Here is a 66,062-nt window from a genome sequence, read left to right on the forward strand (position 1 = left end):
GTTTTTACTTTCATCCAACACGCAAACGTTGGACGAAAGTCAAAAGTAATTAAAAGTGACGTATGTGTTGGCGTAAGAATCACTTTTTTCCTTCCGCTCTTCCCAAAGACAACAAACTGTAGATCTATATATATATATATTTATATATATATATATAGATCTATAGCTTTTTGGCTTTGGGAAGAGCGGAAGGAAAAAAGTGATTCTTACGCCAACACATACGTCACTTTTAATTAATTTTGACTCGACTGACAAATAGCCTGACTCGCAAGGGAGTGCTGCTACATCGACTGACAAATAGCCTGACTCGCAAGGGAGTGCTGCTACATCGACTGACAAATAGCCTGACCCGCAAGGGAGTGCTGCTACATCGACTGAGGGTTTGGTTGGGGCAGGCAGTCTATCATTATTAAAAAAAAAAAATTCCGGTCTTGCATTTTAATTTTTACTTTTTGTCAACAAAATATGGAAAAAACTTTCGGACAACATCTAAGGGTTCTATATATATATATATATATATATATATATATATATATATATATATATATATATATATATATATATATATATATATATATATATATATATATATATATATATATATATATATATATATATATATATATATATATATATATATATATAAATATATATATATATATATATATATATATATATAAATTAGTAAAAAACACTTATCTAACTTTTTTCTTCAACTTTAAGTTTAACCATTGCTGGATCATCAGGAAGAGACTCTTCCTAATGATCCAGCAATGGTGAAACTTAAAGTTAAAAGAAAAAAGTTAGATAAGCGTTTTTTACTAATTTATTGCTCTGTTCTTTAAGGACATTGAGCACTAGGGTGGAGCGATTTTGAAAACTTTTGAACTTTGATCTGCCTGAGCAGCAAATTAATATCTTTTGGTGAAAAAAGAACCTTACTCTTTTTTTTTTAGTTTAGATGAGTTCTTGAGGTTCCTCTTTGGATTCTAAATTTTTGATGGGTCCTAATATTGTTTAAATTTTTTTTTCTAAACTATATCAACTTGATACTTAAAAGAAGCAAAATAATATGCTGATTTTGAAAATAATATTTGTTTTTATTAAAAAGTCAAAATTAAAAAAGTAGAGTTGTTTTTTTCATTAAAAACCTCCGTCCTCAACAAAACGGGGGTTTTAAGGTATATTTTTGCAAGTATTTTTTTCACTAAAAAATTTTTTTAATAAAATTATTATTTATGAAACAAGCATTTTTTTCTGCTTTTTTTGAGTCCAAGGTTGATATGGTTTAGAAAAAAAAAAATTCAAAAATATTAGGACCTGTCAAGAATTTAAATTCCAAAGAGGACTCTCAAGATCTCATCAAAATCAAAAAATATATTTTTACTTTTATCTTATAATTAATAGACATTGATTCGTGTCTCAGTAATATTGGTTTTTAAACTCTTTTTTTTTTGCTATGAAAATCGCTCCACCCTATTGAGCACTCTATTTGTAAAATACTTTAACATAATTTACATATATATATATATACATATATATATATATATATATATATATACATATATATATATATATATATATATATATATATATATATATATATATATATATATATACATATATATATATATATATATACATATATATATATATATACATATATATATATATATATATATATATATATATATATATATATATATATATATATATATATATATATATATATATATATATATATATATATATATATATATATACTATCCTTGCATTACTCCCTATTTAGTTAGTTGATGTATGCTATGAAGCCCCTGTCTCTATAAATATATATATATAAAGCCTCTTGCAGCTCTCTGTTTCAGTATGACATCATTAATGTTATGAACAAATGATGTTCTATTATTTTAATAGGATATGGATAACTAGTGGTGTTTTACATTTATAATTTAATAAAAAAACTTTAATTTAATTTTTCTTAATCTTAAATTATTTTTTTGGCATTGACTTAAAAAAGAATTATTATCATTTTTAAGTTACATTTAAATAAACTACATTTCTTTTTGGAATAATGTCTTTAATTATCTTTGTCACTACTAATTGTCTACCTACAGGAACATTTTTCTCTAGCATATTACAAAAAAAATGTGGTGTATAATACCATATATTCTAGTTTTGTTAAGCACTGAGTTTTAAACTACTTTGAACAAAAATGATACATGAAGAATGAAGACGCTAAACAAGTACATTGATTATTATGCAAGACCACCCTTGGCACTAGTCCCAAAAGAACAGTTATTATAGCCTGGATCTTTAAATCAAAAGTGATATCTTGAAAAATTTCCTTGAGCACAAAGTACATAAAACAAAATTTGAAATTCCTGAGAAGCTAAAAATTCTTAACTTAAAAAATGATTTTTTAGTTAAGAAAAACACTAAAAATATTTTTTAGCTAAGACATAATAAAGATAGTTTACATTAGTTTTATTTAAAACAAACTCAACTGCTTATTTCTTATAAATCCAATTTGGTAAAAAATAGGATTGTTGAGTTAACATAACAAAAGCTTTAAAATATGCTTAAACATGTTAATAAATTTGCTTTGCAAGAAATGAATATTAACTTTGTTTTACCAAAATTTTTAATAAAGTGTTTTGAGTGGCTGTACTAATGCATTTTTAATTATGTTTGTATTTAGTTGGCAACATGTTATTATCTCAAAAAAAATGTTTTAGTTTTCCTATTTAACTTGAGATAAGTTTTAAAAATGACAAAAGAAGAAGACAGTAAAAATATTTTGCACAAATATTTGGAAAATGAAAATAGAAGCTACAATTCAATACCAAAAAAGTTGCAAATACATCCCTACACTGTTAATCGTGTTATTTATTGTTTTTCCAAAATAAAATCGATTAAACGCAAATCTGGTAATCTAAGTAATTTTTTCAAAATATAAAACTGGTTAAAAATTGATTAACAGTTTTATGAATCCACACCTCTCGCTAATAAGTGATATTTGACTGGGGCCCGGGCCGGGTTTGATAAAATATAGCTGGGGCCGGAGCCAGATTTGTGGAGGGCTGCATAAACATTTATAGATCCTAAAAAATACTTTTTAATTAAAAATTCATGTTATATTTTATATATATATGCATTTATAAACATCATTATGATCAACATGATCATCATAATTATCATCACCATCATCATCATCATGATTATGATCATCATCATCATCACCACCATCATTATCATCATGATCATGATCATCATGATCATCATCATCAGGGATTAGCCTTTCTCTTTTATGCTGTTTCTCTAATATAAAGAATCTAGAGCATTCTCTTTTCTTCACTAAAGCTCATTTATACAATATGGAAGGCACTCTCTTTAAGTTTTCCTCCTTCTACCACTACCATTTTCTCCTGAAGCTGCTACCTCTCTACATGCTAATTCCTAAATCACTTTATTCTTTTCTAACAAATGTTCTTCGATACTGCGTTTTTTCTAACTTGTCTAAGATTATGAGTCTATATGTCTAAGTATATGAGTCACACCACACATCGATCTGATCATCTTCTCTTCCGGCTAATACTACACCATATAAATAAAGTTTATATAAATATGAAAGCTTTTATTTCATCTCACTTTTTGATTGCTTAGAACAAGCAGCCAATTTTAAATATGATCTCTCCTACCTCTCACTAAGGGAACATGCAAAAAGATTAAGACTTTCTCATTGTTGCAAAAGTTCGAAATAAACAAGTTTTTAAAGCTTTCAAATCACAAGAAGTGCCTAACTGTTCTAAAATTTATAAAAAAAGTGTAAGAACCCGCTGAAGCATGACAATTATATTTCTAAAAATTTCTGAATTATTGAAGATAATGAAACTTATATGAAGTACAATCATCAGCAAATTCCTTGTTGTCTATTTTAATGCCAAATATAGAGGAAAAGCAGATAACAAATTAAAATACATAAAACATGATAAGATTGCTAAAAAAACCTTGATTTGGCAAGCTATTTGCAGGTATGACAAAAAATCAGCACCCTATGATTCTGAGTCCTCGCTTTCTGGTAAAATATATGTTAATGAGTGTTTACAGAAACATCTTTTACTTCTTACTAAATCACTTAGAAGTGATTTAGTAAGAGGTAAAGTAGACATTTGTTCTATGGGATGGTAAAAACAAAATGACGTGAGAGTTGTGTCTAAAATAGAAATCCTCTAAACTGCCAAGGTAATTATTAGACAAAAATTGAAGAAAAAAAAAACTATGCAGATACGTTAAAGATTTGAAAATGTTTTTTAACAGGCATCAAATAGTTTTGATTGTTGTTCTGTTTACATAATTATGTGTACCACCAAAAGAAAAGTTTGAAACTTTATTAGATATCCACAGGAATAAATTAATTTCTTTTAAATATTTTATCTTCTTTTATCAATGTATTAAAATTAATACTTAGTTCTTAATAAAAGTTAATGAGTTCTTTTTTTAGTCATTTTTCTACTTTCACACTTACTTTGTTTGCGCACTTTACTTTATTTTTCTACCTCAAACTTAATTGAAGTATAATAAAACATTTTAAATGAAAAATATATAACACATGAGTAAAATTCATTTAGAATTGTGAGTAACCTTTCAAATTCGATTTTGACATTTTTTAGTAATGAAAGCCATTTTCAAAATTTTAAATGATTATTTATAACTAATGTAAAAAAGTTTATTAAAATATTATTTAATAATTTAACAATATAATTATTTACAGTAACCATAATCATAACAACTCAACAAACCTTCTTGCTTTAACATTGAGCGAAATCCTTTTGTTGTAGGGGTGATAACAGCTGATAATTGATTTGTAGAGATTCCAGTAGCTGTGAACAGAACTGTATACTGATGACTGCAAACATAAAAAAAGGGACAATAACCTGTTTTTAACATATTATACAATGACTGAAAGCTGTTTTGCCAGCCCTTCATAACTAATGTTTGAAATAAAGTATTACTTGAAAGAAGATTTAGTTCAGATGTATTTTTTAAATTTCCTGAAATAGATTTCTTTAAAGGATACAAAGGCAAACCAGGTATATTAGGATAAACCCATGAAGCAAGTAGTTTAAAAAGTTTACTATTATTCTCATCTTCACATCGTGTGAAGGAAATAATTCCAGCACATTGGTCAGCAGGTTTAAGATTTATAGAAAGAGGAAATGGTTTGAAGGAAAGAAATCGAACTTGATTTTTTATGCTCCAGTCTAATGGAAAATTTCTAAACTCATAATTTGATTTTAAACTAACTTGAACTGTTTCATTAGCATTTGCATCAATTGCATCTGTTTTTTTATGTTCTATGTGACTTTCTGGCATTAAATTTAAACATGTTTTTTTTTGTATAAATGTTGTCTTATCTTTAGAGCTTAAGTGAGTCAAAAAAGAACTATCTTTATATTTTTCGTCTGTATCTAAAGTATCAGGTTTTTTTGAAGGACCACAACTTAAAAAAGGATTCAATCTTTTTTTACCTCGATCTCGAAGTATTTCTTGCTCTTTGTTAACATCTAAATTATTATTTTTCTTAACAAGTTGGTTTTTCTTTTTTTTAACTTTAAGAAGCATTCTTCCTTTATTATTTTCTGCCATACTAAAAATATAAAGATATGATATTGGAGATAATTGTTTTTTGAAAACTAAGAATTTTAACAAAAATTTGGATAGATTGGTTTACATTTTTCTGCTTCATAATTTCTAATCAAAGAAATCAACATTCAAACTCAACTTTTTACACAAAATATTACTAATAAATTGTTTATACATTTGTACAATACTAATATTTGTAGTATATGTCGTGTAAATATAAACTTGACATGATAGCTAACTTTTTATACAATATATTTCAATTATACTTAACATGTAAGATACTGAAAAAGTTATCTGTTTATTATTTTGTGTAACTACAATACTAAGTACACTACACAACAAAAAAGTATTTTTGCTTTGCTACTTATGATAAAATGTTGTATTTTAATTAATTTGAGGCTCCTGGTTTCCAAAACGGATCGCATATTATTTTCTAGACATACAGTTTTTAAGACGCACTAGAAATTAGTATATATAGTCATAATTTTACTAATTTCAGTCTTCAAAGATTCGGGCGCCCGTTTTTGTCATGACCCCTAAAAAAAATGTAAAATGTATTGTTATATTTTATCCAGAGATGGAAAGTAACAAATTACATTTACTCATGTTACTGTAATTGAGTAGTTTTTTTTTGTAAATTTTTAACTTTTTTTAAATATTTAGCTGCTAAAAACTCGGCCATTGTAAATGAGTAAAAATAGTAGTGTTGTATGTTGTTTCAAAGTGTAGTGTTAACTTTAAAACAAGTCGATTGTCGACTAAATCGATATATTTTCTTAAGTAGACTAATCGACTAAAATCGACTTAAATTTCGATTTTTGAAATCGAATTAGCCGACTAAAAGTTGATTAAGACGAAATATGGGAATAATTTTTTTTCGAAATAAATTGTAATAAAAATATTAATATAGTTTTTATTCGCTTTTTTTAAACATTTAATATGTATTTTATGTATATTGTATTATATGTATTTTATGTATATTAATATTATTTAAATATTAATGGAACAAAACAATATGAGAGCAGGGTCACTCCAATGCCAAAAATCAAAAATATGACTTACTTCAAACATTATACCTGATTTTGAAATTCCTAAAATATCTTTGAAATTGAGGACCAGAATTTGAAATTCCTAAAATTTCTTAGAAATTGAGGACCTTATTTTTTTTTTTAAGGAGACCCAAATGTGGTACAAAATACAAAAATATTTCAACATCCAACATACTCACCAAAAATTACTGGAACCTACGAGACTATTCAATGAGGGTCATTTTGTAGCTATATTAGTAACGAACATTTGTGGAAAATTTCAAGAAGTTTTATACTGTATTAGTGAAGATATTATGTAAATGGTATAACCCAAAAACTACAAAACATGAACTGTGAAAAAACAGTATTAAAACCAGATAATATTTATTAACATAAAACAAAATAGAACTAACTCAATGGGATCCAGAATTATAGGGTTGGCATCCTTTAATGTCTTTTTTTCAAATATAAACTCTTTTCTTAGACCTCTTTACTTTTCTCAGTGCTTTTAAAATATTGGATGACTATTTACAATGAATTAAAATATTTGATGACTATTTACAATGAATTAAAATATTGGATGACTATTTACAATAAGTTAAAATATTGAATGACTATTTACAATGAATTAAAGCCACTATTATGGCCACTTTCAATGTATTTTTTTCAAAAATACTTTTACGTGTAATATAAAACCAATCAAAAACATTTCCAATATAACAAATAACCATCATTGAAACTTATGATGGCAGAACACACACAAATTGTAAGTACCTTTTCTGCTACAATGAGTAGATTTGGGACAGCGTGTCCAAAAAATTTCATTTAAACATTCATTCATATTTTGCGTTTAGTCATAGAGGCATTATTCTAGCGAGAGTTTTGACTTAATTCCTTTAAAAAAATTTGTTTCAGTTATGCTAAGTGCATAAAGAATACTTGAAAACAAATTGGGATGGAATTGCACTAGAAATAACTTGCAATAGAGGTCTAATAATTCCATAACATGGTTGCTAAGGGCGTTGCTAAGAGTAAAAATCTATACAAACGTTAACATAAATTGAAATATCCTGAAATTCTTTTTTTTTTTAAATTTTGATGACAAATTAAGATTCTGTGATAAAATTTGATTTTAAAGCAATTATAATTAAAAAACTTAAGATTTTCACCTTTTTAATTGTATTTAGTACCTTGAAGACATTTTGTTTTCATGTTGTTCTCGAAAGGATGAAAATGTTAATTTTAACTTTAATTTCAAGTGTTTATGATTTTAAAATATATAATTATTTCAAGAAAAAATAATTCTTTAGTGCATTTTTATCATGTTATATTGATCGACCTAAAACCACATGAATTTCTAAAAGTTGTTAAAAAGTTTCTTTTTACTTTGTAAGTATATTATTGCGACTTAAGCTAACAGAGAAAATCAATTTAAGACAAATTGTGCAATGCTTTCAGGTTTCAAAAAATACTTTTGATAATGTATATAGTGGGTTTAAATACATTATCACTAGGATTCAAGTCAGAGAAGACGACAAGAAATAACTTTTAATAAGTAAATTTTTGTTAAAAGATTATAACTAACTATTGCAAAGTATGCTGCACTTTGGCATGCATCATTCAATCAAAAGAAATACTTGATAGTAGAAAATCAGGTTTGGCTTAATTTAGTTTTTAAAATTAAATGTTTTAGTTGAATCACCAGCTAACCAAGAGAGTTTAATAAATGAATCAGCAAAAAGAGGTCAACCAGCAAAAGATTTTGATGAATCCAAAAGACTATTGTTAGCAAATATATCATTTTATTCAAAGACAGAACCCGCCGAAAAAATGTTGTTAGTGTCACAAAGAGCAGCATTTAATAAACGCAAATTTAATTTAGTCAAATTATTTAGTGTCGTTATAAGAACGCGACACGAATCGTTATTACTTAACACTCACCTAGCAACGTTGCACGAGAAAGTGATGGCTGAAAATGCTTTTGTATACTTTTTGGATAACAAACTTTCAAAAAGTGTTTATGAAAATACTCATTAAAAAGCACTATGCAGATTTCCATCTTATCAAGCAATATACGAAATAAAGAACGAGTGCTTACTTTTAAAAACATCCATTGAAGTTACTAAAACAAAGGCCAAGGTTAAACGATAGAACCTTTTGAATTACACATTCAAAAGGTTCTATCGAAAAGAAACTATGGAACTAAAAAAGAAATTCCAATTTACATCCTGGGAAAGTTTATCTTCCTGGACATAAGTATGATTTGATCAAATATAGTTTTATAATTCTTTTAATGATTGATGGGAAAACCATAGTTTACATCATGGACACTTCTTCGACACAATGTTGTCCGTTATGTCATGCTAACCATAACGATCTAAAATTCTATAAGGAAGGATTTGTTACAGATGGGCAGGCATTGTGCTATGGAATTTCACTAATATGTAGTGATGAAATGCTGTAGCCCAATGCCTGCCCATCTGTAACAATGCCAGCCACAAAGCTTGAATTAGGTTTTCAAACTTATTTTATGTATTTCAAATAGAATTGAAAGCAAACAAGGTTTAAAAAGATCATTACTTATTTAGAAAAGAAATTATTCATGATAGGATGTTTGCAGAATTTAGTTTGAGAATTAATCAACCAAAAGCTGGTGAATCAGAAACTAGTAATAACGGAAGTTTATGCCAACGAGCTTTAAAAGTGTCAGCACATGTTGGGGAAATTCTTATTTATTCACCAGTTCCACTTTAATGGGAGAAGAAGCAGCTGAATATTGCCATAGAATTTATAAATTTGATTGTGAACACCATGCACCATGCAAGGAAAAAAAGCAGTGAAACAAACTTACTAAAGTTAAAATCTGTCGATGAATTTAAATTTAGTATACGATGGTAACAATATTTTTTTTTGGAATTTATAGCCCTCATATTTGGGGTGGGGGCTAACTTTGTTGGGTAATTTTAATCCCGGATTTCAATCGCCGCAATTTTTTTTAAAACATTTTACTTTGACTTAAATATGATTATAGTAAGTTTGAAGCACTTTGGAAAATGTCCGTTGTTTGGATAATGACCAAAAGTATCATATATAAAAAATCTAACTGGTACCCCCAGCGCTTATCTGCAACTCCCCCCTTCTTTTCTCCCACCTCCATCTTACTGAGCCAATGAGCTGGCTAAAACAAAAATAAAAAACAATATTTTAATTCTCTAGTTTACTCAATTAAGGCTTAATATCCACAAAAATACAACGTTTATATTCTTGGCCACCTATTTCAGTGGAATGTTCCTACTGTGCAATGACAGAACAATTAATTCTTAAGATCCAATAATTTTTTTACCGTTTTAAATACATGCTAAATAATAAAAAGTCTATACAATCAAATTTACAATGGGATTGCATAGATGACATTTAGATTTTGGAGCTTCACAATTTTTCCCAAAGGCCCTGAGTCACCTTAGAACTGCCCTGTACGAAAGCATATATGAAAATCACAAGCATAGCTATATGCTTGTATTGTAATTTTTATGAATAGTTTGTCTAGTTAAAAAAAAATTAAAATACATAACTTTTAACTAGGTATACTATGAGTTTGATAAAACTTGAAGATAACAAAAAGCAAACACAAAGCTAGGAGTAATTTTAACCCAACTTGAATGATTTTTGATGGAAAATATTAAGCGCAGCACACAAACAAAATATTTGTCCTATCTCATCCCACTCTCCCAAAACTTGACAAAAAATAAATATAGAAAGAGTTGGCGAGGAATAGACTTACCATGACCCGTATTATACCGGTCATGGTAAAATTATTATTCCACATGTTTTTAAGTCTGGTTCCAAATGTATTTTTAAATCTTAATACGATTATAGTTAATTTACATATTTCATTATTATTTAGAATACTAATTTCAATATTTTTTAGAATACTTTGGGTACTGATATCCGAACCTAAAAAATAATAAAGTAAGGAATAAATATAGAAATGATCGGTGTAGACTTAGAGCAGACTTACCAAAATTCGTATTTTACGGATTCGAACAGCTAGCAGCTAGTTCTAATAATTACATTTATTTTTACATTTGTTTCTAATATTTAAAGCTTAAAAAAAGAGTACATTTTGTCGTATTAATATACATGTATATATATATACAACCCTACCTCATATATCGGTGCTGGTCTTAATGTAGAATATATTATGAACACAACATGGCGCTAAGAGTATGTAAAGAAACGTGTGGACACTAATTACTTTTTGTTTAAAGATTATTTTGTTTAATCTTTTGAATCGTTACTTAAAAATAAACTTAAAAAATGACAGAAAGTAGTAAGGCAGACGTTTTTCCTCCAATGTTAGATTTAACTGTAGGTAGATTCGCTGCATTTCGCTCATGGATTGAGAAATGGCATGATTATGTTTTGTTGTCAGATTTAGAAAAGAAATCACCAGCATATCAAGCTGCAATGTTAAGATATACATTTTCTTCAGAAACTCGAAACATTTACGAATCATTAAACCTAACTGAAAATGAAAAAACAGATCCAGTTATTATATTGGAAAAAATGAAAGTGTATGCTAAAGGTATTATTTGTGAGAGTTTAGAAAGACATAAATATTTTAAACGTTTTCAAGAAGATGGTTAATGCTTTGATGATTTCTCAACCGAAGTAAAATTGTTAAGTAAAAATTGTAACCTTTATAATACTGAAGATTGTTTTGGCAGTTTATTAAGAGATAAAACTGTATATGGAATACGGTGTGACAAATTAAGTGAGAAATTACTTTCTGAAAAAACTTTAACACTCGATAAAGCAGTAGAAATTTATCGTTCTTCAGAAAAAGCATAAGGTGGTGTATCTAAATTGCGAAATAATAACAGTGAAAGTGTAGATCATATTGGAAAACAATTGTACAGTAAAAACAAATTTAATTCACCCACCCAGAACAGTGATAATAAAGATTTTAAATATAATTCATTGGTATGTAAATTTCTATTTGAGGATCATGTTCAGCATGGGGTAAAAAGTGAAGAGACTGTAGCATTATGAATCACTTCTCAAATAAATTAGTTTGCCTATAAGCAAAACCAAATATTCCTGATAGATATATTGATCAACAGAACGATAGTAAAAATTAGTCAAGTATGCAGCATCTAGGTGCGTTGTTTTTAGGAAGAGTTGGAGCAGACTGTGCAAACAGATCTTGGGAAATTCAATTAAAAGTAAAATATGGAAAAATAACATTTAAAATTGACACAGGCGCTCACAGTTATAGGAACTAAGCATTTAAAAAAGTTTGGAATTAAAATTGAACATTTATACACCGCTAACAAACGGCTAATAGGTCCTGATTATAAGCAACTCAATTGTCTTGGATGCTTTCAAGAATCTTTCTCTATAAACGGTTAGAACAGTGAATAAATTACTATATCTGTTTGTGATAATGTGCAACTGCTTTATTAGTAACAAAAAGTTAACCTAGTTAAAGTAGACATTCCTGAACGATTCATGTGTGCTATGATTTCAAAATCAAAAAGTAACATTATAGAACAGTTTCCTTCAGTGTTCAAAGGGTTAGGGACTATTAAAGGTGACCCTGTGCATTAGGCTGGGGTGAAAATAAAAGTTTGGTCTATCAAAGAATATTTTGTTGCGTCTAACTGTAAATGAACAAAAAATATTTAAAATATTAATATAAGACATGGGAAACCGCCCCATTTTGACCCTTTAACATCAGACAGGTCCCTAATATTATAGAAAAAAAATTTCTTTAAAAGTATGTCATATTGGGTCCAAATGAAGCGAAATTTTATAAAAAATTTCAAAAATAATAATCTTGTTTTATAAAAACATCTCTAAAAAAAATTGACTTAAAAACACCGTGAAAAAAATTAAATGCTTCTGGTTTCATACATGGATTGGTAAATAACTATGGTTTGATGTGATGAAATTCACACTTTTGTTTATTTGCACCCCAACCTACTGTACATAAAACAACACAAGAAAATACATCACCGTACCACATTGGAGCGCCACGACGAGTAGCGTTCCCACTACTAGAACCGTTGAAGCTAGAGCGTTTGAAAGAGATGGGCGTTATCAAAATAGTAGATCAACCTACAGACTAGTGTCATCCAATAGTAGTTGTGAAAAAACCAAATGGATTACTTCGTATCTGTATTGATTTAACACAACTAAACAAAGACACCAAGCGTGAATTCTATGAACTCCCAAGTGTAGACGATACATTGGCCCAACTTGGAAATAGATGTAAATATATGGCAAAATTAGACGCAAACTCAGAATATCGGCAGTTACCAATGGATATTGAAAGTCAGTTGAAATGTACATTTACGACACCTTTTGGACGGTTCTGCCCAACGAGGGGTCCATTTGGGTTAACGTCATTCCCTGAAATTTTTAGTAAAAAAATGGATCAAGCTATTGATGGTCTAAAAGGATAGGTTAAAAGTATGGATGATTTTTTAATTTTTGGAAATACAGAAATGAAATATAACAAAAACCTTGTAGCATTGCTAAATAGATTTGCTGAACTTGCTAAAGTAGCTGAACCCTTGCGAGATCTTTTGAAATCAAGATCAGCATGGTTTTGGACTGAAAATCAAACAAGAGCATTCAATGAGGTAAAAAAAAGCTTAATCAATCCACCCATTTTGGCACACTAGGATGTTAAAATACCTGTAAAAGTAAGAACAGATGGAAATTTATTAAACGGACTGAGTGTAATAGTTTACCAGAATCATAATAGTATGTAAAAACCAATTGATTGTGCATCTAGATTTCTTATGACAACTGAAAAAAATTATTATTCAATCAAAATGGAAACGTTAGCAGTAACATGGGGTGCAAACGCATGTCAAAATATTTGTATGGTTTGCCAAATTTTATGTTAGAAACAAATCACTAACTATTAATTTCAATATTAAATTATTGTTCACTTATTGATATGTCTCCAAGAATTTAACGTTTAAGAATGATGTTATTAAGATTTTTATTTACTTCAGAGCTTGTTGCGGGCAAGTCTATTACTGATGCAGATACAATGTCTCGTGCACCTGTATCTAATCCTACAAAAGAAGACTAGATTGCAGAAAATAATCTTAATGTGTATGTTAATTCAATAATAAAAAGTATGCCTGCTACAGAGAGTTCTTTAGAAGAAATTAAGCAAAAAACTGCAGAACATGAACTTTTAAACCAATTGCAAAACATTTCTGGATGTCTAAATTTAAAAAAATACAATCCAGCGAATCTCCAACCTTATTGGGATTTTAAAGAAGAAATAGTTAAAATTGATGGACTCTTATTATATCAAATTAGAATAATAATCCCAGTTAGTATGCAAAAAGAAATTCTTTCAAAATTTCATGAAGGTCACTTGGGAATGGAGAAATGCAAACGTCGTGCACGTCAGAGTATTTTTCGGCCAGGTGTAAATAACCAAATTTAACAGTTCATTCAGAAGAGTGAGGCATGTATGAAGTCTCTCCCATCAAAGCCGAAAGAACCTCTGCTAATTCCTGATGTCCTAACACGGCCATGGCAAAAACTTGGAACTGATTTGTTTCAGTGGACTAATAAAAACTATTTAATTATTGTCAGTTATTATAGTTTGTGGACTAAGGTGTTTCTGCTTTCAAGTACTGGATCAGCAAATGTTATACAAGCATGCAAAGAATCTTTTTCTAGAAATGGTATCCCTGAGGAGTTAGAGTCAGATAATGGTACACAATATAGTTCGAAAGTGTTTTGTCAATTCTCTCAACAGTGGTAATTTAAGCACATAACAAGAAGTCCACACCATGCACAATCGAATGGTTTAGCAGAGCTAACTGTAAAATCAATATAACTGTTGATAAAGAAACGCTATATGTTGAATGAGGACATTTATTAAAGTATCTTAATTTTACGTAATACTCAAATAAAATGTGGTTAATCTCTAGCGGAACTATTACATGGGCGTTAACTGAGAGATAATTTACCCAGGTTTCAATCTCAAAATAAGGAACAGTCAAAATTTGCAAGAGAAATAGTCAAAGAGTTCAATCTAAAAAATACTATGATAAAAGTACTGGTGCTTTCGAACCATACGTCTGTAGACAAGGTCAAACTGTTGCAACTCAATACGAAGTAACTCGTGAATGGAGTCTGAGAGGTAAAATAATGAAATGCGTTGCCCCTAGATCATGTGAAGTAAAATTAAATCACAATGGACATATCCTTTGTCAAAATCAGATTCAACTTAGAAAAGTTTACGCTATATCTGCTCCATTCTTTCAAAATTAAATTTAGTATCGACAGAAACTCGTGTTTATTGATGTTCATAAAATAATATATATATATGTATATATATATATATATATATATATATATATATATATATATATATATATATATATATATATATATATATATATATATATATATATATCACTGCAGTCAAGTTTTCTAATTACAAACCGTGGTCAATCTATATGGAATCATTTTCAAAATAAAAATGTGAAAGACCTAAAAGCATTTCATCGTTTAAACGACAAACTAAAATGATCTCCTTATTTCCTGACGTATATGTTATATGATCTATGCATTAATATATGTTGTGTTCATAATATATTCTACCTTAAGACCGGCACCGATATATAAGATAGAGCCGTATATATATACATGTATATTATTATGACACATGTCCCTAATAAAGAAACTATATATACTAATGTCAAGAAATCAAATTAATTTATAAATCTTCATAATCGAGTGGTACTTTATTCTTTATTCTTTGTGCACGACTTGATAATCGAATTCTTTGATCTTCTATTGTATTTTTAACTAAATTGTTCTCTTTAATTATTTTATTATTCTCGCTCTCCAATTCCAATGACGTTGTACCACTATTGCATTCTTCAAACGAAAGAGTAGCTTATCCTCTGTGCATTAAAGCCACTATTATGCATATGTTTAGAAAATTTAGTGCTTTTTTGTCATTTTCAAATTCGATAGTATATTGTATTTTTAGATGCTGTTGATTAAGTATTGTCTTAAATTGATCAGCCTGGGCAATGCTAGGGACTCTAGCATGGCTGTCATCTACGTATCTATAAAACGACTTTAAATCAATAAGTGGGTTGTTTTTCAGCGCTGTATTAAGTGCTCTTTTTTCAAGATATTGAAGAAAAAGGTTTAGCTAAAACTACCATAAACGAAAGACCTATTGGACCTGAATTTTCAAGTTGCTAAAAAGTTTGATAGGAAAGTTCATGAGGCACTTGACATACAGTACCACCAATGTGCCCCTCAACAAAACGGTATCAATTTAGATGATCAATTTAGTGCGGACGTGGCGCAGTGGTTAGAACGCTTGCTTTATAAGCAGCAGATCCAGGTTCGAAACGAGCTTAGGGCATATTTTCGCGTCACGGTAAGGAAGGAGGCGTAAACTTCCTGGTTAAACGCACTTCCGCGGTGCTCTGTGACAAGACCGTCAGGACCTCTCGGGGCACCTAAATAAAAAAAAAAAAAAAAAGATGAGGGACAATATGTGTCAACAAAATTTTAGTTTTAAAAATAAGATAAAAACAAAAAAAAAAGACAAAAAAAAAACTTTTAAGCTGATGACGCTGATCACCACAATCCAGCAAAAATTTCTTTTAAAAAACAAATTTAGTATCGAGAGAAACTCGTGTTTATTGATGTTCATAAAATAATAAATTACCTACTCTCTTACATGATGTGACCGTGATACTCTCATACATTTAGTGCGGTCGTGGCGCAGTGGTTAGAACGCATGCTTTTTAAGCAGGAGATCCAGACTCGAAACGAGCTTGGGACATATTTTTGCGTCACGGTAAGGTAAATGCACTTCCGCGGTGCTCTGTGATAAGACCTGACGGTCTTATCACAGAGCACCGCGGAAGTGCATTTACCGTGAAATCAGGTTTTTAAATATGATAATACAAATAAAGCATTTAATATTTTCTTACAAATATTTCTTTACATAAATATTTTTTTACAATTATTTATATTGGAGATGTAAGTTTTTTTAACTATTTAGTTAAAAAAACCACGTACATATATATATATTAAGTTAATAATAAAATATTTTACATTTTATTATATATATTATTAACTTATTATATATAGATGTACTTCGCGGTGCTCTGTGATAAGACCTGACGAACTATACTACCACAGCAAACAGTTCAGGAGTCTGGAGTCATAGCATGCCATGACATGAGCAATCAGCTGACAGGTGACAGCACACAGGCAGAATTTCGTTGACAAGTGCCATTTTGCAGCGGACAAAACAAGTGAAACTTTTTTGGTTTGTTGCATTTTCTTAATTCTGGTCCGTGTCAACGTCACAGAAGTTTTTTAATAATTAAAGGAAGTATCCAGAAGCTTCCAGAAGTTTCCAGAAGAAGCATCTGGAAGCATCCAGTAGCATCCAGAAGTATCCAGAAACTTTCAGAAGCATCCAGACGCATCCAAAAGCTTCCAGAAGCATCGAAAAGAAGCATCTAGAATCTTCCAGAACAGGTTCACACAGGTTCATTTTACTATATGAGAGACATGTAAATCGACATGTAATTCAGTCAGTATATGGAAGTCAATCAGTCAGTATTATCAAGATAGTTTATCGAAGTGAGTTTTATCAAAATGTTTTATCGAAGAACATCAATACAAGAAGTGAAATACAACAAGTGTTCCATTACATCAATACAGTCCACATCCAACCAAGACATTGTGTTCCACATAGCATTATTGTATCATCACAAGGTAAATGTAACACGGTAAGCCTTGAGAAGCATGATTATTTATTTTTATTATTTTTATGACTTCAAGTGCAAAAAATGGCTCCCGACAGTCTTGGATTGGAACTAAGAAAGAAAATCATTGGCGATTACGTAAGTGGAATGTCACAAAAAAGTATTTGTGATAAATATCGCGTGAAAAAATGGAACGTATCAAGACTATGTTGCAAATATCGTTCTTCGGGAAGTTGGCAGCAGATAACAAAGGTGGAAGACCGCGTTCCACCACTTCTAGAGAGAATTCTATGATTGTAAGATCCGTCAAGAAGGATCCCTGGGTATCATCAGTCGAGATACAAAAGCAATTAGAGCTGCCTGTATCGGACCGAACAATCAGACGACGTGCTGTTGAAGCCGGATTGTTTTCTCGACGCCCTGCAAAGAAACCGCTGATTTCACTAAAAAACCAGAAGAAAAGACTCCTGTTTGCTACATCTCATATTGACTAGAATGTGCAGACATGGCGAACTGTCCTGTTCAGTGGTGAATCGAAGTTCAACATCATTGGGAGCGATGGCATTTGCCGTGTACGTCGACCGGCCGGAAAATGCCTCAATTCACGTTACTGCCATAAGACCGTGACGCATGGTGGAGGCAATATAATGGTCTGGGGGTGTTTTTCTGCTAACGGTCTAGGTCCAATACGTCGAAACGATGGAATAATGGACCGTTGCATGTATAAAAATATCCTGAAAGATGATATGTTACCTCATGCTGAATGGAAAATGCCAATAAAATACACACTGCAAAAGTAGTCAAGCAGTGGTTTCAAGACAACCACCTATCTGTGATGGATTGGCCGCCTCAATCTCCGGATCTCAACCCTATCGAGAACCTGTGGGAGATCGTCAATCGCAGAATTAATTGTGAAGGTGTTCGTAATAAGGATCAACTGTTTGAACAAATCCAAAAGGCCTGGGCAGCAATTCCACAAAGTTTCATTGATCGCTTGATCGAATCTATGCCTCGAAGATGCAAGGCTGTGATCGACAACAAAAGATTCGCCACGAAATAATGACAGCGAAATACAGCTTTGTTAACATTTTGTCGAGTTGCACTTGTTTTTTCCAGAAAGAAATTAACTTTTTTTAATACTTTTGATTAATTTATTAATTTTCGTATACAAATAATGAACTTTGTGATGAATAAAACTTGTAGAAATTTGTCTCTTAACAGTTACATAGTTATTTCTCTAAATTGAAAAAATGCAGCACTTTTATATAAAGAAACTAAATTAGCACTATTTGGTTGCACTCGTTTTGTCCGATACTGTATATATATATATATATATATATATATATATATATATAATATATATATATATATATATATATATATATATATATATATATATATATATACGTTAAATTTTCCTGTAAAAGTAAATGTGGCTTTCGTTCTCATTTAGTGTGTTTGTTTCTCTGTGTGTGAGCTTTAAGTGCAAAATAATATATTTTCATTAAAGCTTTATTCACAAACATAATTATACAAGGACATTTCATTAAATTTATTCGCTCTTCTCTTGATGCATACGTCTACCACAACGATCTGCTAAGTTATGCAGTGAAGCAGTAATGACTTTGTTAACATCTTTATTTGTAGCAGTTTTGCAATGCCTTCAAACAGCAACTAATTAAAATTTATTATTATTTATTATTTAGTTGATACAAAGAAAAAGTTCTTTTATTAAGTAGTGTAAATTTTATTAATAATGATAATGTATGATCTTTGAAAAATGATGCAGTCTAATATAATAGATACTATACTTACTTGCAATAAACTTTACAAGCGCCTCAATAGAATATTTGTTTGACCGTTTCCCACAGCGACAACAATTCATCAACTCATCTGTAATTCATCAGTCATGAAGACATTCAAAATATTTCGTACTATGCCCGATATGTATTTTCTACCGGCTGTTGCTTGCCAGTTAATCGAAATACAGAAAACTAAACTATTTATAATAGTTGAGTTACATTTAAACTATTATAAATCAAAAGTAATTAAAGAATACTAAAACACAAAGCTATATAAATACATACATATATACTTACGTATATATAATTACTAATAAATATAATTATATAATTTATCAGTAACTATTTATATAATAAATATTATATAATATTTACAATTTAATTTTCAAAATTTTTCTTTAAACTTTCAATTGAATTTCAATGAAAGAGAACGGAAGTTTTACTTAAAAGTTACAGCAACATTTTGTTAACATTTTATTAATATTTGAGTAAAACTTACCAACAGTGAGGTCATTTTATCATCCTGACATTGCAACAACATGACATCTAACTCTTCTACGTTACTCGCTTTCTTAAATAAACTTTCATCAGTATGACCAATTGGCATACGTTCTACAGATGCTTTATTTCTTTTCTTGTAGAAGTTACAGATTTTACTAAATCTAATCAAATATAAATAATTCCAACTATAAAAAAGAGAGATAAACTAATATATGCATTTGAACAGATTTCTCACCTTTAACTAGGTTTTCAATGGAGGTCAATCTGTATTCAATTGACTATTTGATTGGTGTGAGGGTGTGAGTAGAATTTTTGGTGTTAGCAATGTGAGGGGGTGGCAAAAACTCCTGAGATGACAACAACAAAAACAAAAAAATTTTTAGAAAATATATAATTTTCTAGTTTATTACATTTATACAAATATTTATAATTTAATTATCTTTAACTATAGTTATACTACTTAACAACAAACAAATAAAGCTTACTGAAGGTAAATTTTTTTCTTCGGGATCATTTAGTAATGAAATAAAGCTTTCACTAGAATTTCTTTGGTGTTGTATCTCTCTCAAAACATTCTTGTCATTTTTCAAATTTTTTTATTTAATATTAGTATAACCATATTTTAACTTAAATTATTTTTTATCAAGAAACATGTTTAATACTTTAATATAAATAATTAATTTTCGCTAAAAAATGCCGGTATTCGGCAATATTTCCTCTAAATTTCTCCGCGTTTATCAATTGCAGGTAAATGCTTACCTGTAGTTGATAAAATTTGTATTTTATATCTTTCCCAATCTTGATTGGGAATCTGTCTCTTGCGACGCATTCCTCTCAATATATATATACACATATATATATATATATATATATATATATATATATATATATATATATATATATATATATATATATATATATATATATATATATATATATATATATATATATATATATATATATATATATATATATATATATATGTGTGTGTGTGTGTGTGTTATATATCATATATATATATATATATATATATATATATATATATATATTATATATATATAAATTATATATATATATATATATATATATATATATATATATATATGTGTGTGTGTGTGTGTTATATATCATATATATATATATATATATATATATATATATTATATATATATAAATTATATATATATATATATATATATATATATATATATATATATATATATATATATATATATATATATATATATATATGTATATATATAAATGTATATATATATATATATATATAATTTATATATATTTATTTATATAATATTTATATCAATATGTATACATTTTTATATATATTTATATGCTTGTTAAAGATATATATAAAAAAATATCAAATATTCGAAATCAATAATATAAAAAAAGTCGGAGAAAAAATATTAATAACATTAATAATTTACTCTCATTGCTTGCCATTTTATTTTATTTCAGAATATTTTTCCGCTTCTTTTACGAGATTGTGCTAAGATGATTTATTCTCTATAAATAAAACTATGATATTTAGAAAAATTTATATTGGATAACAAGCCTCAAAAATTGTCATTAAAACACTGCTTAAATTTATATTGTATATCAACAACTTAAATTTTCACTAAAAAACCACTTAAATTAAAAGGGTGTGACGTCATAAAATAGTATTGTTTTAAAATTTAAAATGTGGTCTTACGCAGCAAGATGATGTGTTTTATATGAATGACCCATATAATACCCACATCTTTTTTTGCACGTATTTATTTAAAGAGTATACCACATTAGGTAAAATGATTATGTGAACCGCATTATGTGTTCCGCATGTGAGCCACACCAACCATCAGTTTATATATCGATAATCATTTAGAATATAGTTTTACACTTTTATATCAATTATAAGCATTATGGCCACATACCTTTCTTGTCGGGTATGAGAAGAAGATAAAAATAAGATACACCGATTTGAAGATCGACAACGAAGAAATAATCTTCGTTTTGAAGGAATTGTAGAAAATGACTCTGAAAGCTGGAATGACTCCGAAATATAAAATTATTAATTTATTAGAAAATAAACTTAATGTAAAAGGAGAAGTAATGTAAACTTAATGTAAAAGGAGTAGTTATTGAAAGAGCTCACAGAACAGGGAAATTAGATCCAAAAAAACCAAGAACTATTGTATTAAACCAAGAACTATTGTAACAAAATTACTAAAAGGATAAGGTTGAAATTTTAAAGAATGCAAACAAACTAAGAGGATCGGGAATTTAAATGAACGAAGATTATTCAATCGAAACTGCGGCAATTCGAAAAAAACTTTTTGAAGAAAACAAAAGCCATAGAACTAAAGGTAAATATTCTATTGTCATTTACGATAAGTTGATTGTCAAAGAATTTAGAAATAAAAATTTTGTTAAATGTTTTTAAAATTAAATCACAAGGCAAGGTAGGCGGGGGATTGTGTATTTTTATTAAAAACTCATTATTGTATAAAGTTAAGTCAAATTTAAGTTCAACCACTAATGATTATGAATCGTTGTGTATTGAACTCGTTAATATAAACTCAAAAAACATTATCGTCCATGCTATATTTATTATAAATATTATAACAAAGCATTTCCAGAAGTTTTAAAATTGGTCAAAACAAAAACGCTATTAAACCTTTGATTAGCTTACTAAAGGTACTCTTAAATCTTCTAAGATAAAACAATGACTATATAACAAATTTCTTTAAAAAAAACCGTTGAAATGAAACTAATTATAAAAACTACAAACGACTCTTTGAGTCAATTATAAAAAAATCAAAAAAATATTATTATTCAGATCAATTAAAAAAGCACTCGAATGATCCTCAGAGTACTTTGCGTATTATTAAAGAAGCCATTGGTAAAAATAATTCTAACAGAAATACTATTCCAAAATTTCTCAAGTTTAATAATAACTACGTAATAAAGAAAAAATTAGTGGCTGAAACACTTAATGAATTTTTTGTAATTGTTTGTCCTTCATTAGCATCAAAAATTGAATCCACTCAAACCAACTTTAATGCATACTTGGTTCTAATAACACTAATATTATGTCTAATGATAAACTTACTGAAGAAGAATTATTAGCCGCGGTTTTTCTTTAATTCAGCCTTAAAAAAGTATAGGAGTTGACAATATAAGTAGAAACATCATTATCAATTCAATAAAACTCATTACAATCCCGTTCTTGTATATATTTAATTTATCTTTAAAAGAGGGAGTTTTTCCGGAAAAGTTAAAAATCGCTAGAGTTATCCCAATTTTAAAATCAGGTGATCCTTATGACGTTACTAGGCCAATCTCAATTCTTACATGTTTTTCAAAAATTCTAGAACGAATTATGTATAACAGACTCTATTTTTTTTTAAACAAAAATAATATTTTGCACAATCAACAATTTTTTTTTAAATCTGGTCATTCTACTGATCACGCAATCTTACATCTTGTACATGATATATTTAAAGGGTTTTGTTAAAAGTGACAGTAATAATTTAATAATTGCAAGGAAGCGTGTTAAAAGTGACAGTAATAACTTAATAATTCTAAAGGAGAATATTGAAAGTGATATTTATTATTTAATTATTGTAAGTGGGTGTTGTTAAATGTGGCATTTGTAACCTAATTATTGTTATTATTGTTAATGGATACTGGGAATGGGGGTGACTATGAACGCTTTTTGTAAAAAATGGTGCCTAATCGCCACCATTTTTTTTTCAACAGAACATTATATTTTTTAGCTTTCTGTAAAAGTTATAAGCCTGATCAACACTATGAAGTAAATCCCTTAGTTTTCTGGTTTTACACGAGTATATACGTATTTCCGAAACGGTGTGAAAATGAACAGCCGATTTGGGGTGACTTTAAACACTACATATCGTTTTCATATCTTAGATAAAGGCTATATTACAATAATACAATGGGGGGAAATAGTGTTAAAGATCAAACAGATAACGGAAAATTTATTTTATATAGAACTATTTTTTTTTAAATTCAGTTCATGTTAAAAAATTAACATACAACTTTTAAAACCAAGTTTTTTTAATATATCTACATGTATCATAATATTTACAAATCTATCCTACATAAAACAGGACATCAAATATCACTATCTTTCAATTTTTCAAATGATTCACACATGCTGCATACAAAGTTGATATTTTCATGATTGAACTAATAAAAATAATCTTTATCATAAATGATGCCACAACACTGGAGGTGATATGGTTTACTGCAATTGTCACATTGAATCCATACACCATTGCTTAACTCTACCCACTTTTTGTTACATAAAGCACAGTACCAATTACTATCGTGTTGTTGTTACGCTCTGTTAAACTTGATGGCATTGACTTTTCTAAACAATAATTCTTTTACCTGGTTCCACCTTTGGACCACGTGGTTTGCGTTTTGCAGGTGGATTTGCGCCTAACCCTAAATTATTTTTTAAAATATCTAAAACAGATTCATTAAGAATCATTACGGTGTCCTTACCACCAGGATCTTTATATTTTTCTAGAAGGCGTTTTATAACCTCTGTTTTGTCCATTGAGTAGATCTCCGTTGCTCGAAATCCGCTAATCAAAGCTTCTGGCCGCAAAGTGTTATTCAATTTATTTAAAAGCGTAGATAGGTGTTCCTTTGGAATTGCTCCTTTGATACGGCTTTCTACCCTCCACTTCAAAAGAATACTCCTCCACAATTGCTTTATTTCTCTAAATACAGCAACATTTAGTGGTTGACAGAGATGAGTTGCATTTGGGGGCATTGCTATAAACTTGGTGTTATGTTGAATCGTGGCTTCAATAACTTCAGGATAAAATGTGAACCAAGATTATCCTCAATCAACAATTTTGTTCAGGTTTTTGAAATAGCTACAGGTAAGTATATTTCCATAAACCATCTAGTAAATGTTCTACTATCAAACCACCCATTATGAGTGATGTCATAAACAGTTCCAGGTGGTCTAACTTGAGTCCAACCCTTGTAAAGATTCTTTGCTTTATAAACAACCATGGACGGCAAAAACTCTCTAACAGCATCGCCAGAAAACATTAAACTGGTCGACTGCTTTGAATATTCTTGTTTTTTTTAACACGGTTCCCATGAACACGACAAATAACAAACGGATTTGGACTCTGGATTGTCTGTTATATTGGTCTCATCATAGTTATTTTCTGGAGGTATATCCTATTACTCTAGGTACAAATTATTAAAATATTTGTTAAGGGTTTCTTCGTTTACCACGTCTCTACTATGTTTCACATTGTCTGCAACTCTATTTGTTAAACAATGTCTCTTCATGAAAGACTGAACCCAATCTACTCTAGGAATATTAATTTTGAATTGAGCGTCATTTATCTTCACTTTATCACCTCAAGTTGTGACTAAAAGTCTTATGTCCAACAAATTAAATGGTACTCTCTTGTCAGTCATATGAATAATTGTTTGGAAAAATAAATTTTCGGTTTTACTATCAAGTCTGGGCAGTACGCCATGCATTTTCGCAACTTGATCCCCATGCTTTACTTTTTTATGTAATGTTCCTAATGGAATATTGTACATTTTTGCAGCTTTTCTTAAGTTAAATCCATGATTTTTTACTTTAATTACAGCTGTTTTAATGTCTTTTTTTGTGTAACTTTTTTTATAACCTCAACTGTTTTCCTTTCTTTTGTAATTTTGAGGCATAGTTCCTAAAATTAACAAAGAAAAGCCTAATTTCGTATTAAAAAAATATCATTTTAAAATGAGCTTATAATTGGATATAGGCAAGCTATACCTTAAATTATTATTTTATTAAAACATTATGTACCTGAACGTGATGCGAGCTAACTTTAATGACGTTTAGATGTGGGGTTCTTAAGATATTCCTTGATAAGTGAGTTAATTACCCGAACCACGTAACTTGCAATGTTTATATGCGATGGAGAAAAGGCGGGAAAAGATAATTTTGAGGGCAGCCCAAAATTATCTTCCACACATTATATTTAAGGCAAGCGTCTTAAAAATTCTCACTTTTTGGCTATATTTTATGTGCTGCTTCATCATTTAGTAAAACTAGTACCGGTGTTCATTTTCACCTCGCTGTTCATAGTCACCCCCGATCACGGTAATTTATTGGTGCATGCTCTCCACAGACCTTTTTTTTAATTATATATTCTGTTGGTGGAGCAGCATAGACACACTTGTATTTTGTAGTAGTTTAAATACATAGTCTCTCAAAAGGAACAGTTTTCAATCCTCGAGATTTTACAGGTTTAATGAAAAAAAGTATACTTTAGATGTTTTTATAGATCTAAGCGAAGCCTTTGATACAGTTGATCATATAACTCTTTTATCCAAACTCGAAATCTACGGTATAAGAAATTTAAACCTATCTTGGTTTAAAAGTTACTTGTTTAACAGGAGGCAATATATTTCATACGAAGGTAGAAAAACGAATAGTATGACTGTTTATGCGGTGTTCCCCAGGGTTCAATACTAGAACCCCTCTTGTTTCTAGTTTATATTAATGATTTAAATAAGTTTTCTAATATCATAAACTTAATTTTATTTGCTGATGATACTAACTTGTTTTATTCCAATGAAGATATTAATATTATATTTTTAACAGTAAACAAAGAACTTATAAACTAAATGATTTAAATCTAATAAACAATCCCTAAACATTATTAAAACTAAATACACATTATTCCATTATGGTTCTAAAAAAAATATTCCATTGAAACTACCGAATCTTTTTATTGATAATGATTTTATAAAAAGGGAAATATCGTTAAAATTCTTGGGCGTAATTTTAGATGAAAATATTAATTGGAGAGAACATATAAATGTAATTGAGAATAAAATTTCAAAAAATATAGGTATCATGTATAAAGCTAAACAGTTTTTAAACCAATCTTGTTTGAAATACATATACTTTTCATTTATACATTGTTGCCTAAACTATGCATATATTGCTTGGTGCAGCACCAACGTTACAAAAATAAATAAACTTCTCTGCAAACAAAAACATGTTATTAGGATTATTACAAATGAAGGTCGACACTCCCATACAAAAATACTTTTTAGCAAACTCAATAGGCCGGGTGAATATAAATGAGCAATTGCTTTTACTCAGTAATTGCTCAGCTTTACGTGAATAAAAACTTAAGCAAAAATTGCTAAAGTTTATATTCACGTTAAGCTGACCAATTACTGAGTAAAAGCAATTGCTCATTTTTATTCACCCGGCCTAATATCTAAGGGGTCGTCCATAAAGTACGTACGCTCATAGGGGGGAGGGGGGGTCTTCAAAAAGCGTACGAAAGCGTATGGGAGGGGGGGGGGGAGGGTTCAATTTAAAAGTACGTACTTCGATTTTCTAATTTATCACAATTAACCAGCTAATCAATAGAAAAGTTACATTCTGACTAAAGATTCTAGTTTGCCAACATAAAAAGATGTATGGTATATGAAGTAGAGGGTATAGTTTTCCTCTATGCACACACATGTATGGGCGCCCTCAGAATTTTTTGATGTTCCAGATAGGACACTTTCACACATCGTGCAAACTCATAACTTAAGTTTGTTTATACCTATGCCAAATGAGGAGGCCTTGCAAAATATCGGGATGGCGGAGGCCTGTGAACAAAAAGCCTTAAAACGCTTACCCTCCCGACCCCCAAAATGAGAGGGGTGTAAATTTTGCATGGTTATAACTTTTAGATTTGGAAAAAAATTTGGATGGCCTCCGCCATCCAAATTTTTTGCAAGGCCACCTCATTTGGCATATTAACAAACTTAAGTTTGCACGTTGTGTGAAAGTGTTCTATCATCAAAAATCAAAACATCAAAAAATCCTGAGGGGGCGCATGCACACATGCCCGCCCTTATATACTGGCCCTGAGTAAGACCTGAGGGCCGTGGTTGATGGGACGGAGTCACCCCAAAAAAAACGTGTCAATGGCGTCTCAAAGACCGCTAGGTTTTGCTAAAATAAAAAGCTTCTTAAAATAGCAAAAGGGCACAAAATTTGCTGTTGCTCCCTCCCACTGGGTTTTACCCTTTGTTTTCAATATTACTGATCTCACCTTAGACTCGTTTTTTACTTACTAAAGAGGGGTGCCTGAAAAAAACGTCCACCTTAAGTATAGTTTATTTACATTTGATTCGTTAAAAAAACAAAACAAGTTTTTCCTAGATTTCACCGAGATTCGAACCTGGATCTCCGTGGACTATTGACGCCGCATAAACCTTCAAATTTCAAAATTTTTGGCGTACGTACTTTATGGACGACCCCTAACTTACCTAATACCTAAATATACCTAAATTACCTAAATTACCTAAATTACCTAAATTAACTAAAATTTAACAAATTTAAAAACTTTTAAAAATTAACTAAAATACCTAAATTCTTATATTTATTAAGGTTGTTAACGGAAGCAAAAGTTGAATTTTTGATTAAAAAAAAAAAAGACGTCGAAACTCTACTTTTGTTTCCGTAAGTTCGAAATAATTTCAAACTGATTAATTTTGCATCAAAACGATTTTTTCATTTCATAAATTGTTAAATTTGCTTCGAAATATTATTTTGATTTCGAAATTCTGAAAATATAACCGAAACAGTTTCTCACCTTCGAAATTCTAAAACTTGCTTCGAAATATTTTTGCAGGGATTAAAACCCCAATGGTTCTTTTGCAGGGATTAGAACCCTCAGGATAAGATAGGGGGTTGATGTTTTGTGGAAAAGGGAGGAAGGGGATCTGAAAAGTTTTTTGCGAGACATAATTTGCAAATGACCCCTCACATTTACGCGGTAAAATGTTTCATATAAAATATTAGCCCTCTCAAAGTGAGTAAAACCTACCTACAGCAAAAGGTACTTAAGCGTTTTTGTTAACAATTTAAATTGTAAACTTTGAACGTAGAATTTTTTAAATCTTTACTTATTCACTTATTCAAATTTTTACTTATTAATTATTGAATAAAAAAAATTTGAACTTCAATTCAAAAAAATTATTAAAAGAAATTAAGTAATTTATGTTTGTTTTATATATTTTTAAATTATATAACTTAAATATTAATGAAACAAAAAAATATAAACGCCACGCAGGATAAATTTTGCTAGGTCCCAATGATTTAATATTGTGAAATAGTTCTTTTGATTTCTTTATAAATATAAAACAAATATAAGTCTAAAATAGTAAAATAAAAGTAAATGTAAGTTTTAAAGTATACTATTTAAATATGAAGGGTCTCACAATTTAATTATCCTGAGCGCCCTGGTTAAAGAACGGAACGGATCGGCACTGTATATCGGATCAGCATTGTATGCAAATATTTTTAATAATCACGTGCAAAGACTGCACAAAAAAAAAAGAGAAACACAAAACTATAAAGTTTTTTAATTATAATAATTATTGTCATATGTTATGAAGTTGTTTAATAATGCAGGGCCGTCAAGAAAAATCTTTAGACCATAAAAAGGCAGATCCTAAAAAGCGTGCGGAAAAACCTTTTTTAGCGAGCCCTCGTTAAATCATCAGTCGTAAACCCAGATATACAGAAGCTAAGAAAGACGTTATGAAGCTACTTTCAGTATATTATAATTTACTCTTGAGTTACTTTTAGTTGTTCTCAAGTTACCGCGGATACCGGTATCGGTAACTAAAAGTAATTGTTTTGGAAGTTGCTGAAATCCCCGAACCCTTAATAGAACTTCAAGAGAGTAAACAAAAAACTTAGTGCCGGAGAGAGGTCGTTGGGATGGAGGGAGATACTATATTTTAATTTTTAATTTGATATGAAAGGGAGGGGGTAAATATTTTATTCCGGCTCTGAAAAAACTACATTCTACTCAACAGTCATATTTGCTTTTGTTAACAAAATAAAATTAAAAAGATTTATAATGTTCAATCAAATAAAAAGATATTAGAAATACATGTATAAGTACTATGATTCGACTAAATCGACTTTTAGTCAATTAATAGAAAATCCAAAGTCGATTAAACTATTAGATTTTTCAAAGTCGACTAATTTCGAATTTCGACTAGTCGATTTTTTAGTTGATAACAACACTAGTTTAAACACATTTTAATTTTAAATTTGCGTAACGTAAGTTTAAACTTCAGATTTAGAATTTACATAAAAGTTCTTCCCAAATGAAATATAATTATGATATTTAAAAGTTATAATATGCAATTCCCTTAAGACCTCAAATGCACGTATATGAAATCATTGTTGCAACGGAAACGGCTAATTACTCTCTAGTGGTTATTTAGATGAGATTTACTACGATTTCAAACAATTATATTTATACCTTAGCAATCTATTTGTTACATATCTGTAAAATGTAACTAAAGTTATAATAATCGCTCGGTGACCTAAATGAAGTAACATGTGTTACAAATTTACTTAAGTTACTAATATATTAATATTTGTTGTACGCGTACGAGCAAAAAAACTACTTGCTTTTTAATTTGAATAAACATGTCAAAAACAAATAAATCCGTTATTAAGAAAGGAATAAGAAAACGAAGCTTCGTTTAGGCACATTTCGAAGTAGACCAAAAGAATCAAACAAAATGCAGCATATGTTATAAGATTCTACCTTACAGCAGTTCGAAAAGTTCAATGCAATCTCATTTATCAATTGATCATTGCATTAATTCAAAAATATCTAAAAAATCAACAATTTTACTCAACGATATATCGGATATTGAGAGCGGTAATGAGAATGGTTTCGAAGAGACTGGTCATAAGAAATTAAACAAGTTGTTAGTGAACTTTATTGTTGGTACTGATCAGCCGATTTCGATAGTACGTTATCAAGATTTTTAAAATTTAGTTAGTGAGTTAAACAAAAGCAAGAAATTAATTCCATCAATTACGGACAATTTAAAATCAATTTTAATGCTAGAATTAAAGGGATGTCATTTCATTACAATTACTTGTGATGGTTGGTCATCATTGAGTAAAAACAGCTACCTCGGTGTGACTTGTCACTTTATTAACGAAAATATGATTCCAGTTGACCAAAACCTGGATCTTAGGTTTATGTCTGAAGTGAAAACAGCTGAATATCTATTAAATACGTTGAACGAAATCTTCAGTGAATGGTCAATCAGTAATAAGATTTTTGCACTAGTTACTGACTCAGGTGCAAACATTTTCTCTGCAGTAAATAAATTTTATGATAATGTTCTTAAGATTCCATGTGCTGGTCATCGTTTGAATCTTGTGGTTAACGACCTTCTAAACACGAGAGATATAATGATGATACCCTGCAGTTATATTTTTTGTATTCTATAAAGTTGTGAGATTTTATTTCTTCTCTTACCATCATACATTTTATAAACATTGTAAATTTGTATCAGTTAAAAAAAAATGGGTCAAAGCGTTACAAAGTAAAAGATTGCAACGGTAATGGAAAATTAATTAATAAAGAAATTACAGAAAGTGAAGTTAAAGAAATTGAAAAAACTAGCGAAGGCAAATTGGAAATTGACAAGGTAATTTCATCCCGCAGGCACATTGTTGGTTTATTTAAGCATTCGGAGATGTTACAAAAAAAAGTTAAGAAAAGTTCAAGAAACACTTCAATATGAAACTAAAATAAAGTTAGTACAGGATATAGCTATTCGCTGGAATAGCCAATTCGAATATATGATTGAATCTATAATAACTAATAAAACTGCGTTGGATATGATAAGCATCGAATACCAAAATATAAAAGACTATCTTCCTATTACTAATGAATTTAAGGTGCTGGAGGATTTTTGTGATTTGTTACACCCAATTAAAGAGCTAACAAACCTTTTTAGCGGAAAGAAATATGTTACGGTAACATTTCTGTTTCCAACATTGTATTCTCTACTAAAAATGGAATACTTATTATTATTATTATTATTATTATTATTATTAAGGTCTCTAAAAGCGCGTTTTAAATACATTTTTGCTAATGATTTTTTCTTGGCAGCTACTTTTCTTGATTTCAAGTTTCGCAAATTTGAGTTTATCAAAAATGATATCGATAGATATCAATGCATTAAAAAAGTAAAAAATGTTTATAAAAACATTTTATGAAATGCATCTAAAAGCATCCGAAGAAATTGATATAGCAATTGAAACAAATTGTTTAAGTAGCACTTCTAAACTCATCAAACAGCTCAACTGACAATAGCATAAAAACATTTTATCAATCGTCAAAGCCACCGTTTGCGAATACTACTACTTTAGTTAACAACAAAAGACGAAAGCCAATCAACTTAATTGAACTAGTAACAGATAAATCATGTTGTAATTTAATTGAAAACAATGATAAACTTGAAAAATAAATAAACAATTACAGTCTGCAATTTTTTTTTTTTTAAATTTTATTTAGGTGCCATAAGAAGTCCTTACAGTCTTATCACTGAGCACCGCAGGTGAACATTTAATCACGCCTCCTTCCAAACCGATGTTGCATAACTTGCCCAGAGGTGGGGTTTGTACCACGGATCTGTGTTTCTGAGGCAAGTGCGCTACCACTGCGCTACGGCAGCTGTAAAGCAACCGTGGCGCGTGGTAGCGCACTTGCCTCAGTGGTAGCGCACTTGCACTCAGCCGGAGCTACGGAACCGGCTTGTGCCGAACTTAATGAAGCAGTTAGTTTTTATTACAGAAAACAAATAATAAAAAACATTTCTTTATCAAATAATATTTTATTAGAAGAGTTCGAATTGAACTGAAATTTGTTTTCACTTAAAATTCTTGGTAACTTAAAACACTTGTATTCTTTTTTGTTTATCTGATAAAATTTTTTACAAACAGCTTAATTAATGACGAGTTGATTTTTTTCCAGTCTTTATTTTCTATTCCAGTCTGGAAAAAAACCACTATTCAATCATTGAGCTGCCACCAGGCCATGCGCTAGTTAATATCACGTGGTGGGGTGCAATTAAAATTTTTGCTAAGTAAAAAATAAGGTCCTTGTTTTTTGAAATTTGACGACTGACTGGTCTAAAAGGTCAACATTTGCCGACTTCTATAAAAGAGTAAATTTTTCCGACTAAATGCACAAAAAATGCATTGAGGAGGGAATGGGTATGAATAATTTTAAATTTAAGTAATCTTTCCCCGTCACTGAATGGTTTAGAATTTGTAGCTAATTTCATAGCTTGCAACAGTAGCATTTACTGTTAAGGTATTGCCTCTTTTTAATAAATCTTGTTGTCCAACAAACTAATTACAAATTTGTTTTTTGTTTTTTTTCCTAATTTGTCGAGAAACTGGTTAAGTTTTTTAGATGTTTTGAATCATGGTGCCTCCTACAACTATATTATTTGCACACTAAAACAGATTCATTACATACTAAACATACTGGCACCTAATTAAATTTACCAAAATAGTATTATTTTGCCATATATACACACATACACACACATACCCCCCCCCCACACACACACACATATATATAATATATTTTTATAGATAATTTAATATTATATTTAATAAAAGGTCTACCTGCCGAAACACCCCGAGTTAAATTATCTAGGCTCCCGGTTATTTTAATATTATTTTGGAAATAAAATAAAGGTATTAAAATTTTTTTTTTTTAATAAATTTAACTTTCCAAAAATCTTTTTTTTCCTGAAATTAATTAAACTTTTTAAAATCTAATTTTATTTTCGAAATTAATTTAGCTTACAAAATATTGTTTGGTTTTTTTCGAAATTAGTTGCACATCTCGAAATTATTATTTTTCTTACGAAATTAATTTCACTTTTCGAAATCCTTTTTCTTTTTTTCGAAATTAATTTCACATTTCGAAACTCTTTTTTTTCTTTCGAAATTAATATTACTTTTCCAAATCCTTTTTTATTTCCGAAATTAGTTTGGCGAGTAAAATTATTTTCATAAGTTTTTATAGATTTCTAAAAAAAAGAAGTATTTCGGTACCGTTTTAATCGAAAACCCTAATATTTATGTTTAAACTTGATAAAAAAAACGGCACCGTCTTTATTTTACTCAATATTTAAAAAAATAAATCATATATATAGCACAAGATTCTCAAAAAATAACTTTAGTCAATCCAAAACCTATAATTCAGCAACTAAATACTTAATCAAAAATCGAGGACCTAAATAATGGAATACACTTTTAAATGATGATCTTAAAACACTCTCTTCGTTTAACCAATTTAAAACAAAACTTAGACAAATTCTACTAAACGACAATGAATTAAATTTCTTTTAAGGCGTTAAATAAGAGTACTCTTATTATTTAATTTATATAATTATAAATATATTTATTAATTTTAAATATATACATATAAAAAAAAATTTAAACTTTAAACTTTTACACGATTTAATTTTATCATATGTTTAATGCTGAGGATGTAAAAAAGTTTATACTATATATTCTTGAAACCTTATGTAAAATTAACCCTAATTATTTGGCATGTATTTATTTGTGTGCGTGCATTCTCTTTTTCTCTTTTTGTTATCCATATGTTGTTGTTTTTATTTTTTTTAATTTTTTTTTTGTTGATTATTCTCAATCTAACAATAGAAATTTTAGAAAGAAAGAAATTGGAGGATAAAATAATAAATAAAAAAATAAAAAATTAAAGTTTTTTTTTTGTTTTTTTATTATTTATTTATTTTTTTTCTTTCGTTCTTTATTTAAAATATAATTTTTAAGAATATTTTATTGGTATTTAAAAGATTTTGTATTATCTTACACAACTTTTGAAAGCTATGCTATGCTATGGTATATATTACAGGCTAAGTGGTAAAAGTTGCTCCTGGCATGTAAAGTTTAAAAAATTTACATGACAGGAGCAAAAAGAAGACTACTATAGTCTTCTTTTTGCTCCTGTCATGTAAATTTTTTAAATTTGTTCATTTTGTTATTGTAATTATTGTCCAAAGGCGAAATATATGTAAAAAAAAATAAAATAGAGTTAATTGAACATTTACTAAATTTTACGATTTTATCTTGATTTAAAGACGTTATTAATTAATGAAAGGCAAAAAGTAAAGAAATTTTTTTAACTATTTAAAAATATAGTTACCAATAAAAAAAAAGAACTAATAATATCGAGGTCATAAAATTCTACCACTATGTTTAAACAAGCGCTTTTAAGAAAAGGTACCGACTGGTTTCTAAAAAATAAAAATAAAAAGGTCCTTATAAACTAAAATTCACCATATTGAATTGTGTCAAATACCCAACTAGCCCACTAAATTTGTCAAAAAACCGACTATAACTTGAAAATCGCTTTTATTGTGTGGGTGGAACACCCCTTTCCCTCACACACCCTCGGCCTAAAATCGCTTTTGTATGCAATCTTTACACATAAAAAATCTTTGCTTCTTTAAACACTCTACAAAAATAATAAAACTTGTAAATTAAAAAAAAAATTTAATCTTTGTGTTTTGTGAATATTTTACATCGTAGTTGAGAGAAGTAAAAATTAGAAATATGTTATATCCAAGCTCATTAGACTATCAACTTTTTATTGATTAAAGAGCGTTTTATTGCTTTTTTTAAAATTGTTCCAAAAATTTAAAAAATTTTTAAATTGATAAACTTAATTATAAAAATTTAACATTATTATTACTATTATTATAGTTGCAGACGTAGAATATACATACAATATATACATACAGCGAGCAGGAAAAACCCTATTATAAACAACCAGTTTTATAAACATTCGTTCCGAATTTTATTCGCAACCAGTGATCTAGCCTCGTTTTAAAAGAGTAGAAAGTTACTTTGCTTGGTTAGTTCGTTCCGGTATTTTGCTGATCTATTATTTAGTTGGTTGTGTCTTGGAAGATAGTTTGGAACATATTCATGCTTTGTTTTAGGATGGTGACCATGTGACAAAAAGTTAATAAATTTTGATTGATATATATCATTATATATCAACCAATTATTAATTTTGTACAATTTACTGTACAAAATTAATAACTCGTCATTTAAAAAAGATTTAAGGACCATTTTTGCTCTGTTTACTAACTTTAGGATAGCGGTTTCAATAATGATATTAGTTTTAATTATAGGCTCCTATGGATACCTAGAAGGCTTAGCAACCACATATTTTATTTGTATTTACTCCCATAATTACCACATCGAGTAATTTTTATACGACAAATGTATTGGTACCATGGATTTTTTATTTGGTTGATAATGACATCTGAAATGCCTGGCAACGGTTCATATTGCATAGTTACTAGCTTAAGTGATTTTAACAAAATATCAAATTTTTAAACTATATTAATATTAATGTGGCGGTCTGATTGAAAATTATTTTATACATTTAAAAAACTAAACACATACCTAATTACTTATATTAGGTGTTTTTATGCAGTCGCAGGGCTCTATTTTATAATTCATGAAACTACTACGTAATCAATAAAAAAGAACCTAAAGTTTAAACCTTTTTGTGTGTTTAATTATACAAAAGTGTTGGTTAAAAATTATTTTTTAAACCAAAACTCATAAATTCTGATAATTGTAAAACAGCTTTAGCTTCTTTGTCTTTACCATCTTGGTGCAAACTACAATATGGTGCAAACAATAGTTCTAAAAATAAAAATGATTCAACTGGTGGTGCCAATCTTCTTTTTTTTGTTTTACTACTTGAAGTATCAAAATTCACCAGGGGTCTGCCAGATACTATAGTTAAGATAAGAGCAGAGTATTTCTTCTAATTGCAAAGAATTTCTTCTAACTGCTTCCACTTTATCAGTGGAAGCAGTAAGCAAAATATACTTTTAAAAGTAACAAGTTGTACCGTTACCGGTTTATTTTGTAGTCATTGTTTGTTGTTCTCTTTAAAACTAATTTTACAGCTTTTGCACAGATGCGCCTTTTTCAAAGATGCTTTATCAAATTAGACAAATTATTTTTTGCAGTTAAATTCATGTAATTTACAACTGTATCCAAAATATTAAGATTTGCTAACAAATTTTCTTAAAGTATATATGAATAAGTATTAATATTTTTCATGTTTTAACTATATAAAAATAAGAATTACATTTACAAAATTTTATAAATAGTTTTTTTAAGCTGTATTGATGTTAAAACAAGTTTGTAACACTAATCTAGTCTCACTGAGACCCAATAATCACATAACCATTTAGAATAAAATACATAGAAAATTTTTGCCACATAAAATCGGATACAATTTTTTTTTTTGCGTGTTTTGCAGTTGAAGAGATAAGACGCATTTTTATTTTGGCGTAAGTTTTCAGTTATTTTTGTTTCCACATTTTTTGTATTTGAGCATCCACTTCATGGGCGGATCTAATACTTTTTGGTATTTGAGATAACTAACATCTAGATATAGTACAAACTACAAATGTTTATATATTTATACTTATGTCAAAAAAAGATGCTTTGCAAAGAATTGCGATGATTGGAGCCTGGGAACAAAAAAAAAATCCCCAAAAAGCTTCCTACTCCAAACGTGAGAGCAACAAATAGATAAAAATTTTGTTGCACTATTCTCAACTAGATTTATATTCATCAATAAATTTTAAGTTTCACAGCAAAATATTTCAGCGTTGAAAAATTATGACCTTATAAAGTTTGAACCCCTCTCAATTTGAGGGGGTTACAAAGGGGGTTGTTAACTTGTTGCTCTCGCGTTTAGAGGATGATGTGGCAAAAATGTAAAGGATTTTTTGTTCCCAGATTCCAATTATCGCAAATTTTTGCAAAGCAAAATAAGTTGCTTGACATAAGTGTAAACATATAAATGTTTAGAGTTTGCTCCATGAACATTCGTTCATTTTGTCGGCAAATTTTACCCTTTTAGACCAATTAGCCGGCAAGTTTCTTTAAAAACAAGGACCTTTTTTGTTTCTTTTAGTCAGGAAAACTTTAATGGACTTCCTCATCCTCACATGACACCTACTTGCACCGGCCCTTTAAGTTCATATGCATCCATACTTATACAAGCTAAATGCAAATGAAAATTGAGTTCTCGATGTTATTCATCATGTACCTCTAACATCTCTGAAGAAATCTTAACACCTCCTTCAATGGGATTACAGATGGGACTGATGATTATTATAAAATTTTCTTGAATCACTACGAAGCTGCATGCAAAACTAACGTCCCAGGGACTAAACAAAAATTGTTTCGTCGAGAAAGCATATGGATAAATAAAGACTAGTCAACGAATACAAAGCATGTGATTACCAATTAAAGAAGCTTATATATTAAACTCGTCGTGAGTTTAAATTTGACTTGGTTATAAAATCAAAGCATTACTTAAAGATCCTGTTCAAGTATGTGTATAGCGAGTAAAATGTTAAAACTACTCTAACTGCTTTGAATAGAATCAATGGCGACACTATAACAAATCCAATAGACATTGAAAATCAGATTAACAATCACTTTCAATAAGTTTTCAACAAAAATAAAGACGATAAACTGCTAGGTTTTATAAAGCAAGATGAAGCCGTTTGCAAATACTTGCAAATAACTTAAAATCTGGTTAAAAATAGCCTAGCGATCTATCAGTTAATAAAACCGTTGGTGTGGATGGTGTAAGCGCACATGTATTGAAGAACTGTTCTGACAGCTTCTCGATACCGTTAAGTACAACTTTTCAGAAGTCGCTAGATAGTGGGTGTTATCATGAAATATGAAAAAAGGTTAATGTAACACCACAGTTCAAAAAAGGAAGTAGATTTGACCCAGGAAACTACTGGCCTATATATTTAACACCAATTGTATGTAAAGGGATGGAGAAAATAATACGCAAAAGTAAGGTCGATCACTTAGTCGACCATAAACTTATTTCAAAAAATCAACATAGATTTATTAGTAAAAAAGCGTGTGTGACTAAATAATTTACAAACGCTAATATTGTTATTTACCCGTGTAAAATGTTAGCGGATAACACAAAACTGTTGGCTCGTTTAGACCACCCATTAGCCTCACAAAAACTTTAAAGTGATATCAACAACATAGTCAAATGATATAAAATCTGGCATATGAAACTCATTATCGATAAATGTAAAATCATGCACATAGATAAAACAAACGACTTTTATGACTACTAAATGCCAACTAATAACAATAATAGCGTCGAACTTTAATCAAACGTAATCTAGGCGTCATGATCACGCCAGATTTGAAATAGCATTATAATTCAGCCTATGTAATCAATAAAGCCAACCGTTTTCTTAGCATGTTGTATTGTACATTCAGCCGCATGACTCCACAACTTCTTAAAATTCTATACATAACTTTTGCACGCCCTCATCTAGAATTTGCAGTAGCAGCTAACAATCCATTACCAAGAATGGATATTGATAAAATTGAGAAAGTACGAAGCTACCCGTTTAATGCTTTCTACCGTCGACTATCATACAAAGTTTGTTTGAGTTTACTAAATATAACTTCTTTAGAAACACATCAAACTAGGAGAGATCAGATACGAGCGTATAAAAATGTTAACAAGATAGACATTGTCTTATAGAATGAACCCCATGTTCTTTGTGTTGGGGTGACAAATCCAATAAAAACTAGAGGGCATCATCTAAAATTGACAATAAAATACGCACAAAATTGCGAGAATGGCAATAGTTTTTTACAAATTGAGTAGTGAGCTATTTGAATGCATTGCCGTCAGACGATGTATCCGCTATATCTGTTAACAGTTTCAAAGCTAATCTCGATACAGAAATTTTTCACTGAATTAAATATAAATTTAAATATGAAGTAGATAAGGCTGTCATAACCTATAGGATTTAAAGGGAAACCTATCATAGCATTTTAATACTACTACTACATCATTTAACTTGTCAAAATCATTATTAGTGAACACGCGGAAATCCACGGATTTTAAACCATATTTATATTGATAATGTACATATTGAACAATGTATTTCAAATCTCAAATTACTGGACCACCTTTGACTGTAATAGCGTTCGACTATAAAGTTATACTATGAAGGTTTTCGATCCACTCGCTCTACGGTAGACTTGCTAACTGCTGTGAATGAAAAATTTTATCTTGCATTAGACAGAGATGGAGAGGCTATGGCTATTGCTCTTAACCTATCTAAGGCTTTCGCAAAATTTTGGCATGCTGGTCTTCTCCATAAGCTTGTTTCATATGGTGTATCTGGGAAAGTTTTTGAAATAATCAAATCGTTTCTTTCTAACCGCTTTATTAAAGTCATCCTCAAAGACCAAGACTCTTCTTTATTTCCAGTAACTTCTGGGGTACCTCAAGCTTCTGTTCTTGGTCCTGTTTTGTTTCTTATCTACACTAATGATCTTCCCAACAACCTGACATCTAAAGTAGCTCTTTTTGCTAATGACTCAACTTTATTCTCCTGTCTTGACAAAAGTCTTCTTTTTCAATCTCTTAGAACAGGCAGCCGATCTAGAATCTGGTCTCACTTCTGTAACAGATTGGGGCTCACAGTGGCTTGTAAATTTTAACTTCAACAAAATTCTTTATTTACTGAAAAACAACTATCGCAGCTCTGTCGACATTCCTATATAATTAAATGGCAACCCACACACTGAGTCCTCTTCTATACGTCTTTTTGGATTATCATTTACTACTGACCTTTCATGGAAACCATATATACAATAGATTGCTTTACTATCATCTATTAAGGTTGCTTCTCTTTATCGTGCTCACCATTTTCTCTCTCCTGATTTCATTCTCTACATTTACGAATCTCTTATTCGTCCCTGTATGGTATACTGTAGTCATGTTTTAGCTGGTTCTTCAAATGATGCTCTTTCTTTTCTAAACAAAGTCCAAAAACGCATTGTAAACGTAGTTGGACCCAGTCTACCTGCTAAGTTTGTGCCTTTTTGCCATCGTCGTAAAGTTGCATCTGTTACTCTTTTCTAGAAATACTACCATGGTCACTGCTCAAAGGAACTATCATCTCTTGTTCCACTTCTTTCTCGCTTGACTCGCCATTTATCAAATTCTCATTTTTTTTACAGTATATGTCCTTGCATGCTCAAAAACTTTTATTTGTCTAGTTTTTTTCCCCGCACTTCAACCCTTTGGAACTCTCTCTCATCTTCATGTTTTCCTGACTCATACAACCTTCAACTTTTTAAGTCTTCTTTCAACCGTTTTCTTGCTCTATAACTCAATTCTTTCTTTCTAGTATCTTCCAACTTTATAGTGGTTGCTTGCAGCCTTTTTCGGAGTGAATCAGAATAAAAATAAAATAAAAAAACAAAGCGAAATCTTAACCGAAAAAGTACTTTAAATACGCCGTTATTTAAAGTCAATTTATTGGACATAACTTGTTTCAATAGCTCATTTGAAAGATAATACTTGATTTTATTAAATTATGTAATAAAAAAAGAGGTTTTAAAATTAACAACTATTTTATGCTTATTAGTAACACAAAAAATATTAACTAACTTAAAAAAAAAAAAAAAAAAAGCTTTTTATTCTGTAGTTTAGAAGCATACGGCATGATATTTATACATAAATATATACATTATATAAAAGCTGAATGTTTAAGCTATAAAATGGTTTATAATAATGTAATTTTTGAGAATGTATTTTTTTTTACTTTAGTCCACCACCTGGCCAACTGTGCGTCTGTGGAATGTTTTCTCGGCATTTTTTACAGACAAAAATACTTAATTTGCAGACGGTCTGTAACGTGCAGTCTAAAAAAAATTAGATTTGTTTGACACAAGAATTTAAATGTAGATTACTCTCAAAGCCAATTTAAGCTGTATTTCTTAATTTATTGGGCTAATTTTTAGTAAGTTTATAGTTACACTCTTTATCTATACTTACTCTAGTAAAAAATGGTTCATATACTTATATATACATCTCTTTGTGACAAGTGACCGATTCAAAAACAATATATATTTGTTTCTTATTAATTTTGAACAAACACTAAATATATTTTACATAGGGTTGAATAAAAAATGTATAATATTTGTTTTTTTTTGCTTCTAATTATTTGGACATTACAATAAGTTTCGCTTTCTAGTAATCATTGTTAAATACATATTTTATTAAATTATTATGACATATTTTTATACATTATATGTTATGCATTGTTTTACACACATTACATACATTAATATTATACGTTAACCGTTATTTAACGCAAATTTTTGTGATGAAAAGTTAGCCAAAGCATTTTAAGAGTTATAATTTTGTAATTCAAGAATTATTTATTGCTTTTTACATTTTTTTAAAACGAGGAATTTTTTTTGACTTAAAGTAAAACCAAAAACGAATTTAAAGAAAACCCTGACTATTAAGTTTCATTATATTTGTTTTTGCATTTGATTATTTAATTTGTATTGTGAATAATAATAGTACAACAGTTAATTATTTAATAATAATATAAACAGATTTCACCTATGATTATAATAATTATATACTTATATTTTTAATAATATAGGTATATAATTATTATAATCGTAGGTGAAATCTGTTTCTCATACTTTTTTTGTTTAATCAGAATACTAAATATATATATGTATATACATATGTATGTATGTATGTATGTATGTATGTATGTATGTATGTATGTATGTATGTATGTATGTATGTATGTATGTATGTATGTATGTATATATATATATATCATGTATATAATATATATATATATATATATATATATATATATATATATATATATATATATATATATATATATATATATATATATATATATATATGGATACATATATATTATATGTGGAAAAATATCATATATATAATATATAGGATGAGAGCACAACAAGATAAAAAATAAAATTATTATAAGCAGCCTAACTGTAGCTTTACCTATATATATATATATATATATATATATATATATATATATATATATATATATATATATATATATATATATATATATATATATATATATATATATATATATATATATATATATATATATATGTACTGTAATATAGATACTATTGCTAAAATTAAAGTTAAAAATAAGTTTTACAGACATGGCATTAGTTTTTGATTCTGATGAAGATGGCGGTGTTAATGAGTTAGTTGGTAATGATGAAGATGATGAAGTAGATGATGATGACTATGTTCCCGAAAAAAAAGGTATTTGTAAATTATGATATTTCAGCTATATGTATCCATGGATTTGCTAGCATGGATAGACTATGCAGGAATCCATTTAAACATGGACATTTTGACAGGCTGTTTTGCAAAATAATATATATTTTACTACATTTTTAAAATGAACACCTAATAAATTCATTCAGTTTGTTTATAGTTCTATCAGTTGAAGTTTTATTTAATTGTTTGATTTAAAGCGTTTAACTTGAAACTTTTAGCACTATTATATTGCCATATTGTATAATCCAATGTAAAACCATGTAAGATTGGCCTCAAAATAAAGTAGATATTTGGAAGATAGTCCTGCATGGTAGTCAAAAAGTTTCTTCCATAAACTGTTGTTTTAAATTGAACACTAATAAACCAGAAAAAATTTAAAAACTTGAATAAAGTTTTTTTAATGATAGATTGCTTGCCCAAACCAAACTCTCAGTTGATGTAGCAGCACTCCCTTTTAGCAGCAGGCTATGAGATAGTCAATGTAGCAGCATTCCCTTGTAGCAGCAGGCTTTAAGATAGTTAATGTAGCAACACTCTGCATATGTTTTACAGTAAAAAAGCATCACTCCTCGCAAGTTTTACCTATTTGTCAGTTAATGTAGCAACACTCCTCATATTTAAAAAAATTATAAAACAATAAAAAAACAAAAACACAATTAAAAAAAACTTTCTAGTCATAATTATTGCGGTTTTACAAAAAATGATAAAATTTAATGTACTTCTGCATTTTTAATTGTTTTAAACAGCATTAAAATTTTGCTTAAATGTTGATGTTACTTAAATGTTAATAAAAAGCATTAAAAGTTACTTTTTTTTTTTATCATTAAAGTCTCTTTTGACCACTATATATATATATATATATATATATATGCGAGCGCACATCTCTTAAGCGAAGGCCTGATATATATATATGTTTATATATTACAAACAATTCATACCTACGGGCTCAATTTTCCAATATTCTTTTTGCGGTCTCATTCTAAAAATGTTCACTTAAATTTTTCAGAAAAAGAAGAAAAAACAAAGAATAACCAAAGAAAATATTGCTCACATTCATTTGCCCTGTACCAAACCCTTAGTCAATGTAACAGCACTTCTTTGTGGCAGCAGGCTTTAAGATAATTGATGTATATACTGAAGCCCCCACAGCCACCTCTTTTACTATGATGTCATCAGTGTGCGTAATGCTGCATTTATATATCTATATATATATATATATATATATATATATATATATATATATATATATATATATATATATATATATATATATATATATATATATATTTATATAAATATATATATAATTTAAAAATGGTTGACATTGATTACAAAGTGATTAATACCCTGATTAATATTATTAAAAGTAAAAATTAAAGATAAAGAATAATTTCTCCATAGCTGCTGTCTTTGATGATGCCGATGATGGTGAAGAATCTGATCCTGATTTTAATTTAAAAAAGAAAAAAGTATCATCAAAAAAAAGAGGCCGCCCTTCAAAGGGCTCTCCTCCTGAAAAAAAGCTGAAATCTGATACTTCTAGCAAAAAAAGTAAAGGAAGACCTAAAAAGTCATTATCTAAAGAATCTGTTCAAAAGAGCCCAGTGCAAAAAGGAAAACCACAATCTATATCAAAAGACAATCATAATATTTTAAGTGAAGAAGCAGAAAAATGTAAAGAGGCAGTTGACTCTAAAAGGAACTCATTACGAAGGTAAGTTTTGATTATATTATGTTGTTTATACACGTATTGTGCACAAAATTGGGAAATGTAATGTAAACTTCATAAATGCTGGCATTTTTTCAAACATTTGAGTAAGTGTAAGCTATTATTAATATATAATTGTTGAAAATACTTGTGGATGTGTGACTATCTTGTGCATAAATTACCAATGTGCAAGATGCACATAACCACAAACATATAAATGATTGTAAAATTGTTTGTTGCGCTTGTCTGTTTTTTATGTATATAGATTATGCAAGTTCTTAGGCAAGTTTGCTTTTACTTTAGTATTTGTGTGTTTGAAATTGCAGTTTTTTTAAGTTTGTTTTAAGTAATATTTATGTTTTATTCTGTGTTTTTTAATAAGGTTCAATAATATGATTTATGTTAAGTTTTTATTACTATGAATAGATAAATTTGTTGTTAAGCTGGATGCATCTTTTTTCCCTTTGCAGCTGCAGTTTATATCTTACTTTATATCACTTTTAAATTTAAAGGAGTTTTGATTCTTAAAATTGCAGTATTTAAAATTTTAATGACGTATTTTGAATAGCAAATTTTTAGGAGCTCTAAATGATTAATGACAGATCTTGGATAGCAATTTTTTTTCTGTCAAATTTTTAGAAGCTCTAGGAGCACTCGAGCATTTGTTTCTTATGCTGATGCAGATTTATCTGGGGAAGAAGAACATCTTTCTGATTATGAAGAGTTTGATAATGAACCAATAAAAGATAAAAAATTAAAAGTTGATGCAGGAGTAGACAAAAAAAAACATGCAGAAAACCTATGGTCAGATTTTAAAGAGGACGTCAACAAAAAAAGTGGACTCTTGACCAAAAATAATTCACCAAATGACACTTCAAAATATGTTTCAGATGAAATAAAAAAAGATATTCCAAAACATAGCATAAGTACTGCTGATATAAAAACTGTTTCTACACTTAATGAAAAGCTACCTTATAATTTGCAAGAGTCCAGTGTTAAAAACTCGGAAGAACCTACATTAAACTCTGATTCAGATATCTCTATTAAAAAAAATGAATCAGCTGAATGTCCTGAAAAGATAATTAATAGTAATAATGAAATCAATCATGATAGCGAAAAAAAATATCTTGAAACGATTACAACAGCCAAGGAAGAGTCCACGAAACCTCAGAAACCTGTAAGTAATTTATTTTTAAATTTTTCTTTTAATTTTCAAAATAAAAGTTTTTGATAATAATTTTTTTCATACTAATTAGTATAGTTTTATAAAATCTAGAAATGTTTATACAGAAATTTTAGATACAAAAATATGTTAAAAGGAGTTAGAAAAATAAAGTTTTTGTTTGAAATTTAATGCAAGGCTTCAATAATGGCTGAAGGAACAAAAAAGATGGTTGCTGTCACAGAAACATATGATTTTGCTGGTGAAACTGTCAAGTAAATTTTTAATTTTTTCAAATTTAGTTAACATTAAAAAATAAAAAAAAATGGTTTAAACAATCAAGTTATTTAGTTTTTTGTTTTAGATTATCAAATATAATCAGCAAGGTTAGTACCTTGGTTGGTAGAAAAACTTATGCTAATCTTCCTATAGTTAATTGACAATTTTCAGACTATTTATCTTCTCTTAAAAACATTTATTTTAAACAACCTTTGTTGCTTTGCTGCTTATATACCGAAACTTTATTGTTTTAATTAAGTACATAAGGTCATTCTCAAAATTTATTGCTCTTAGTATATATATATGATATACATACTAAGCTTTCAACAAAAATATTTTGATGTTAAGATAAACATCTTTTCTCAAGGCGACAGTTATTTTAAGTGAACCAATTGCTACAATTATTGCAATTCACTTCCATTTTCCTCCAATGGCAGTAGTTTTAAGTGTAGCCATAGTAATTATTATATAAATTACTATGTAATTACTATATAGTAGTTAACTATAATTACATTTATAATTACTGTCATAAAGCTTAGTATATATATCTTATATATGTGTTATATGTAGTAATTACCTTGATGTTTTGTTTTTACACAAGCAAAATAAAACAGGTAATATGAAAAAAAGCTGTATGCAAACAAGAAGTAGGACACTTACTCAAAAAACTTGTATGTAACAATAATCCTTTAAAAATGTTGTTAATCTCTAAAAAACACATGGTGTCATGGTAACACATTTGCAGTATTATTAGACTTGTTTGACCATAAAACAAAATTTAGTTAGTGTGTATTAGAACTTTCTTATTCTAATAACTTTAAATACAGTAAAAATAATAAGCTTTAAATTTAACAGTTAAAACTTAAGAACTGAAAAAAATAATAATATAGTTTAAAAAAAGTTTAAAACCAAGTTTAAAAATGTTGAAAGCTGGCATTATTTAAAAAAAGAATAAACAAATTTAAAAGATAAAAGTAGTTAATCAGTTTTTACTCTTGGTATGTTTTATAGAAATTTTATGTGTGTAGGTTTTATGTTAGGTTGTGTGTAGGTTTTATGCTAGGTTGTGTGTAGGTTTTATGTTAGGTTGTGTGTAGATTTTATTTTAGGTGTAGGTTTTATATTAGACCATTTAGTTTCAAATTATTAATTATAAATGTATTTTTAGGGTCACTAAGCAAGTTCTGGCAAATGATGAACTATCACAGAGTTCAAGTAGCAGTTTCAATAGCAGTCTTTCAAATTCGTCATCATCAAGTAGCTTGTCATCAAATGAGTAGGTCTTTTAGTAATAAGATTCAAAAAATGTATCCAAGTTGTGCCATCTGGTGTCTTTTAATGTAACAATAATATAGATTTATCATTTTTATTAATAAGTACTATACTATTATTCATGTAGAGTTATCAAATGTGCAAATTTTTTATTATTACATTTTTTCAGTGTAAACTACAATTCCAGGATTGCAAAAATTTGTTGCATTAAGGATATATTTTTATGACTATTTATCAATTAGTTGTAAACTTTTTTAATTGTTTAAAAAAAGTTTTTTAATATATCTTGAAATCCAGAAAACATATTTTCACCTAGAGGCTGGTACTTTTAACAAGATCTAGGAAAAAAGTCTAAGTCTAGCAAAGTGATAATTTGTAAGTGAAAATCTGGAAGCAACAAGAATAGAGTACAAAAAAGGTTATTTATGGAGGAATTAAATAAATTTACTTAAATAACTGAGAGAAAAAAAGTTCCACATTTTTAGAAGAGGATGAAATGTGTTTGATTCTCTTCTAAAACGTTAATAAAGGTTATTTTATGCCTCCAGGGAATCAATATTACCAATCGAAGCATTATAAAACATATGACAAATTCAAGTTCATTTGATTTGAAAAATTCATATACAACTTCCTTGAACGATAGGCTATTTGTATTTGTGATCTTAAAAGATCTCTTTTTATTACAATATTTTGACATCAAATTAAATTGTAACTGAATGCTTTGAAAAACGACTTAAACACTCATTAAAACAATTTAATCACTCATTAAAACGACTTAATCACTTATTAAAATAACTTATGAAAATGACTTAATCACTTATGAAAATGACTAGTCACTTATTAAAAAAGCCACAAAATAAACTTTATTATACTTAAATCTAAAATCTGTTCACTGTTTCAAAAAAACTAATGTTGTGATATAAAAATAGCTTTAATGTTGTTCAAAATGCTAATCCACTGAACTGTCTTAGGCCGGGAGTCGTGGAATCTTGAATGAGGAAGAAAAGAATGCTAAAAAAATGCCTAGATTTTTTAATTGTTACCTAAAAAGTGACTAAGTAATATTGTGTAGTTGATGGCTGGTACTTAACAGTTAAATTACTTGTTTATTGTAAAGTTAAGGGTTGTTTTTTTTTAATTATTTCATTTTTAAATAAAATCATGGTCATCCTCAATAATAAATTTAGAATTGATTTTTTGAGAAAATTAAGTTGATAAAATTGTCCGAGTTCTAACCAATGGTGATTTATATAGTATGTTATTGACAGAATCTAAAGTTTAAATCTTTTGGCAATTTGAGAAACTTTATAAAATCTCTATGAAGTTACTTTATAGTAATTTTTACTGTTCATATGTTTCATATGTTTTCATATTTTACTGTTTATGTGTTTCATATGTTTTCATATTTTACTGTCCATATGTTTCATATGTTTTCATATTTTACTGTTCGTATGTTTCATATGTTTCATATGTTTTCATATTTTACTGTTTGTATGTTTTATATGTTTTCATATTTTATTGCTCATATGTTTCAATTCAATTGAATTCAATATTTTAAACTTTTTGTTTTGGGTAGTTTTAGAATATACATAACACATGTTCGGAACTTTATAGTAATTTATAAAATACTTATAAAATAGTAACTTAAAAACTTTAAAAACTTAAAAACTTAAAAAAGTAACTTATAAAATTATTAATTCATCTATTTTATGGCTCTTTTTTTCTTCTATATACTCTTTATCTTTTTAAGTTTTCGTTTGATATTATCCAGGATTTGTTGCACTTTTGGTTACCATAGGAGCACATTTTTTAGTTTAGTTTTTTATTATTGTTAATAAAGACGAAATACGTAACAAAATAAATAATTTCAAATTGAATGAAATTTCAGTGAAATTGAGTGGAAAATGTCTAATCTACAGAATTTTTAAAAAAAATAGTTTTTATTGTAAAAGCTATCAGAGGTGCAATGAATCCTTTTAACTGTTATTTTTAAAAAATTTGTGTTTGTTATTTAAAGTTCAAAACGAGGCGGTGTGGCAAATGTTCTTGACTCATTAAAGAAGAAGAAGATGAGCGTTCTGGTACGGAAAGCAAAATTTTATATTAAGAAAAACATGACGTTATTTTATTTTATTATTAACATTGTGACTTCCAAATGCAAAGTGTATATATATATATATATATATATATATATATATATATATATATATATATATATATATATATATATATATATATATATATATATATATACTGTGCTGCAAAAGTCATTATAACAGCGTCGAAAACAAGCTTACAGTGCATTTAAAACGCCATAGGGTCCTGCCATCTGGTGAATACTTCATAACTATTTATTTAAATGGTTGCTTCAGCAGCTGACTTTGTTTTTAAACACATTTTGTGTTATTTTATTAATATTTATCCATTATTATCGGGTTTTCTCGTGGCGATCGGTGAATTTTCAATTTTTGGTGATTTAGCAGGTATGTTAAAATTTATTTCTAAACTATTGTTTAGTTTAGTAATTGTAATTTAATGACATTTTATGCAGTTTTATAGTATTTTACTTATGGATTTATGTGGAAAGCATGAGATTTTGGTTTTTTTAGCCCATAAAATTGTTTTTTAATATCATGTAACAAAATTGGAATTTTTGGTCAAGAAAATTTAAAAATTGTCATATTCTGTAGAAATAGCAATTGTAATAACATGATTTATTATGTATTTTATATTTATACTATTGCACTTTTAATATTTATTACTTCTTTTTATTATTTTATATTATTTAAAAATTTTGTTTACATTTTTCAGACATGACTCCGTATAGAAAGTTGACGATGGAACAGAGATGTGAGGTGTTGGCGAAGGTTAAGGAGGGATATTCGTATCGGAAGGTGGCACAAATAATAAAAATCCACTACCTGACTGTATTTGGAATTGTGAGGAAGCATGCCGCAACCAACTCCGTACGCAATCTTCCCAGGGACGGCCGGCCAAAAAAGACCGCGGTCAGAGAGGATCGGATGTTAGTTTGTATGAGTATGAAAAATCGTCGAATGACATCATCGGACATCAGGAAACAGTCGGCAGTGGACATATCTACAAACACAGTCAGAAGGAGACTCCTGAAGGCCGGTCTACAAAGTTGTGTAGCGGCCAAAAACCTCTTTTGACTGTTGCCCACAAGAAAGCTTGATTGGATTTTGCGCGACGACATAAGGACTGGGGTGTTGAGGAATGGAAAAGGGTGTTGTGGAGCGATGAAAGCTCATTCCAGATGTTTTGTGGGGCTAAAAGGGCTTATGTAAGAAGGAAAGCCGGGGAAAAGTTCATCCCACAGTGCATTGTTCCAACAGTTAAGCACAGGGGAGGTTCCATAATGGTTTGGGGTTGCATGTCCTGGGTAGGGGTTGGCCAGTTGTACAGGTGTGAGGATACCATGAATCAACACCAGTATGTCAGGGTCCTCGAGAACTGTATGCTGCCATCAGCCAATTTGCTTTTTGGCAATGGAGAAGAGTTCCTGTTCCAACAGGACAATGCTCCTTGCCATAAAGCAAGGCTTGTGACTGCATATCTGGAGGATCATGATATACGGGTACTGAACTGGCCAGCCCAGAGTCCAGACCTCAACCCCATAGAGCACCTGTGGAAAATAATGTTTAAACACTTGCAAGGAGCAAACCCTAGCAATAAGGATGCACTTTGGGCCCATTTACAGAACATATGGAATGATTTTTCACCAGTTACTGTTCAGAACTTGATTAGCTCTATGCCCCGTAGGATCAAGTCTGTCATCAAATCAAGGGGTGGGCAGACAAAGTATTAATAAACTGTGTAATTTTAAATTGTATGAACAGTTGCAATAAAAAAATAATCCAAATCAATTGTTTTCAGTCGTTTTTATTTGTAACGCTACAAGAAAATAGAAAAAAACCTTAAAAATATTACTGTTATAATGACTTTAGCACAGCACTGTATATATATATATATATATATATATATATATATATATATATATATATATATATATATATATATATATATATACACACACACATATATATATACACATATATATATATGTGTGTATATATATATATATATGTGTATATATTAGGGTGGTGGTAAAAACAATTTTTACGGGTGCCACAAGGCCCTTATACATCAAACAGGTTCCTAATATTATAAAAAAAAAAGTTTTTAAAAAGTATATCATGTTGGGTCTCAAAAGAAGCAAAATTTTATAAAAATTCTAAAAATAACAATTATTTTATAAAAAAACTATTATTTAAGATTTTTTTGAAATTATAATTAAAAAAAATAAACTTTTTTCATTTTTAGTTTAAAAGGTATATATATATATATATATATATATATATATATATATATATATATATATATATATATATATATATATATATATATATATATATATATATATATATATATATACATATATACATACATATATATATATATATATATATATATATATATATATATATATATATATATATATATATATATATATATATATATATATATACATATATATATATATATACATATATATATATATATACACATATATATATATACATATATATATACATATATATGTATATATATATATCTATATATATATATATATATATATATATATATATATAATATATATATATATATATATATATATATATATATATATGGTCTTATCTTACTTATCTTCTAGTTTTAGTTAAACTGAATGATAAATAATGAAAATTTTGCATGTTTGAATTTTTGTTTACAAGACTTAAATATTTTAGAGTAGCGTTTAGTTTATGTGATCTTGTTGGGTTATTTTTTAAAAGTAGATATAATATTCTTTTAATTTTTTTAAAAGGATAAATCAAAACACGACTGGGAAAGTTATAAAGCAGAAACAGACCTTACAGATGACCTAAAAAAAAATAAAGGAGTTGGGTAAAAGTATTTGAAAATCTTTTTTTGGTTGTTGAAACAGATCAAAGTTTGCGACCTTTAAATTAATTTTGTTTTGAAATACAATTTTGTTTAGATTCCTTGATAAACAAGATTTTTTGAATCGTGTTGATTACCAGCAGTGGGAAAGAGAAAGGGAAATGCGTCTATACACAAACCGGAAATAAACTACCTTTTTCTAATGATTTGCTCTAGCTTAATGGTTCTTAATCAACATCTGTTTATTTTGTTTTAGTTTTATGAAGATTTTATTACGCGCATATACAGTTACAGAGTTGAGAAACAGCATTATTTATTGGATATAAAAAGGTGAATCATTTCTTTAGAAATGCTTTTGAACATTGATTTGAAGCTTCTTGTTTTAAATCGACGACTTTTGATTACATTTGGTTTATGAATCAAATTTCCTTTTCTTATTGTCATCTTGTGTCGTTTTTGTGTTTGTGTGTTCGCGTCTTATCCTTCGTGTGTGTGTGCTTAATTGCCTTCCGCTGCTTTTGCTTTGCTTTTGTGTGGCTAAATTTAAAAGATGCTTCGTGCGAAGGCTACCTTGAGTGTTTTGTGTGCAACTTGATTTATATCAAAGTTTCTTATAATATTTCTAATCTAATAACTTTTTATTTAAGGTTTAAAATATTTCTACCTTTAAAAAAGAGTATTATGAAATTTATGTTTAAATATCTGTTTTTAGTCTGTATAATGTTAATTAGATATCACGGAACAATTAGGATATTTATAAAAGATTTATTTCTTATGTTTTGTGTTTTAATATTCACGACAATAATTCTTATGCTAGCTGTTTACTTTAATAGTTTAAGGTGGTCACTCAAAAAATATCCTAATATTTGATTGGATCTAGAGAATCATTTTTATCAACTAAAATCATTTTTACCAACTAAAAAGTATAAAGCTAAGGTATTTGAATAAGCTTTTCAAAGTTTAACATATTTGCTTTGATTACAAATAAATAAAATTTATATTCTATACCAAGTATTTTTGAAATAACTACTCGATCTAACAGTCATATTAAGATTAAATTTTAAACATATCTTAAACATAGTACTCTCGAGTCCTTCTAACAAGGGGGGGTGGGGGGTGGGGATTTTAGTCCAGATCTAGCCGGGGAGGGGGGGGGGGTAATTTTTTTATATTTTATTACAAGTATTTTTTACAATTTCAGTTTATAAATCCATACTAATATTTTTACAAAACACGCATAAAACTAATTCTAGCGTGGCTTGTGGTAAAATGCGCATTTTATAATAATTTTATAATAACAGCTGTTTTATAATAATTTCCATAGGATTTAATATGATGATATAAGTTTTATACTTTGGTGAGAAATAAATTGAAAGCTCATTTTCGATAAATCGAGATTTACTTGGTCGGTGGTTTTTAAAGCCTGTTTACACTGAAAATTTTTGTTTTATCAGTGACTGTAATAATTATTTTCTAATTTGTAAGGGCAATTTTCACTGATTTTTTATTTTATTCTTGATAACAAGTAAAAATTAATAAGTAGGAGGGAGGGGGAATTTTCCAAAAATTAATAAACGTCCGGCCACATCCTTTTATAAGGGACTCGAGAGTAACAAAAATCAGCTTAAAAATATAGACGAAATAAAAGATATATATGAAAAATAGTACTGAGACGCAAAAAACATTTAGCGAACTACTAATGCAAACTAAAATGCGCTGATGAAAAATCTCAAATGAATTTTATGGTTATGAAACAAACTTAAAATTTCAGCTTGAATGCATTACACTGGTAACAAAAAGACTTTTTTTTTTGGATATTATAGCAGCTATGAGACTTGTTTTTGAAGAACCAACAAACAGACACCAATCATTACTTTTGTAACGCACATCAAGATGCCCTATCAAACCTTCGATATTATTACAAAAAGCAAAGTTACCAGGCTCGAAAAAATAAGCAATAACGTCTTTACTTTGCTCATTGACTTGACGAACTGTTACTGTTCTAAGTGTTTTCTTTAAGTCTGGGTCTTTTTAAAGCAAGGTAAGGCATTTCTTGGACATTTCTTACGGAGTAAAACCTTAGTTAACTAAGGTTTTACTCCCTACAAAAATCGTTAAACGATTCTACAGACCATTTAAAATCTTTGCTGTTTGATTCTTTATAAATAAAATCGGTATCACTGTCACCTTCAGATGATTGTGAATGGAAAACAGTAAGTTAAACAACTGGTTTTAAATACTTCCAATAGGTTTCCTTCGATGTGGAAGTAAAATTTCGCTTTGATCCACTAACAAGTTGCGCATATAACAGAAGTCATTAGAATCGATATTTTGTTCCCGTTTGTCCGTTGTAATAAAGTAATGGAGAATTGAAATCAGAATTTCTACACCTGTATCTTTCAATCAAAATAAAAATTGCAACTCACTAAAACACAAAAAATAAAAATGTCAAATCATAGAAATTCAGTGAAATTGATATACGTATAATTACTACAGATAGCAAACTCAAGAAAGTAGCAAAATGCACTTCATCGTACTTTTTTAAACTGAAAAGATTCCATATTATTTAATATATAAAACTATTATTAAAAATGGTGATATCTCAAAAACTAAACGATAAATAAAAAATATTTTATATTTGGTTTAAAGTTGTTTTCTTGCCTTAAGAAACATTAAAATTTGACTGGTTCAAAAAACTTGTTACACCTGTGTCAGAGCCGACGACACCGGGGGAGGGGGGCTGAGGAGGTATCTACCCACACTCCCTTTTTATTTGTATAGGGTTTTTTTGTTTTAAAGAAATTTCTATATAGAGATGACTTTTTTTAGGAATTGACAATTGTGCTCCTCCACTTTTAAATCTGTGTCGTCGGCCATTTTTGTTATTACTTCAAAAGCATTTTGCAAACTGAAAATTTGTAAAAATAGTTTTGCAAAAATTTTCATTTTGCAAAGGATAAAGTTAACTATTCAGAAACTGTGGAAAAAGGAACATACATGCTATCAATGCTATTTCTAATTGTTAAGCCATAATAATTTTCGAGTTTATAACTGACTGTGTAGTTTTATTCTTACCGTCCACACGGGTCTATGTCCTTTTATTTATTATTACCAGATTCCCGAGGTAGGTTCCAAAACGTTTTCAACACGACTAATGCATTCTAACTTTACAGAAGTAATACTGTATTTCTTATATGGCTTACTTTGCTTAGTATCATTGAATGATGAAGTGTTCAAGATATTATGTAGATATTAAGTTGTACTATGGAAGTATCAGAGACTCTCGTCTCTACTCAAGGGTACTTAAACAAGGGTAAGTAAACGAAAAAGGTTTTTAAGGCAAAAGTTGTAATTATTCTGTAGTTCATATTTTTGTTTGAAAACTGAATGTAATATACTTGGTATTGTTATAACAAATAATAAAAGATATACAGAAAGTTATAAAAGCTGAAATAGAAAACAACCGAGTTTCTTGTTTATAGATGGCGCAGCCAAAATATAGTTAATTTATATTATGCTATAATTTATTTGTAAACACGACTATTAACTGCACGCATAAAAAGCCTGGAAATTTTTATCGCTGGTATTTTTGTTTTGAAAAAAAAATGTTTTGTTAATATATAAATAAAAAGTAGATTGAGAAATTTTTAATTTGTGAGTCAATTTTTAAGACTTGTCGCAATGCAGTGTGACAAAATACCAAAAAATCAATGTCGCCATTGCACTGTGAAAGTTTGTCATAATGGTAAAGACATGTTATTAGAGAAATTATCAAGTTAAAAAAACATTAAATATTAATTTAAGCGTTATTTTATGCGGATATTTACACCTGAATTTGACATGTGTTCCAAAACGCTGTTTTGCATTTTTTTATTTATCAACTTAAATACGCTGTTATTGTTTTAAATTAACTTTATTGATTTTCATTTTAAAATATTTTATTTTACTTAACATTGTTTTTTTTGCTTAGACTTTTAAAAACAATTTAACGTAAGTGTTATACTAAGTTTTTATGATTCAAAAACAGACAGTTTTCGATATTTTTTTGCTACTAACTTTTACTAATAGGTATCAGATAAACTATCCTCCAATATCCTCCAAACATTTGATTACGTAAATCTAATGCTTAATGTATGTAAATAGCCATGCATCATAAATATTTTGCTACTTTTTGTAACCATGAGCGAGACTAGGTTTTTTCAAACCTAGACGAGACCGAGACGAGAAAGTAGTACTTCTCGTGAGACCGAGAACGAGACAAGAAATTTAACAATTTTTGAAAACAAATTTATTAAAATCCAAGTAAAAAAAAAATGTAAACATGGTTTTGACAAATAGACACAAATGACATTTGTCAAATGTAAACAACTTTTTCAAATATTAATTCAGAATTTTTTGCCAAACTTTTCCAACAAGACAATGTTTTCTCTGATTAAGATGATTTGTTCTACTTTTTCTGGGTTTTTGTATCTGGATGATCGGACGACATTTCCACCTGAGCTAAAAACTCTCTCTGATTTAGTTGAACTTGCTGGAATAGCTAAAATTTGTCTAGCTAATGAAGAGAGTTCTGGCAATGTATTTGAATGCAATTTCCACCAATCAAGAATCGGAAAGTCTTTTTGGCATCAGGGAGATATTTATACTGGCACATTTCGCTCAAAATAGGATTCAGTTCAGATGTTGGCTCTTGTGTTTCAAGTCTGACGTTTAACTTGCGCTTCAGTTTTGAATTAGGGGACAAATCTGCTGAAAGGACTCTGGCAACAGGTTGGCACTCAACATTATTCTTAATCTGTGAGGCTAACCATTCTTTTGTTGTTTGAAATTTTTTGAAGAGCTTCAAGTGAAGTCCCTTTAAAGCAGGATTTAAGTAGTTTGCTGCAGCACTCAATAAGTTTCCAGTGTGACAAAGAGGAAATCTTTTCTCAATGCAGCTTTTCAAGTTTTTTGCATGCAAGACACCATAGCCATTTTTTCCATCCGTTTCAATAAATTGATCAATTTTGTCATGGATTAAATAAAGAGAATCGGCGACAGTGTTAATTGTTGGAATAGACTCAGCCGACCACGTTTCTGTAGCTTCTTTAAGTGGTGCCAAAATTTCTACTGCTCCCTCGATTGATTTCCACTGTGATGCACTGATGGTCTTTGAAGAAAAAATATCTTCATTTGCACAAAAGCTGATAATTGCACTCTTTAGATGTAGGACAGAAGCTATGCAATCCAGTTCACTATTATATCTTGTGTCAACAGATTGGCGTAACTGTCTAAAATTGATTCCTTGAGCGTCTGATTCTGATTCAAGCAACGCAGCTGCAACTGTTGACTGGTTAGTTAAAGAAGCCAAATCTTTGCATGTTTGCAACGCATCATCCATTCCAGCAGTCATTCCAAATGAATCTCGAACTGCACATTGCAAAATATGATTGTTGCACAAGTATTGGTCAAGGCGCTTTGACAATTTGACTGCAAGTTTCAAGTTTCTTGCCTGGTCGTTCACGCAGTACATTGGCAAATCAGCAGGCAAATTTAGTTCTTCTAAGAAAGAATCCAGCTTTCCTTCAATTAAGATTAAGACACCTGTGTGTCTGCCTTGGAACTGTTGGACATGGGGTGTCCAGTGATGTAGTCTCCAATTTTCGTCAATAGCATAAAAAGTCCAAAAGATGTAGCTGTCCTGAGCTCTAGAAGTCCAAAGGTCAGAAGTAAATTACGCCAAATCTAAAAAGCACTTTTTAGATTTGGCGTAATCTCCGTTATTATGCTCTTCATTCCAACTTGAACTTCTCTTGACCGAATTGAAAGCTTTCTTGAATATGTTGTTCTGTGATGAAGGCTCAGTTTAGGTTTTCAATGTCAGACAATTTCTTGAAACCTCTTCTTCTATAATTACATTATATAATATCAAAAAATTACACTTTATTTATGCATTTTATATATAAATATAGCTTATTCTAATAATAAAAAACTACGAAAATAATTTTGGCACAAAAAACTCGATTTTATCCCACTGTCAGTGTGGTGATATGGCTCAATAATCAACTAATATTTTAAAGCGAAGTTTATTTAAAATAAATCCTGGCAGTTGTACGCGAAAAATTTTTTTTTTTTTTTGTTCTTTAATCTTTAGTAATTACATATTCGTGTTTTATTGTAAACCGTGAATTTTTAGATATGCAATATAATAGACTGCATATATAGCAATATAATAGACTGCTTCTATAATATTTAATCGTTTACATAAGTAGTAAATCCAGAGGCGTTCCGAGGGGGAGTCATTGGGGATGTCTAGCCCCCCACGAAATTTACTAGTCAACATATTGGACACTGGAGTTGGCAAAATTGGACCTAAAGTTTTTAAATGTAATAATTAAAAACATTTTCAGAACTATTAAATGTGCTCATACACATTTCAATGTATGTATGATGTATGTATGTATGATGTATGTATGTATGTATGTATGTATGTATGTATGTATGTATGTATGTATGTATGTATGTATGTATGTATGTATGTATGTATGTATGTATGTATGTATGTATGTATGTATGTATGTATGTATGTATGTATGTATGTATGTATGTATGTATGTATGTATGTATGTATGTATGTATGTATGTATGTATGTATGTATGTATGTATGTATGTATGTATGTATGTATGTATGTATGTATGTATGTATGTATGTATGTATGTATGTATGTATGTATGTATGTATGTATGTATGTATGTATGTATGTATGTATGTATGTATGTATGTATGTATGATGTATGTATGTATGTATGTATGTATGTATGTATGTATGTATGTATGTATGTATGTATGTATGTATGTATGTATGTATGTATGTATGTATGTATGTATGTATGTATGTTTAGGGTAGGGTAAAGCTTTACTTATAAATTTTTTTTTTTAATATAAATTTGCTGTTCATATAATAAAATATATATTTACAAAGAAACGTTTACATAAAAAATGTGGATTTATAAAAAACAGGCAGAGGCTCAAAAAGATACGGATGACTAAAGTCACCACAATCTTTTCATAGAGCCCCTATGTGGGGTTTACCAATTAAAAATAGAATAAGATAGTTATATTTTTGCACTTTAATTCTTTGTACACCTCCAATACAATAAAAAAGTTAAAGCTTGCATAAATATTTACATTAAATCAAGAAAGTAAATAATATCAATACAGTTTTAATAATAGTCATTTAAATATACTGGCAAACTCTGTTAAATATCAAAATAAGAGCCAATTAAAACAATTAAAAAACTATGAATAATGGAATTCGATTTTCATTTTGAAAAATCTAGAAAATTATTAATCTAATTTAAAGATTTCATTTTTTATTGCAAACTTAAAGGAATTTAAAGACTTTACCGTATTAAAATTTTTTGTTTTTTTGAAATTGTTCCATAGTTTTGGTCCGCGGTATGATATTCAGAATACTTACAACTAATTCTTGGCAATTTATAAGTATTCTATTGGTTTATTCTAAGAGAATACTTTTTGCTTACATTTTTCGTAAATTTATCATGAAGTTTTTTGGAATCAAGCTGTTATTACATTTATACATAAAAATTTGGCATTGGTAAATATTGATTTCATATATATTCATCATTTACATATTTTTCATTGATGGTTTTGCATGTTCATTTTTTTTTTCTTATAAATAAGTCTTCATGCATGTTTTTGTAGAAAAAATATTTTTTTTAGTTTTGTTGGTTGAGTACTAGCCAACGCAATATTGGAATAGTAAATGAGAGAATGTATCAGGCCGAATTATACTAGTTTCAGACTTTCTGATATTACATATGGACAAATTCGATACATCAAACCAATTGTTTTACTAATTTTTGATTGAATGTATGAATTAATGAATTTATATGGGGAAGCTATGATAAATTTTCATCAATAAGAGTTTTTAAGAATTTTATTGAATCATTTAAAATCAAATCGGGTAATTGTACAGGAAGCTTTTCATCTTGTGATTTTTTATGAAATAAAGTATATTTTGATTTGTCTAAATTGAGTAAAAGTTTATTAGCTTTAAATCATTCATCGACGTTCTTTAATTTAAATTTCATGTCAGAATACAGTTAACTAATGTCACAGTTTGAAAGGAAAAGATTTGTGTCGTCAAGGAACATTATCGAATTAAGCTTTGCTGATGTTTGCTGATGCATAATTTAATAAAATTGAAAGAAGTAATAAAGTTTCCATGCTTGCCTGAAGCCAGGAGGTTACAATAGGAGACGCAATTTTCAGCAGAGAGGTAGAAAACATTAGCTCAAGGACTATTATCAAAAAATCACGAAATAAATCCTAGATCATAATCATAGCATGTGGTGATTGAAATTTTTTTATGCAAAGGAAAATAACTATCAACACTGAGATAAAACAGCTAAATTTAAAAAAGTATATCCGGTGAATTTAGGAAGATGCAGGTTTCTATGGATAAAAATTTTCATCTGAAATCACAAATTAATCTTTCTGTCATTTCAGAGAAACAAGTTATTCAATTGTTATACTTCAAAATTAGTCTGGTTTCTGGTGCTAAAGTCATTTCTCACTTAAACTCTTTTATAAATATACAGTGTTCAATAAAAAATTCTTGTCACAATCTTAAAAGGGTGTTCACCAAAACTGCTTAACGTTTGAACGAGTGTTTAACGTTTATTTCGCTGATTAAACAATATTTTCATATAATCATGTAAAAAATAAATAACATCGTAAACATAAAAATCTTGATAAAAACGTTTTTAATTTTTTTATAATATATATATATATATATATATATATATATATATATATATATATATATATATATATATATATATATATATATATGCACTGTTATAATCAGTCAGGGACTAAAGAAGGTAAGGATGATGCGTTTCATTGAGCCCCTTTAGTCACTCATTATAAAAACACTAATTTTTAAAGTAAAATAAAAATTCAATAAAACAATGCTCTTTTTTTTTTTTAGTGTAAAAAATATTAAAACTATTAAAAAAAAAAAAGAAGAAAAAAAAATTCAAAAATCTGTACAAATGCTGTCGTGAATAAAAAACTTCTAGTATCTCATATTGAGTTTAACGACTTACTCTATGACAATCAATACGGATTTTGGTCCACTCTTTCTAATGTTGACTGAAGTAACAGAAAGGTTCTAAGATGCATTAGATGAAATCAGTGAGTCTAAGACTATTGTTCTTGGCATGTTAAAGGCTTTCAATAAGGTCAGGCATACCATAAAGTGACTTCGTAGAACTTATTTCTAAACTTTTAAAATGATTAAATCGATCCTTTGTAACTGCAATATTTGAGCAACTGTAGCAGAAGTCAGGAAGTTTCAACTCCTGCTCTTGTCATATATGTTAATTTGGTAAAGAAGGCAGCGCGAACTTCCTTCTTAAGTGCTATTCCCCAGTATTCTGTGACAAGACCGTTAGATTTTTTTTGGAGCATCTTAATATTCGAAAAAAAAGTTATTCTTGATTGATAACACTTTTTTTTATTTTGAGTAACTCCTGGGTACCAGTGTTAATTGTCGTTTATAATAGTAATTTTCCCAATAATCTTACCTCTAAAATCGCTCTATTTATTGACAAAACAACTATATACTGCGGTGTTAATAAAAAAACTATGTACGTTTTTTTGTTTTTTGGAGAGTTATTTAAATGAACAAAACACATTTAACCATTTAAAGTAAAAATTTTCTAAATGAAAAGGGCATTTAAAAAAAGTTATTTAGGCGACGAAAATGAAAAGTTACCTACTACCCAGTGGATACGGGACATATAAAAGACGTCTTTTGATTGTTCAAAAGACGTCTTTTTTAGTTTCCGTGCCCACTAGTTAGATGATGTAGTTTTCTCGCTTTCAACACAATGAGAAATCGAAAAACCTTTTTTCTCTTAAACTAAATTTTCTTCACTAAATTAAACTCTTGTTTTTACATAAATAAAAACTGTTTGCATAGATAAATACAAATAATGATTCAACTCTTTCATAAATCATCTTTTTACATATGTTCGCAAGATTTAGATGATTAAAAGTCTAAAACCGTTTTTTATGCGAAATTTTGGTTTTAAAGGTCTATATATATATATATATATATATATATATATATATATATATATATATATATATATATATATATATATATATATATATATATATATATATATATATATATATATATATATATATATATATATATATATATATATATATATATGAGTGCAATTTAAAGTTGATCACATCTTCGGTCTGGTTATTTTTCTGCTTGATGTTAAAATAAAGGTTGCGCATATTAAGAGATTTTATTAAAAAACACTGAAAAAATGCAATCATAAAAAATAAGTTTTCATATTTCTTCTTCTTATTTCAATGATATCTATTGACTAATGCATGCCGTTATGCCGTTAAGTTATTAAAACAGTTTAAAATTCATATTTCTTTTTTATACTATTCTTTCATTTGACCAATATTTGAAAGGTAAAATATTGATAAAATTGATATATATATATATTAGCTTAAAATTCATAGTAAGCAAAAAATTGTATCAGTTTTAGACGTTTTAGTTCAATGTTAGTGCTGCTCTAGATTGCATTTATAAAAAGAAATTACCCCAGTATAGATATTGGTTTTGAGGAGTTTTAGTCACCTATCGCCCAATGTGCTCTGGCATAATACTTTCCCAAATCTACCGGAGCATTGATATCTCAGTTTTCATTTACGGAATAGCTGGTGATTAAAAAGTTTTATGATAAAATAAATTTTAAAAATCAAGCAAACACTGTTCATGTTGAGAGAACCATTATACTGACAGTTCCTTTAATATTTTTAATGCGGAAAACAGGATCCCTGGTCCTGGGTGATTTTGATCCCCATATATAGGTGTACACTTTTACATGTTCATTTTAAACATTTAAATAAATTTTTACATTATTTTAATACTTTGGTTCATTTTTAAGAAATCTTTTTAATGAAACTTCATTATAAAGATTTCTTAAAAATAAACCTACTGCAAAATGCGCTATCGAAGTGATAAGATGTGTTTTGATTTGGATGCTCAATATATACAAGAGAATTAGAAGCCGTGAATTGGTTTTATCACTTTTGTTTGAAGTTTTTTCGATTACATTAGCTTAGTACATTTTTTTTTTAATTGTTTTTGGTGGTGGAAAAAATAACAAAATACGAATTTTTGAGTGGGAAACTTAAAAATTAAGTTAAAAAGTTTACATTATTGAAACTAAAACTTGTGATTTACGTCAGAGTGCATCGTTAAAACTGTTTTCATCGTTAATATTATCAACTAATTTTAACAACAATGGATAAATTAAAAGGAAATAAAACTTTAAAAACTACTGATCTAATCGTAATAGTGCGTGCTCAACAAGAAATAATAGAAAAGTTTTTAAAAAGAATTGAGGCATTGGAGGCAAAAACAACATCTGCTCCCTCGTGGGCAGATGTTGTTGTTCGTGGAAAAAAAAAGTGAAACACAACTAATCAACATCGTCAATTATAAAACAAAATGAACGAAAAATTAGAAAGCTAATATAATAATTGGTGTAAATTGGTGTTTCTGATGCAAAAAGTGATTTGGAAAAACCAAGGTAATGATTTTAATGTTGTGAAAGAGATATTTAATACGATCGGAAAACCATGTTCACTGGTCTTTGTGAGAAGATTTTTTTTAAAAATTGTTAGTCAAAAATCTGCTCCAATTTTAGTACGCTTTAAGGATAAAACACAAAGAAATACTATACTTGCGGCAGCAAAGGAATTACGCTCACATGAAAATTTGAAGGATATATTCATTAACCCAGATAAAACATTTGCCGAAAGAGCCTTTGATTATGCTTTAAGACAGGAAAAAAAAAGGAAAAATAACTCTCTGCAAAATACGGATACCTTTGTTTATGGGATTCTAAGGCAACAGATTGTCAAGATTAACAAGCAACAATAAGAAAAACCTAAAAATGTTATACACGAACGCAACCTCATTAAATAATAAACTTAATAAACTTTCAGTATTAGCACAGTTAAATAAAATAGATGTTATAATGGTGACGGAAACGTTGTTTAATGCCGAATCAGTATCAAACCTGGATGGTTTTAATATTTTTAGAAAGGACAAAATTAACGGACAAAGTGGTGGAATTTATATCTATACACGAAAAGATCTTATAACATTTGAAATTAACTCTATTGAACTATGTTATCCAGATGTTGAACAAATATGGTGTGGACTCAAATATGAATTTGAAAAAATATTAGTTGGTTTTGTCTACAGACCTCCTAACTCAGCAAACAGTTCAAAACTTTGTAAATCTATTCTAGCGGCTAAATGTGTTTACAATAGTAGTACTTTTACAGGTTTTTTGTTGACGGGGGACTTTAATTATCCGAATATAAAATGGGTTGATGATATTTTCACAGGTGCATGTTCAGATCTAAATAGTTTAGAATTTCATTTTACAGAAACTATAAACGGCTGCTTTTTTCACAAAATGTATTTTTCCAGCATTTTAAATAACGGATTAAGATTCTTGATCTTATATTTACAGAAAACTCAAACCGTGTTTTTGAACTTACATCAGATCCTCCTTTAGGAAAGATTGTTCACGCACATATGATATTGACTTGGAACTACTTGATAAGCGCTAATAATATCAACAAAAAATTTATTTCAAGCTATATATATAAAAAAGGTGATTATGTTAATATGATAAAATATTTTAATTCAATTAAGTGTTAAGCAGCATTTGAGGATAGAAATATCAATCAGTGTTATGACAAACTTTAAGAATTATATAAGGTGGCCTATAACAAGTTTATCCCACGTTCTAAAAAAAAAGTCAACCACGACAAGCTTGGATTACATCTGATATAAAGAAACTAATTACTAAAAAAAACAAATATGGTCTTAGTTTGTTGCATCAGGCAGAAAGAATCTGGAATTATTATCAAAATATAAACTTATTAAAACTAAGACTCGGCATTCTATTGAATTATCTTTGAAATAATTTGAACAGGAATTAGCTAAAAGTTCTAAATCAGATCCTAAGAGATTTTATGCATACGTGAACAGCAAACAAAAGTATAAAGTAGGAATTAGCACTTTAAAGTTTCCAGATGGAACTGTGAGTATTTACCTTTTAGATATTACACGTTTGTTAAACACAAATCTGCATTTACTGAAGACGATAACTAAGCCTTACCGAGTTTTGATCCTGTTACTCATGTTCACTGTGAAAATGATATAAAACAAAAAAACCGTTTAAAAGAAATTTTTATACAATTAAAATCATTGGATAAATATAAATCATGTGGGAACGATGGAATCCATCCATATGTACCTGTTCTTTAAGTCTTCCTTTTTTCTTTGAGTATTCCTATGAACATATTTTTAGGCTATCTCTTAAATCAGGAGTGGTACCAAAAGCATGGAAAGACTCAAACATAGTTCCAATTTTTAAAAATTGTGATAAGCTTGATCCTTCCAACTATAGACCTGTTTCTCTTTCGTCAGTTTTATGCAAAATTTTAGAAAGGATATTAAAAAAACCATCATTCGGCATCTTTTAGATAATAATTTGATAAATAAGAATCAGCATGGTTTTCTACCAGGTAAATCTTGTTTTACAAATTTACTTGAAAGCTAAGATATTGTAATTCTAGCAGTGGATCAAGATTATCCTATTGATATCCTCTTTACTGACTTTTCTTAAGCATTTGACAGAGCTCACCATAGAAAACTT

At 28.7% G+C, this 66,062-nt stretch overlaps 2 protein-coding genes across 3 annotated transcripts in view; one reads left to right on the forward strand and one right to left on the reverse strand.

The window, feature by feature from the left end:
* The window catches only part of LOC136092467 (protein downstream neighbor of Son-like), an 8,021-nt gene extending 2,299 nt beyond the window's left edge, over positions 1-5,722 (reverse strand). Inside the window, exon 1 of the mRNA XM_065820737.1 lies at positions 4,800-5,722. Within this exon, the coding sequence (XP_065676809.1) occupies positions 4,800-5,646 (847 nt within the window). The 5' untranslated portion in view covers positions 5,647-5,722. The remainder of the gene's footprint in view (positions 1-4,799) is intronic.
* Positions 5,723-42,712: 36,990 nt separating this feature from the next.
* Positions 42,713-53,051, forward strand: LOC136072088 (craniofacial development protein 1-like). Of its 2 annotated transcripts, XM_065820314.1 has the most exons (8): positions 42,713-42,872; positions 44,292-44,604; positions 45,238-45,775; positions 45,959-46,035; positions 47,208-47,315; positions 49,329-49,392; positions 52,200-52,279; positions 52,374-53,051. In XM_065820314.1, the coding sequence occupies exons 1-8, from the start codon at positions 42,767-42,769 to the stop codon at positions 52,462-52,464; spliced, it is 1,377 nt and encodes a 458-aa protein (XP_065676386.1). In that variant the 5' UTR covers positions 42,713-42,766; the 3' UTR covers positions 52,465-53,051. The 2 variants fall into 2 exon arrangements, with proteins under 2 accessions (XP_065676386.1, XP_065676387.1); XM_065820315.1 differs by lacking the exon at positions 49,329-49,392.
* Positions 53,052-66,062: the final 13,011 nt, after the last annotated feature.

This window comes from Hydra vulgaris, chromosome 15 (genome assembly GCF_038396675.1).
Source record: "Hydra vulgaris chromosome 15, alternate assembly HydraT2T_AEP".
Lineage (NCBI taxonomy): Eukaryota > Metazoa > Cnidaria > Hydrozoa > Anthoathecata > Hydridae > Hydra > Hydra vulgaris.

Coding starts and splice junctions, on each gene's coding strand:
- LOC136072088 (XM_065820314.1), top strand. CDS start 42,767: ATGGCATTAGTTTTTGATTCTGATGAAGATGGCGGTGTTAATGAGTTA. Junction 44,605..45,237: donor AAAAGGAACTCATTACGAAG/GTAAGTTTTGAT, acceptor TCAAATTTTTAG/AAGCTCTAGGAGCACTCGAG. Junction 45,776..45,958: donor CCACGAAACCTCAGAAACCT/GTAAGTAATTTA, acceptor ATTTAATGCAAG/GCTTCAATAATGGCTGAAGG.